The 72,089-nt window shown below is 41.3% G+C and overlaps 2 long non-coding RNA genes and 1 pseudogene across 2 annotated transcripts; all 3 read right to left on the bottom strand.

Annotated features, from left to right (window-relative positions):
* Positions 1-11,305: 11,305 nt before the first annotated feature.
* On the bottom strand, positions 11,306-31,047 carry LOC108351666 (uncharacterized). Its single transcript, XR_015627100.1, has 4 exons — positions 30,695-31,047; positions 30,458-30,508; positions 26,231-26,269; positions 11,306-13,664 (listed from the first exon to the last, which is right to left on the bottom strand). It is a non-coding gene; the product is annotated as an uncharacterized LOC108351666 (long non-coding RNA).
* A 3,058-nt stretch (positions 31,048-34,105) lies between these two features.
* Positions 34,106-48,326, bottom strand: LOC134480007 (uncharacterized). Its single transcript, XR_015627101.1, has 4 exons — positions 48,209-48,326; positions 47,486-47,646; positions 36,345-36,516; positions 34,106-34,365 (listed from the first exon to the last, which is right to left on the bottom strand). It is a non-coding gene; the product is annotated as an uncharacterized LOC134480007 (long non-coding RNA).
* A 22,983-nt stretch (positions 48,327-71,309) lies between these two features.
* The window catches only part of Eef1g-ps12 (eukaryotic translation elongation factor 1 gamma, pseudogene 12), a 3,158-nt pseudogene continuing 2,378 nt past the window's right edge, over positions 71,310-72,089 (bottom strand).

Consider the following 72,089-nt stretch of genomic DNA (forward strand, 5'->3'; position numbering starts at 1 on the left):
ATTAAGTAAATAATATCTGAACACAAGCACTGCTACCATGACAATTGTTGAGGAAGGTGGCTTCTGAGTGACTAGCCGAGAGGCATCAGCACACTGGATGTCCAGACATGTGTTTGGATTCATGTTCCAGGCAGAGCAAAGGAGCAAACTAAGTCCATGAGTAAGGATGGATTACAGAATTTTATGATCATTTTAATTTTGATCAAATAAAAAGAAAAAACCAGATTCGGATTGTCTTTTCAGAAAGTTAAGGCTATTGTTAGAATTTCAAAGCTGGGGATCCATCGCCAAGTACCCAAGGAAATAAAGAACAATGTTACCTTTGGGTTTGGATTCAAAAAAATGTTGCCAGGGAGAGTCTGGTCACAAGCAACTTCCAAAGACTGAAGTGCCTAAAGGCAACAAAAAAACAGAGGAAAGAAGATGAAAGGGAAAGATGGTAGACATGTTTATTGTAAGGGTTCCCAAACAAACAGACACCATGGTATACAGTACTGTAGAGAGAAGCAATCATACGGGCGAATTAGTTCACCCAGTTGTAGAGGATGCGGACCCAAGATCTGTAGGCTCGGCCAGGGTTTGAAGACCTTGGAAGGAACTCAGATTTCATTACAAATCCAAAGACCACCAGCAGAATTCCCAACTCTATTTTAACTCTGCGACCTCGCCCCCTCACTTTTCCCTCTCTCTCCTCTCTACTTCCCCTCTTTCCTCTCCCCTCCCCCTCTCCCTCCCCTCTACCCCCTCTCCCTCTCCCTCTCCCTCTCCCTCTCCCTCTCTCTCTCCTCTCCTCTTCTCTCTCCTCCCCTTCCCCTCCCTCTTTCTCTGTGTGTATGTGTGTGTCTATGTGTCTGTGAGTGCGAACTGTGTACTGGTGCATTTGTCAGGGTACATGAGTGGAGATCAGAGAACAGTACTAAGTATTGTTCCTATCTACTTCTGAAACAGTGGTAATTATTGTTCACTGCTAAATGCTAAAGGCCAGCTACTCCAAAAGCTTTCAAGGATTCTCTCACCTGCACCTCTTGTCTCACTGTAGAAGTGCTGAGATTATAGAAACACACTACTTTACATAGTTTAAATGTGCGTTCCAGGGACCCAAACTCAAGTCTTTGTGCTTTCATAAGTCCTTAACTCCTGTGTTATCTCCTGAACCCAGAAGTTACCTGCTTAGTTCTCACAGACTTTCACCTAACTGCGTAAGACTCACTCACAAAACAAAGAGAAATCCAGCTTATTTAAAGACTATCAGCATAAATGTTAATTTCATCCAAAATAACCCTCACAGAAACATCCAGAATGATACCTGATCATATCTGGATATCACAGTAATGAACATGATTACTGAAACTAACCTCTAGAATATTTAGACTTGTCTAATTTCTAAAGGGCCTGTGTTGAATTTACCATTCAATTCTTCTTTGGACCTGTAGAGTGCCCTACACATAGTAGGTATTCAACTAAATGGTTCCTGATGAGATGTGTAGTGTCCAACCAGTCCAATGCCAGCAAATTTGACAAGGAAGACAACAAAATCACAGAAGGGGTCCTTTTCCCCTGCTGTGTTTGTCAAGAAGGTCAATAAACAGTGCACACTAACAATTATGTGCTTTTCCGGATGCATTCCTTGCCCTGTGGTTTTCACAGCAGCAGACGGTAAGTTCCAAGCAGTGTCTGTCATCAGTGTCCCTTCCCCCACCTGTAATGACCCATCCTTGGGGGAGTGCTGCCCCAAGTCATATGATTGCTGTCAAAAGTGAGAATAAAATGTCCTGGGAAGAGATGAATTTGTCTGTGTCCAAGAAGATATTCATCATTTTTTTTATGTGTGTTTGTTTTGCCTTCCCTTCGGGGGAAAGTGAGGGGAAACTCAATGAGTTTTTCTCACTTACAGGAGATGTGAAATTCAAAATGGGGTAACTGTAGGAGCCACCGAGGCCCTTATGAACAAGTGAAGAAAACACAGTATCTCAATGAGGGCAGGAGCACAGCATGCACTGCAGAAAGACTCCAGGGCCAGGAGGGGTTTCCTCCTCTTTGGCTGGCTTTCATCCAATGTGATTTGTGCCACAGTGGGCCGAATTCAAATAAGGGATTTGGAACTACATAGCTTCTGGTTCTTCCTAAATGCAAGCCGGTTGGGGTTTTGGACAAGGGTGTTGTTGGTTCGTTCGGTTTTTGTGCTTTATTTTTATTATTACAGTTATTATCAGCATTATTATTTACTATTCACTCCATACCCCGCCCGGTTAAAAGCTTCTTAATCTGGGGTTCACAACCCAAAAGCAACACAAAAAGTGAATTTAGGGATCTGTGATATCAGGCATCACTACCTTCTAGCTGAAATTGAGCACTTCTCAATAATTTGAGTAGATACAATGATAACAAAGATGTATCTATGCGAGTATCTAAAACTTTCTTTTATGTCCACCTGTCCTTCATTGTGGGTCTTGCCAAAATTGGCTAATTCACATAGGTTAGCATAACCATGTTTCCTAAAATGCATTTGCCAGTAATAAATACTGAACTTTGATCTTTCTACAGATCTGATCCCAAGAGTTCGGAGGCAGATTATACAAGGAATAAATAAATTTTCTCCCCAAATCTTCAAGGATAGAAAAGGATTATCCTTCATCTAGATACCAAATTACAGAAACCCCACTAGATATGAGGGCAAACACCTGTATTCCCAGTACACAGGAGGCTGAGACAGAAGGATCACAAATTCTATGCCAGCCTGAGTCATATACTAAGACCATCTTTGAAAACCAAAGGAAGGGAGGATGAGAGAGGGGAAGGTACGGAGGGAGAGAGGAAGACAAGAAAGAAGGAAGGGATTGTAGAAACCAGTTATTACATGCAGGTTTTTCTTGCATAGCTGTGGGAAACCCTGTCCCTTCCTCAAGCAAAAGCACTAACGTTATGTGCAAATCCATCTTCATCCATTCTTCCTCAACTTTCCTTCTATTACCTCACATTTCTCAGGTACTTCTCAGTGCTGTGGCAACTGTCACCCGCATCCTTTCTACCAAAGTGCAGACATAAATACCTCCACTTACAACTCCCCAAGCACAGCTAACGTGGAGCTATAATATTTTAATACATAGCAGAATGGCAGTACTGTGGGAGGGAATTTCAACTGTACTCTTCCAGAATTCACTGTCCTGGAAGCTCTGGGTGGCCATTGCTCTTCTCACAGTTTTTGATGCGTGAACTGAGGTCACTATCCACTTAGGACAAGAGAACCCACAATGCGTTTGCCTTCCCTTAGATAAAAATTACTCATTCTAACTATCAGGTTCCAACAAAGGAGTCAATTAAAACCTACTTCCTTCATGGCATTCTCCACAAGCACTTTCCAGAAGATATCCTTAAGTATTGAGTAAGATAGCCAACAGCCAGATCTGAGTTCACATAAATTCTCTCATTTTAAAACTTTCAAGAGTACTGTCTGTTTCTAAGCTACGTAAAAAGACAGCCCCGTCCAGTACAAAGGGTGCTCCACAGGACAAATGGGAGCCTGTGCTATAGAATATTGAACCTGTTTATGATTCAGTAAATGGCGCGTTTGAGCAATTTTAATATCTGTTTTTTCTACCTCGCAAAATACGGAGCATTCAAACGGCATTTGGGAGCAGTTGATTCCTGTCAAGAGAGCCTGAAGAAAGAACTGTGAAGTCTAGGAGTCTCGGGGGAGAGGAGAGAAGGCTCCTTGGAAGAGGTGTCATTCGAGTTAAAATGAGGGATGGGTTTATGTTCTCTGTGGAGGCTGCAGAGCTGCCAGTCTGTTCATCCTGTAGGTGATGAAGAACAGTGAGTACAAGAGTCGGGATGCTCCGCTAGGCCCATCTCACCTCCATTAGTTTTATTGAACCTTGAAATGGCTTTTGAAGTTAACAATCACCCCAGAGGATACAAAGCTAGACACTTTTTTAAAAAAAGACATTAAAGTTTTGTAAGTTTCCAGTTAATCCATCAAATACATTTCAGTCTTAGGTAGCAGTGTGTAAACTCTATCAAGGGCATCTGAAGTTCCCTGAAACAACTATAGCCAGACAAACAGATAACACTTAATAGAGATAAAGAGAGTCCAAGGAAAGCTAAGGACTCACCTTCCAGGCAAGGTGTGTTCGTTAAAGGACAAAGTTTTTTTGGTTTTGTCTTGTGTTGTGCTGTGATGTTTCTTCTGAGATCCTATTGGTGATGGGGAAGGAAAGCAGCGAAGAAAAATAGAATAAAGTCTGATAATCCCCAGTGCATTTGCAACTCTCCCCATCCCTGTGCATTTGTCAGCCCCCCATCCCCTTCTGTCCAGTTACAACGTCCCCATCCTAGCCCTGTGCATCTGTGACCTGTGAAAGTGACCCTGTCCATCTCACACATGCAAACTCTCTCAAACACTCAGAAAAGAAGTTTAAACACACACTTCCTCACCTAGCATAATTAAAGAGGCAAAACAAGGACAATCGGAGAGCCAACTGGCTGATTATTTCCTGAATGACAGAGAATGGTACCCAGGGTGCCTACCAAACAAATAGTAAAGAACAAAGTATTGGAAAGTTCTTGTCAATGTCCTGTGTATTTTAGGAGATTTTTTTAAAAATTAGTGATGGCTAATGAATTATTAAGACAACTCCCTTGCTAATTAAAAGAATAAATTGGACTTGCTGAACCTTTTAGCTCCTCTAAAACCCTCTGTTTGCAATGTTTTGTGCTTGGGAAAGTTTTCAACCTCAACTATGCCAAAGGTTTGAGGGAAAGTGTCAGCAAAGATTGATTGCACTGTCTGGGCATCAAGGTGAGATTTCCAAGAATGTCTGCAAACGTGGTATACAATATGCTTTGAATGAATGGTATGTTTTAGGTCTGTGCCTGTTTGTTCACCGTTGTATTACCAAACTTCTGGGAAAGTCTGAAGGAACCAGCTCTGGTATTCTGTCTATCTATCTAGATACCTGTCTATGTCCACTCACCTATCTATCAAGAAACAAATGTGTTTACACATACACATGGTGTCAGGAAGGAGGGATAAGTGAATGAATATATTCTGTTTAGTCTGACTAGGGGTTCTGCCTTTCTATAATCCCAAGAGTGAGTCAACCTAAGTCAATAGCAGGTAGTAATGGAAGTGATCGTATTAATCTGGCAGACAAGGTCAGGAGAATTTGTTCTGTGCTACAAGGACATATTGACAAGCAGCCTGGTCAGCACATTCCTGCTCCGACATTCCTACTGAGAAGACATCTAAAACCTGCCCTTGATTGTGCCCATTTTGGAACAAGGAGCAGCAGCTGGTGAGATGGTCAATGCTTTGTAAGGAGGGCTCAGCATGCTCTACTGGAAGCCATCAGGAAAGCTGTCTCTGTGATCCTGGTGCGTTTGTCTCAGGCTCCTGGTGATCTGGGACAACACATTATCTGATGTTGTCCAGGGCCATACCACTTAGGAAGTTTTGCTTATGTCAACATTATGCACAGCACACATCTTTTTTTTCCTTTTGCTGGGGGCAGCTGAAAGTAAGTGACACTAATTTCTATTCTGCAGTTATCCAAATATTGCAGTCACAACACAATCCATAAACATAATGACTACTCATCAATAAAACAGAGGAATGTCTGAGAAACCATAATTGTCACCCCCAAAATTTAAAAAATAAAAAGAAACAACAAAAAAATGCTGGCAAATGGTAGGTCCCTTATCTTAATTACAGGCTTATTTGCATTTAAATGAAGGTTATTCTATAATTACTACCGAATGTTTTGTGTTGAAGTTGAAAAACCACTCTGCAGGCTGTCAGCCCATTTCCTTTTCATTTTCTCTTGTCATTCTTCTTCTCTGTAATCGTCTGACACAGGCAGGCATGGAGGGGTGCTGGCTCTTAATTCCTTTTCCAAAAACATCACCACCTCGGGGCACCTTGTGAATGGTAGGGCACCAAGCCGCAGGACTGCAAGGCGGTGCCAAGAGGATTAAAGAGACTTCCACACTTGGTAAACAACCCACTAACTGCCAGCTTGAGAGGCATCATCTCAGGCTAGCTCTGAATTAGCTGGAATGAGAAGGATCTGTACACCCTCCTCTATGGGCCCTATACCCCACACCATGTACTGCTCATCCACAATTACAGGTTCTCCTTGCTTGCAAGAGCCATGTTCTCTAAAGTGACCACTCCTAGCAGGAAGTAGAAAGCAGGGTCCGTGTAAGGTTTCTGCACACTGTTTGATATGCACTTGTGTTTAAACACACTTCACTTAACACAATTTGATTCCTTAACATTTGAGGCATGCCCAGTAACACAGTGCCATTTACCTGCATGAAGCTCCTCTAACATATTCAAAGCTAGTCCCTGCCTCCTTGCGCATAGGAGAGTATTTAGCTCTGTGCTTTCTTAAACAGCAACACCCCCTCCAAGACAAAACATGGGAACACGAAACCCACAAAACTAAATTCACGCTTCTTATGGAGGAGAAAAAGAACAAGAAGGCAGCAGCGTTCCACCCTCCCTACCGAAGCTAGAGTTAGAGTCATTGGGTACCTACATTTTTTCTTATGCAGCTCTGCCCACATCTATACATCATCGAAAAGGTACTGTCCACCTGAACCAATTTGGGAGACTCGAATAAATATTAATGAGGAGGTGGGTTTTCAAATTCAAATCTGTAAGTAATGCAGATGAACTGTTCTTACCCAGAATGCTTTGTGTCATTTGCAAGCTATGTAGATGCTATGAGAATAGACACATGGGCTGACCATCACTGTCTACTATGCTCAGATAGAGAAGCAAAGCGCAGGGTTCACTGGTAAAACATAAAAAACAAAGGCCAGTCACACACCACAATAGGGATATGAGGAATACAAAGGATGTTGAAATTAAAAAAAAAAAAGTACTGTGGAATAGAAATAGCTTAGTTTTCAGGAGGCCATTTTTTTCTTAAGCCAGGAGAAGCTCTACAAATGGCTGGGAGAGATCCAGATGGAGGGAAGACATCACAGAAAGAATATAGAGAAGACTCTGCCCTCGGAAGAGGAGCTACACATGTCTCACCAGAGCGGCCAAAGCCTCTGTCAAGGAAGAGGAGGAGAAGGTGTGAAGGGGGGACAAGAGCTTGGTCTGTGAAAGGTTTAGAGAGCTAAGGAAGACCAAACACTACTTAGGTGTCGGGATTTATATCTTGAGGGCAGAGTTGTCTTCTGGTGCCCAAGGAAAGGCCACACGCTTTACTCACAATCAATACCTATTCATTCATTCACTATGGTACCTGCAAAACATGATGGGTGTTCATCCTGCTTGTTCACACCTGAATTTTCTTGCACATACCAGAGAGCCCCACGAGGTAATAACCTAAATGAAACTATTCACTTTCTTCACCCACTGAGAAATTCAGAAGGGGAAGTAGGGTAGCTGCTAGCCCAGTGTCTTAGTCAAGGCTTCTATTTCTGTGCAAAACATCATGACCAAGAAGCAAGTTGGGGAGGAAAAGGCTTATTCGGCTTACACTTCCACATTGCTGTTCATCACCAAAGGAAGTCAGGACTGGAACTCAAACAGGTCAGGAAACAGGAGCTGATGCAGAGGCCATGGAGGGATGTTACTTACTGGCTTGTGTCCCCTGCCTTGCTCAGTTTGCTTTCTTATAAAACCAGGACCATCAGCCTAGGATGGCACCACCCACAATGGGCTGGGTCCTCCCCCCTTGATCACTAGTTGAGAAAATGCCTTACAGCTGGATCTCATAGAGGCATTTCCTCAACTGAGTCTCCTTTCTCTGTGATAATTCCAGCTTGTGTCAAGTTGACACACAAAACCAGCCAGTGCACCCAGATTGACTGGCCCTGAGATGTCAGAGCAAAGCTCTTTGGACTTGGTTGGTCTTTGGATCCTAGTTGAAATTCTGCTTCTCTAGCTCCAGTCACCATACTGCAGTTCCAGGGTCAAGGCAGCACAAAAATACATGTGTCTACTGAATCTGGCCCCTAAATGTTTTACTTTAAAAATCTTTAAAAACTTCATCCAATAGCTATTACTAATAATAGTGTTACCTATTACCTGGCTTCCTGTGGTTGCAAAGAAGACCAAGAGGTATATTTGTTTGCTTATTTGTTTATTTATTTGTTTATTTATTTGCCAGCCTCAAATCTATCTCTCCCTCTCCCCTCTCCCCTCCCCTCCCCCCTCTCCTTTCCCTTCTCCATTTCTCTCAGTAATCATTTTACTTATTCACATTTAAAATGTTATTCCCCTTCCCAATCTCCCTTCCATGAAGCCCAACCTCATCTCTCTCCCCCTTGCCTCTAAGGGGTGCTCCTCCACTCACCCACCCACCCACCCACTCACCTACTCACATCTCATCCCTCTAGCATTGCCCTTCTCTGCATCAAGCCTCCATAGGACCAAGGAGCCATGGATCAATCCATGTATACTCTTGGTTGACTGTTTAGTCCCTGGGAGCTCTGAAGGATCTGGGGGTTAATTGATACTGTTGTTCTTCCTATGGGGTTGCAATCCCTTTCAGCTCTTTCAGCCTTCCCTAACTATTCCATTGGGGTTCCTGGGAATCAGTCCAATGGTTAGCTGTATCTGCATCTATCTTAGTCAGATGCTGGCAGAGCCTCTCAGGGGATAGCCATACCAAGCTTTAGATGGGTAGATGGTCCCATCCCTCCACTGGGGGTCATGTCTATCTACTGGAGGTGGTCTCTTCAGGTTCTATCTCCCTGATGTAGGGTATTTTGGCTAATGCCACCCCATTGGGTCCTGGAAGCCTCGCACATCCCTGATGTCTGGGACTTTCTAGTGGTTTCCCAAGTTCCCCCTCCCAGCCACTTATTTCTATTCATCAGGAGGTATATTTTTATAGGTAGATGCTTGTGAGGAAGAGTAGGGAATGGAGCTGTCTACTGGAAAGGGTGCTTCAACAGGTTGGGGTGAGGACACGGTCCAGCCAGTACCTTGAAAATGAAATAAGGGTAGAGAGTAACTGTCTCATGGAGACTCACATAATAATGGCATCAGGTTTGGGAGATAAAGAAGGAAATTCTTCCAAGTGTATACATAAGTAGGGGTGGGGGGTGTATAGGTGATGAAACTAGGAAGGAGACTACATGGAGGCAATAGAAGGCAGCATGTGACATTGGTGCGAAAGGTTTGTAAGGGACCCAAGGGGAAGAAGAAGCAGGAAAATTAACAGCAAAGAAGCATTTGATGATGTCATAATGAAGCCTAGAGCTTTGCGTGCTCTCTGGAACTTTTAGAATTGTAAGGTGGAATATTAACATTCTGGTTTTAAAAACCGAACAAATATCAAACAGAATCTATCTTCACCCCTCCCTCTTCCATTAGGTAGGTATTCCTTAGGGATAAAAGACCCTTATGAGTCAGTAACAAATGCCTATGACTTCAAAAAAAAATCAAGCGCTTGCTTTTAGCCTATACATGTCACAGAGCCACTTTGAAATGAATGCCCTCTCCTCCTGAAGATGCAGGAGAGTTGGGAGCCAGTCAGCTGAGCTGAGGATGGGTCTTCTGAAGGAGTGACACAAAGCTATGACCTACAGGATCAATGCGATTCAATTAAATAGCAGGGTGAGGGAGATCAAGAAGAGTCCACTCCCAACATCCTTTGCAAATGTCAACACATGAAAATTAAATCAGGGCAAATGCCGTGCTTAAGTGATAAGGGGAGCAAAGAGACCATCTTGGTTGTCTTTGTTAATTTATCAGAAACTCAAACCTATTGGAAAGCTCAGTGATACCCTTGTTGCTTAGAGCCCTCTCTGGACACATGCCAATGCCGGTGCTCTGAGTTTGCTTGAGGCCCTCTCAGCTCTGCACTTTTGTATCCTTTGCTTTGGGCAGGTAGCAAAGCAGCCTACTGTGCGGCTTGGCTTGGCTGTCTTGAATTTGCATAGAGCAGGTGGCTCTCACCCTGTGTAGGACAGAGAAGCTGCTACCCTTTGCTAACCTCTGCCAATTTTGCTTCTCCCGTGCTCCAGCCTGCTGTGCTTTGTGACTGCCCAGGCACAGGTAATCACCTGGTGCAGCAGATGTCCCCAATGGCCATAGTACAGATGTCCCCAGGCATCTCTCCGTATGGGCATCTTCTACATACCCTGATAAGGAGGGCTTTCCAAATACAGATCCATCATGCCCTTCCCTACTGAGGAACCCAGGAAGCTGCCATATAGAATATGGTCCAAACTCTTTAGCATGACATGACGAACCTCCACAATCTATCTTCTCCTCAGTTCACCAGATCTCCCTGACTCTCAAGCTGCTTGCTGCTTGCCATTTTCTACATGCAACACGTCCTTTTCCAGCTCCTGTGGGTTTGGACAACCTATATTCTCTACATGGCATCCTAACACCCAGATCTTAGGCGGAGTCCTCTGATAGAGCTCACAGTACACAGGGGAAAGGCTTGCCTTTGAAAGTCTTCTGTTGTTAGAGCTAATGTGATTATCAGCGTCATGGATCTTAGCATCACTTAAAGGCAAAGCTTGTGAGGGAGCTTCTAGACTGAATTGATTGAGATGGGAAGACCCACCCAAAATGTGTGCAGCACCATTCCATAAGCTGGTTCCTGAACAAATATGAAAAGAGAAAGCTAGGAAGGCCTGGCAGCTCTCTGCTTTCTGACTACAGATGCAATGTGGCCAGCTGCCACCATGATTTTCCAAATGATGGACCATACCTGAAACCATGATCTAGAATAACCCTTCCTCCCTTTAGTTGCTTATGTCAGACATAACTTACACATCTATTATAATACAAGTATGTTGGTGCATACACATATGTGTGTATATATATATACATATATATATATATATATATATATATATACATATATACATCCAACTTCTATACTGGACTGCAAACGTCATAAATCCAGGAGCCAGTTATAACCTCATGTGAACACTCTATCCCTGGGCATAACCTGGCACATTTCAGCTGTCCAATTTGGCTGTGAATAACTGGTGGATAATGAACCTATATGAATTTGTGGCTCATTGTAACCTCTGTCTTTCTTGGAGCAGCCAACTCAGACTCTTTCTTTCCAAAATTCATGGAAACACTACCAGGTGGCTTCCACTTGGGAATACAGATGATACCTGGTTCACTTTGATCATGTGATTCTATCTCAATAGTCCCCTCCTACCATGAATCACCCCCCAATTGAGTTCCCTGTCATTATTCCTTACTAATTTTCTCTGCTTTCCCTTTCCTTTTGTTTAAATTCCCAGGGTATGAGCACCGGCCGAAGAATTAATGGACCCTAAGTAAATGTGCAGACTCCCCAATGCCAACTTCATCTACCACCTTTGTTTTGGTTTTTATTGAAACAGGATCTCACTTTGAATATTCTTGCCTCCATTTCCAGAGTGCTGGGATTCCCAGCCTGTGCTACACTGGGCCATCGTACCCTAGTTACATGTGCTCGTGAGCCCAGAGGCTGTGAATTATTGCATAGATTAGACATAAGCATCCTTCGTAGCCTCTCCTACCCTCCCCCAGCCTCGGCTAAGAATAGTTCTATGCTGGCCCCAGCTGAAAGCCTGAAGTCTGCTGCCTGCCGTCCCACCCCACTGTCTAAGAAGAGGGCGGCTCTCATCAGCAGCTGAGGCTGTGTTCTTCTGACACTGTCACTCCTCTTTCCCGTCAGTCTTTCTTCCCCTTTCCACACAGGGGCTTCATCTGCTCCTCCTTTGAAAGAGGGCTCTTGCAGCACGTTCTCTCTACCCGACAGGTGTGGGGAATGACCTGGACCCTCCACTGGGGGCCGTTTGCTTTGATGCTGTGGCTTTATAGAGCATCATTTGTATTCAGCCCTTCCCTCCTGCTCTTGCCCAGTGTGTTTTGATGAGCTTCTCTCTGCACTCATATTGTCTCAGTCGTTAACCACCCATTTGCAAGTCTGTAATTTACTTTTGATCATTCATTTTATGAGGCACACAGGGTAAAAAGCCTGTTCTGTACCTCTCTTCCTTCTTTCCCACTTTCTCAGTCTGGTTCCCAGCTAAAGACTCTCCTGCTCACGAACCCCATGACTTTATTAGGTCACAGAGCTCTGAGCCACCTTGACCTTTAGGAGAAGTCTTCTTCGTGATTCTCCCTTCAGAGCTGGTTCATTAGCTCTTCCCGGCCTGCTCTTTGGGGATCAGCTTCTCTGGGAAACAGAGTAGTTGGCGCAGACAGTTCTTTGTGGGTTTATGTATATGATAGTCCCGACAGCAAGAGAAATGTGTAGCAGAGTGGATAGGATTGTTATGCCAAGAGCTAAGCCCCCAGAGAATCTACAGTAATGCCTGAGGCCCAGCAACCCCAGGCCAGCTCACATTCCACAGCCATCTTTTGTATGGCCAGAAACAGCCTCAGCCCAGGATAAGAAGGCAGCTGCCAGCCCTGCAAAGCAGGAGCTCTGAAGACATGGCTGCATGCACTTCCTTTTGGTGGACATCAGCAGTGGATAAAGGTCTTCTTACAGCCCAGGAAGGCCCATTTGAGCTCATCATCTGGGGCTTTGTTCCCAGGCATTAATTCTATGCCTTGTTCTCATTGCAAGCTTTAGCTAAAGGAGAAACGTGCCCTCATACCTACTCTCCATTGCAAACGCCTTCATGGAAACATTTCTGATTGACATAATCACGGGAAGTCTATGGAGCTTGCATTCAGTAATGGGTGTGCCAATCTCAGCCACCCCAGACAGCCATCTTTGGATGTCCAGGCACTACTCTGCCTGTAGGCTTCATTCCTTTCATAGCTCTTATAGCCTCCTAAGCAGAATAATTTCTGTGATCATACACTGCACGCTTTCCTCTGGAAATTCTAAAGTGGGAGCTTTTGAAAGGAGACTGTAAGCATGTGTACACAGGGAAGCAGCCATAAAATTGCTTCAGCTGCCTCTGGTCATCATTTGCCAAGGTCCTACCCCAGGGACTTTTCTCAATTATGGAAAGGTACAGAGTAACTCCCTCTCCCAAGATGGTACTTGCATAAACATAAATGACCTAAATCTAATGTGAGTTTTCATGCAAAAGGTGACCTAAGTGTTGGTTTGATTGCATATGCCATGATACAGCCGGAGGTCAATGTTTCCTTTCAGAACATGTTCTGAATTCACATAAGGATTTTCAACAAGATACCATCTGCTGCTGAGATGCAGCAGTGCTGTTTGTGGTTGATTGGTTGGTTGGTTGTTTAGTTGTTTGGTTGTTTGGTTATTGATTCTTTGGTTCTTTGGTTGGTCAGTTGGTTTCTTGCTTCATTGGTTTTATAGATCCAAAGGTTTGCTCCAATTGTCTTGGATGTGTGCAGATCATTTCTGGACCAATATATCTTTCCATCAATTAAAATTTAAAACCCATTGAGAAGAACACAAAGATAGTTAGGTAAAAGCCTTTCTCCTCAGAGGGATTGGTCATCTAGGCTTCTAAGATGCAGTTTTGAGCAGCTACCAGGTCCAGAATCTTAATTCCCCAACAATTCAAGGCAGGGCCCTTTCAATTTGAGAAAATTAGCAACGAGATATCTCATTGCAACAGGAACACTGAAAACACATCGCCAGGCCCCTGAGGAGAGGTGGGGCTTGCCTCAAAAGATGGTGTCCAGAGTCTTCAAGTAGATCTGGTGCTTCGTCTCCACCCCTTTCTGTGTGGAACCAGACATCCTTCTCATAAAAGAAAAAAAGATATTAGAAGAAATTAGTAAATCTGACATATCTTCATTACTAATTAGTATCCTTGACGGAAAAATAACTTAGAAGAGAAACTTAATGAGCAAATTTCCACACGTGACTACAGCATTGTTAGTTTAGTTGCTATGAGTCATGGCCTCATGGAAGTGCCAGTCAGTGTGCCTTAAACTTACAATAGCCAAATTGAGAAGGTTCCCTGAGTTTGTCTATAGCTGTCCTATGAGGTCTGGACCTACTGCCCTACTTCTCAAGGCTCTGGCACTATTGCACTGTAGGGCCCTGTTCTCCACAGGCATGCATTCTCTGTTGTGAGCTTGGCTGCCAACCATAAGCCCAGGATTTACTGTTCCCTCAAGTGTCTGAGTGTGCTATTCCCTAATATAAACTCATAACCCATTTTTCCAGACCCACTGTGATCCCTGCTCCCCAACATGCTGACACCAGCCACATCACATTCTAAAGTCTGACAGTGGTTATAGTCAGTGTTTCCTGGACTCTGCTTTTTCTCAACACATGGTCACTAAGCAACTCTAACTTATATAAAAAGCTTCCCGAGTCCAGAAAGGTATTGGAGACACGCAATGGTAATTTAAAACTAATAACTGATTTCTTCTTCCCCACGCATGATGCCACTGCCAGGTATGTTTTCAGGAACTCAATATATTCTCATTAATGAGATCACTATTCAGTCTCTGAAAAGGTCCTGCATCTAGCATGCTCATAGACTTAACTGTTTAGGATGCACGGAATGCTGCCACATGGAAACACGCTAAATAACAATGCAACACATTCTAAGTGATATTGTTTGACAGCTGGGCCTGGGTGAGAAGTGAAGTCTGTAAACACCAGATGGAAGGCCCAAGCTTCTTGCTGAGGGAACTGCAGAGTGGACATAAGAGAACAGCATACTATATGTAGCCGCTGAAGTAGATAGTGAAGGCTTGGTAAGAAGCATACAGGAAATTAGCCATGAGGAGCTGCTCTCCTTCCTGCACTGACATCTGGGTATTTGTGAAACACAAGCAATGCTAGACTCCCTCATGTCTAGGCTGCCTGGGAAGGAAGAAAAGAAGAAGGCAAGGCCACGACCCCTTGATGATCCCCTCTGAGCCATGAAGACTCCAAAGCTTGATCCAATGGAAGAAAGGCTACAAAAAAGAAATTGTTGCAGTAAAAATAAAAAATGGCAGAACCAGTTCCAGAGAGTACCCTTGTGGTTGCTCTCTCACTAGTTCGTGCTCCAGCGGACCGTTGGAACTAGTGCTAATTTATCTCAGTGGGTCCACGCTACCCCCAAGTATTCTCTGACCCAGCCAGGTCACCGCCACGACAGTTTCATACAAAGACCACCTATCTCATGGCTCCCTTACTGTGGACTCTGCTTACATTCCCAGCATCTACCCCTGGTCCCAGCTGTGGCTACCCTCTCATAGGTCTCTGCCACTGCTCTGTTTACATTCCCAACATCTGCCCCCTAATAGTTATGGTATAAACTCCCAACAATCCGTTAAAATCAAGACTCAACAAGCTGTAAACCAACAATCAGATTTATATGTTAAATTCTCAATCCATAATACATCCACATAATAAACTTATAGCCAATTGATAAGGATATAAACCCACTTAGATAAGATAAATTTGTCTATAGAAATTCATCCCAACTACCTTGGCAATTCAAGACCACCTGGATCTGGGTCATCCTTCTCTGTCTCCACCTTTATTCTCGTTCCTTCTCCTTCTCTTCTGCCTTACAAATCTTTGTTCCCACCTTAATTTTTACTGTCCAATCATGGCCTTGACCTAACTTGTGCCAGCCCCCACCTGCATATAGACATCATTCTACAAGAAACAAAAGGATGTAGGAGAGACATGGTTGGTTTTTTTCCTGGAGAACTTGAGGAAATCTCATGGAATATTAAATATTGGAATTGGGTTGTAGAGCTCCCTTCCCTCTAGGGTCTTTGGCAAAGGGAGCAGAATCTACAAACAGGGTTTCAGACGGCCGTGAGTACAAGCAGTAACAATGACACACCAAGACCAACTTCAGGGAGTCAGATCAACTTTACTTGGCATGACTCGAGAGTTATATAGTTTTGGATTAAGGGGGTAGGAATAACCAGGGTGGGCAAAGGACATTGACTGAAAGCTAAGGTACTGAGATGCCTCATTAACATGGGTAGGCGTTCCAGGAATCTCAGGTGTCAGCTGAGCAGGTTCTCATGAGGAGAAAGGAAGCTGGACCTGCTATCTTAACCAAGGTTACGTGACTTTCCTCAGGTATAGGATGTGGGGTCTGGGATCCCACCAGTTGAGAAGAGGAAGCCTCATTGATGCCATTTTGCACTGAGGTCCGGGCTTTCCAGTAACATCAGACTTCATATTTAGCAGCAGGGAAACACTGGATCTTGAAGGACAAATATATACTCTCCAGATAGGAAACCAGAATAGGACATCTCAAGTAGACAACAACATATGTGGTAGCTATCTACAGACAGTGAGCTAGAATGCAAGCGGAGACACTAGACTGAAGCCAGTAGTGAGCCAAGGAAGCTGAAGGAAAGCTCAGCTGGAAGTGAGGGCAAAGGAGTAAGAGAAAAAGTACAGGATTTCAAAGAGCCAAAGAGAAGGGGGAAGGGGACAAAATGTTTTCAGGTGGCTGCAGGACCCTGACTGAGCCTCCAGCCTCCATGGAACCTCCTGGCATGTCAGGCTGGGCTCTGTCACACTAGGTGTGTGCCAGTACATAGCTAGCACCACAAAAAACCTCAAGCCCCAACTCTCCTGGGAAGTATAGATTTATGGTCCAAACATTTGGTAAGTCCCTGCTGTATACGAAGCATGCACTACTGCTGGGCTTTCAAAGCCAAGAAGACAGCATAGGTTTCAGTATTATTCAGGCTTAACTCCAGCCCAGACATGAAAAATAAAACCATTTTGTGGGACTTAATGGTAGATCAAGGAAATGATAGTGGTTTAGAGGTAACAATAAAGGAAAGAGTCTCGAGATCTCATGTATTTTTAATTATTATGTTGCTTATTTATTGATATAAGACACTTGAGGCTTAAGAGATGACAGCAAAGAGCACACACTGATCTTGCAGAGGACCCATGTTCCCAGCATCAGCATCGAGTTGCTCACAATAACAGAATCTTAAATAGTAAAATGAAGCACAGTTTATGAAAGCCTTTGGATAAAGAATATGTGTCTCAAGTCTGTATTAGTCCATCTTTTCTACAGTCACAGAACTTGTATATATATACAAGTTCTTATTACTTCCTTATATACATATGTATATATATATACAAGTTCATATTACTTCCGTATATACATATGTATATATATACAAGTTCATATTACTTCCTTATATACATATGTATATATATATACAAGTTCATATTACTTCCGTATATACATATGTGTATATATATACAAGTTCATATTACTTCCGTATATACATATGTGTATATATATATATATATATATACAAGTTCATATTACTTCCGTATATATACGGAAGTAATATGAAAACATATGAAGGGAATTCATTGGGGTGGCTTGTGGTCCAGCTAATCCAACAATGTCTAGCTGTGAATGAAAAGTAAAAGAATATAGTAGTTATTCAATTCCAAAGGCTGGGTCTCTCAGCTAGTCTTCTGTATGCAGGGGAAATAGGTTCCGGTGTCAGTGAAGGAATGGATGTGCTAGCAAGCAGGCAAAGAACTAGAGCTTTCTTTCTTTCGTGTCCTTACATAGGCTTTCAGAAGAAAGTTTGGGACAGATAAAGATCAGGATCAAAGGTGTGTCTTCCTCCCTCAAAGGTCTCAACTAGCAGTAGACTCACACACTTCAAACCAAGCAGAAAATTTCCACAGTTGTGCCCTCCATTTTTGGAATGTAGTTCATTCCATGTATAATTAAGTTGACAACCAAGAATAGTCATCACAAAGCCCAACAGAAAAGTAGCTTAAAGAAAAATATATGTATATATTTCCAAATTCTTATTTACTTATTCAAGTGCGTATGCATATATCTGAAGAAAATTATTAAGTGTTAAAAGTACAGGGTGAAAGTGAATTATTCGGTGACCTTTACCCCAGCTTCCTCTACTCGTGCAGTGACCCAGCAGAGTGGAAGATTGCGTGTCTGTGCATTCAACCAACTATGTGTGGGAAAACATCTTTGAAAATCATGCTGTCTGTGTGCAGTTTTCCTAGTCACCATTCCCAAAACTAAATGGTGTAAGTGTTTGCATGGCATTTATGTGGTTCTGAGCATTATAAGTCGTCTAGAGGAGGTCTACAGCATACAGGAGACATGTCCATGGGTAACGTACAAATGCTACCCTATTTTTTCTAAAGAATTTGAACATGTCCAGATGATTGTACCCATAGTGGTCACAAGTCCCTAATGGGTATCAAGGGACAACTGAACACTTACCTATCAGTGTTGCTTCTCATCCTTGTAGCACAGAGTTTCTTGCTTCAAAGGTAAGATAAAGAAAGAACGGGTTGGGGGAGGGGCTGTGATCTATGACCTGTTTCCTCCCTTGAGCTGATGTCTTCTCTCCTTGATAAGGACTTGATAGTCTCACTTTTACTCTTCACCTAAAGGTCCCAGCAATAAATGCGGTGGCTACCTGATCTTCAGCCTTTCAATCCTACAGAACCTGGGTCACGACAGGCTAACTGTATACTTCAAGATGGACTGGGTTCTTCCCAGACCAGGAGTCCACCTTGTTTCTTTAAGCCAGAAACTCTCAGGGGTCCTTTACAGTCAGGATGCTTGAAGACTTCAAGATAACTAGGGTTATCTGTGTTACACTTGTTAATATCTACCATATAAAAGCTGAAAATACTTGGTTTAAAAAAACTATACAAATATTTTAATTCCTTTTATGAAAACAATAATAAAGTGGCACATGCTAGCACAAATAACATATTTTTGATGCAAAACAACTACATGTTCCAACACAATTTGGTGAGACAAGCAACATCAGTCTGCACTTCTGTAAATCTCTTTAATGCTTGGCTTAATGGAAGACAGCTGGGTTCCCATTGCTGCCTCCCCACTTAATCTGTTGTGGTTTTGTTTTGGTTGAAGTATATGAAGAAAATATCGCCTTTAATTATGCAGGTATATAATTAAAAAGAGAGAGAGGGGGGTGTTTTCTGTTCAGATAATTGTGGATATTCTTCTTTGATATTTTAAAACTTGACAAGTGGCCATTTAACTTAGTTACGAAGTAGATTCTTAAACTAAGTCAATATACTTTCCATATATGATTTTGCTCCCTTCTAATGATTGATTGTGCTCCTGAATGGATCATTTATTCCTGAGTGACTTTTAATAGCACATCTTGGTCATTCTGAAACTACTGGTTGGTTGAATTATTCAGAGCTTCCCCCTCTGACTGATCTCACTGTATCATACACATGCACGCACACACGGAGGTCCTTGTGGGTCTTGAGAGATGGTTTTTACTGGTTAAGAGCACATGTTCTTGCATAGACTGTGAGCCTTGTTCTAATATCCATGGGAGGTGGCTCACATCCACTGGCAGATTTGTGTCTCTGGCCCCCAGTGGCACTCAAACACAAGTGCACACATCCACACACAGATACATTATGGGCATAATTTAAGGAAAGGTACCGTGTTAACATCACCGAGTTTCATCAGAAAAGATCTTTACATATTTAAAAAGAGTCAAGCTGACACAGTGGTTTTAGAATTCCACCTCCCATTTGAAAGCTCAAATTGTCTCATTGGCAACAATGATTCACCCGCCCTATTCACTCTGAGAAAATGTCTGCCAAATCTCCAAGTCTGAATAACCATCATTTGTCTGTTGTCCTTTCCAGGAACGATGATGTTGTGTGAAAACAGTGAGTCCTTTGGTTTCCAATTAAAATAGTCACCCAAGTGTTTTGCCTCAAGCCAACCAGACAACCATCATGCCTCAGGACACAAAGAAGCATTTTCTGTGCCCACCTCAATTGGACATGCAACATATTAAAATATTTTGGTATTTACTCAAGACATGAAAGCTAATGAAACTCATGCCTTCTATTGCTTTATTTGAGACATTTTTAAGAGGAGCTGGCTTTTTTTTCCTCTGCTGTGAACACAGTGAATGCATCAATACATGGACGCCATTGTTACCACTGATTTGATCTGTGCTAAGGGACTGGCTTTCTACCTACAACTGCTTTTGCACATTATTGGTTTTGTCCTGAAATAAATAGGCAGATCTGGCTTGTGACCAAGCTGTTGAGAAATTCCTTTGAAGGTCTCACTTTACTATATATATATATGTGTATATGTGTGTGTGTGTGTGTGTGTGTGTGTGTGTGTGTGTGTGTGTGTGTGTGTATTTCCTTTTTGGTTTTAGTCATTGTCCCTGAAGCCTGGAACTTCAATGGGCATCTTGCAACCATCAGAGAAAAAAAACAGGACAGTCACAGAAGCAGATCATGGAACTGGAAAGTAATGTTGAACCAGAAAATTAATCATCCAGAGTCACATGCTATCTCTGAGTTATTTACTCTATCCAACAATAAAGTGTCTTCCAGACATGTTTAGCTGGATTTCATTTGCTGTGAAATAATGAAGTTCTTGGCCTTGTAGTGTCTATAATCAACCTTGGGTTAAATATTAGCATATGAGTTTTTATGTATATCCAATCTTACAAAGTCATAAACTCATTGAGGGAAGAAATACTTAAGGAGAATTACTTTATGTGTGATAAACACAGAGACAGGAGAGGTCATAATGAGTAACCAGCTTGACTCCCACAAACTTCCCTGTAACTTGGTACTTTCTCTTGCTCTATGGGTTTGCTGAGAGAGTACAGATACATTTTTTCCATTCAACTCAGCACAGACTCTTCTCCTTATGGGGCCCATCATTCAGATTGTTTTTGGCAAACTTCCTCCACTTAATTAGTTTCATAAAATATTACTTTCAGTTGGACCTAGCCCCTGCATTCCCAGCCCTGATGCTAAAATAACAAAGAAGTAAGTTCATTAAAGAAAAAACTCTACAACAATAACAAGACAACCATGAAACATAGACAATGGATAATAGAGAAATGGATTCAATTAATATAAGTATGTCTTGGAAGACTCATACCTGCAAACACATTTGAACATTTGGTTTTCTTTTTTGACTAAACTTTTCTAAAGGTAGAAAGTGTGTGTGTGTGTGTGTGTGTGTGTGTGTGTGTGTGTGTGTGTGTGTGTATGTCTATGTATCTGTATGTCTGTGTGTATACCATATATTAGACTGGCTTACAGTCTGGGTAATCCAACAATGGTTCTTTCATACTAGAGAGACCAAGAATACTGTAGCTGCTTAGTTCAAAAGGCTGGATGTCTCGGCAGTTCCAATCTGGCATTCTAGAGAATTCTAGAGAATTCTTGGGTTGCTGCTGTCCTACAGTCTATATTGAAACCCACAAGAAGCTGGTTCTAATAACAATGAAGGAAAGCATCCACAGCAGGATAGAGAAACGTGGCATCAAGAATGAAGACAAGCAGGCAAAAAGCAAAGTATTCTTCTTCCAGGCCCTTTTATCTATCTTACTATCGTAGGGTGCCACTTGCATTTGAAGAAAATCGTTGAACTTCAAATAATCTCATCAAACCATACCTCATAAAGTCTAGTGCTCAACTAAAACCTCAGCCCCACTGACTAGCATTCATAATGCTGGATGGTAGTCTACATAACACCAGAGGAGAAAGGTAATCATCATTCTCACCCAGCCTACAACAGTGGCCTGGCCTGGCCAATAGATTAATGCGATAGTGGTACAAATATTTGGGAATAACCAACCACTTTTTGCTTGAAGATAAGTCCTGCTCCATGACATGGAACCCATTCATGATGTTATTCGTGAGACCAAGAATCTGAGACTAAGCAGGCCACAGGTCCTACAGAGCCTTCAACACTTACTCTGTTAAATAAACATAATAATAACATGACATATTGTTCTACTTATAGGTTAGTATATTACTCAAGCCTCAAAAGAAAGGCTTCTTTCTGCAGTAGATGGTAATTAGCACAGACACACACAACTGGAAAGCATGCGGAGAGTGACAAACCTTGGCCCTCTTAGCCTTAATTTGTGATGCCTTCTTCAAACCCCTCTCTCCAAGACTCAGGGATTTGTGTAGAAGAGAAAGTGGAAAGATTACATGATCCAGAGGTGATGGATGACTTCAACAATATCTTATGATACAACAGGACTGATACACATATGAACATGTGACAGCACACACAAGACCTGCATAAATTCAAGCCAGAAAACCTCCAGCATGGAGAAGAGGAAATGAGCACAAAATCACACCCTCTGACCAAGAAGCTGTTTGAGACCGGTAACTTCTTGAAGATGAAAAACCAGTTTTCATCTGATAGTGATATTGGGTTGCTTTTGTTATTGTTGCTTGATTGTCTATGTGTGCATTTTTGGTCATTTGTTTTACTACGTTTTAGGGAGGCATTTAGAGAGAAAGAACATAAAGTTGGGTGAGTAGGGGCAGGGAGGATATGGGGGGTGGTAAGAGGAGGGAAGAGAATATAATCAAATGTTTTTATGAAAGTTTTTAAAAAAGGAAGACAAAAACAAACAAGAAGTGTGGGGAGGGGGCTTTGCTTTACAGGATTTGGAATGATGCTCAACAGTTAGAGCCACTAGTTTCTGTTCCTGAGGACTTGGGACTGATTCCCATTGCTCACAACCACAAACAACCACAGTCTAAGGGGACCTGCTACCCTCTTCTGGCCTCCGAGATCACTGCTGTACATGGTACACACGCAGAGACAGACAAAACACCTACCTACACCCATGAATAAAGTGTAAACGAAGTCTCTTACAAGAGTAACCACTGGTTTACATTTTTTGTTAATTCATGACCCAGTTAAGTTGACAACCAAATTAGCTATGCCAGTGAGTGTCTAAATAGGACCTCCAGATTTTCCTGGCCGTCTCATTGCATACTAGGACTGCTGGGATATGGCCAAGAACTTTGTTTCAACCAATTGTCCAAAATGTAAAATCTGCCTTTTAAAGATATATAGCTTGAGCAACTAAGCCAGGGATTAGCCATTTATAGAATAAGAACAGCAATACCTATTCTATACTGTAGGAACAAAAATTTAATGAATTAATAAATATAGTACACTTCTTCAGAAAATGCCTGGCACCTCTTAAGAGCTCAACAAGAATTAGCTATAATTACTATTTTTATCATCATTAGCCTCATTGTTACTGTGCTTGAACATGCTGATTCTGCACTGTTCTCTAAAGGGCTTGCACTCTCGCATTCCCACCTTCTGGCAGGAATCAGGGCTATTGGCAGTCGCCACTTTCTCCTGGTCTACCCTTGATACACATGTCAATGTAGGGAGCTTATAAAATCTGGGGATGTAGCCTTTTTCTGGTAACCACTATCATATTTCTTTTGTATTGCAGTTCTTTCAGTTAACATCTCTCTCTCTCTTCCTCTCTCTCTCTCTCTCTCTCTCTCTCTCTCTCTCTCTCTCTCTGTACATATATATGTATATGTAATATATATGATATATGCATGTTCATGTATGCACTCAAGTCTGGAGGTGGAATTCCTACCTATATGTGCATGTTTACATCAAGGCCAGTGGCCAGCCAGTCCTAGGGACCCTCTTGCTCCTGCCTCTTCAGCCCAGAGATGACAGGCCTTTTGCATAGATGCTCAGGATCTGAACTCAGATCACCATATTTTCAGGGCAAACATATTACCAACTGAGCCATATCCTGCATCTCATCTTTATAACCCTACATCCCCACCCCATCCCAAATGCATCCTTCATACTGTAGCTTCACTCCATTTACGTTCCAAGAGCATTTAGAGGAAGAACAAATTTATCCTTGTCATTCTTATTGACTTTGCGGTCAGAGTTGGAATCTCAAGCAATTGATTTTTGTTTGCATATAGCTTTGATATACCACAGTTCAGTAATTTTCCAAAAGGACAAAGGGCCTCTGGCAGATGGTGGCCTTCCCCTGTATGATTGACACCAACTCAACTCTTATGTTTGAGAAATTAACAAATCCCACAAGAGCCCTTTGAAAAAGGAGAATAATATATTTCCCCCTCTCTTGGCAGGAGTTCTGTTTGATCCTTCCTTGTCTCTAAAGTCCATAAGACAGACTAAAGGGAAGGGAAGGGGAAGAAAATGTTGGTTCATAAACAACTGCTGTCTAAACCATAACTGGAAATTACAACTCCTTTCTCTCTCAGGGCACCCGCCTCCAAAGGCCCATCCTCTCCTTCCTGATACCTCTGAGGAATGGTCCAAGTTTTACTTTCCTGGACACCGCACTTCTCTCTTTGCATCTCTAGCTCCTACATTTTGCTTTGATTACATATTCTTCTTAATTGACCTGTTTCCTTGATGCATTCATTTTCCAAACTCATCTTTGCTTAAACATAGAAATCATTATTCTTACCCTTCGGATTTGCTCATCCTTGACCCCGCCCACTCTACAAGTTAATAACATCAAGGATTCTACGAGTAGTATAACCAGTATAATCAACCATGCAAACCCAAATTCATCAAAAAGAGAGGGGAGAGATTTTATTAGTAATAATCGACCCAGAATTTTGACTGTAAATTGGGACTGCCCTGGGCAAACCAAAAACACATTGTCAGCCTCTTCTGTGGATTCTGCAATCAGCACCATGTATCTGAACTGACGGTATATAGCTTTCTTGGTTCCATGAGAACTTCAAACTAGTGTTTTGGAAGCTCAGTAAATATGCGGTCTAGGACTCAAAGGACGCTTAAATCTGCATGGTGGTCTAGAGGCCCGTTTTCCAACTCTCTGCTGCCCCCATGTGGTACATGACATTTTCAAGAGCGGACTCCTGCCCATTCTCCATGAGCAAGGCACAATTATTGACTTGTCTGGACTAGAGGATGAGGGAAGGAAAGGAGCTGAGAGCAGTGATCTTGGAAGGCCAAGGTCGATCCCCATTATTAACAAACCTAGCACAGCTCCCGCATGTATTCCTTCCCAAGAGACACAGATGTTCTGTTTTTGCTCCCATTCCCAGCATAAGAATGGAGCAGAGATCAAGCCTATACCAGACACAGAGCTTCACAGACGCATGGCCGACTGGTGGCATCAGCAAACAGGTGATTTCGGGTCAGCGTTTTGAGACCCAAAAAGACTTGTAAGCGTCTCAGGAAAGGTTATGTATGGGAAGGCAGGTGGCTGGGGATGGGAGAGGGTAGGCGTGGACTGGGTGAGATGGAATAGGAAAAAACTGAATAAGAAAAGGGCAAGGCTGAGCAGAATCAGAGCTTAGGCAGAGTACCCCATGATCTGCCAGGCAGAGGATCAGCATATAAGTGGGACAAGACAAAAGGCCACAGAACAAGCACAGATAAGTGTGATTGTACAAGGGATGTGGTAGTTGTCTGTGTCTTTCACTATCACAAGCATTCCTGGGAATTAAAGGACTGGTATTCTCCAGGGGCAAAAGACTGTATGATGAGAAAACACAGTGAACCCAAGCATGCTCTAACCATCTAGGATAGATGTCCATATACTGACATGGTTAAAATACCTTGAAACTAGAGGAACAGCTCCTGCCTAATCGGACTCATTCTTTGGCACTAGTAGCCTAACGCAGCTGGTATGCAAAGAAGGAGAGATCAAAAGAACCCATTCCATCTCTTGCACACTTCCTTTTTTCCTCTAGCAAGCATCAGTTATCTTGCCTACCTTAAGAGCTCCCACCCAGAGGGCAGTATGTATGGACTCTGGGAATCATGGTATTCAGACCTTCTAGAAAATGGCTGACTTGTGAATGGCTGATAATAAACCTGCCAGATTCTGCATATGGCCTAGATCCCTCTCCTGTTCCTCCTTTCAAAGAGCCTTCTTTTGCTTCAAGTACTATCCGGGCTGTCTCTACGGATTAGTGTTTATATGCAGCGAGTGCTACAGTTAGTTAATACTGTCAAGATCGTTGAGCCTCCCTAATGAAAGAGATACACAACATCAACTGTCATTTTAAACAAACATGCAATCAGGATAGCAGTGCTGGAAATATGAGCAGCCTAATTTCATGGAGGTGATGCAAGAGCCGGGCTGCTTCCCGGCGCTGCCACTTGGCAAGCTCCATTTCACAGGATTTCAGGGGAAACGGTGGATTTTTCACAAGAACCGCAAAAATTGTCGGTTCTGTGAAAAAGAAATTGCTTTAGCAGCTGGAATCCAGGAGGACAAATAGGTGCACTGATTATATCTTCATTGTTCACCAGAGCCACGGTGCTCAGCAAGTTGTAATTATGCCGTGAAGAGCTCAGTTCTGATAGTCAAGTCTTTCCCCATGTGCATATAAACAGTATTATTCTATTTGTTATCAAAGGCTTGCAGACAAGCCTGCAGCATGCATATATATATATATATATATATATATATATATTCAATATATGCGAGCCTATGGAGTCAGCTGTGGTCTGTTTGGGCCAGGGTAAAGCTATGAATACATACGTGTTCTCTTCAGTCCAGCTTTAACCCAACGTGCTCAGCCTGTTCCACCAACACAGAAAGAATAACAGAAGAGAAATAGGGTAGGAAAAAAATATGTATATATCCATTAAATTATGCAAAATAGTAGAAAAGCTACAGACAACACAGAGTGGAGACACTACCCACTGAGGTTTGATTAATATTAATTAGTCACCTTTGAACAGCTTCCCAATATGCCACGCAGCAATGGTACCTTCCAGCTGATTCCATTTACCAGTGATACTGGCACAGTTTTTAAATCCCGGCCCATACACGAATCTCTGGCAGTTGCCAAGGTCTTTGTTTCATTGGCATTGTTCATTAACTTCAAGTTTCTCTTTTCCTAGAGTCTGACTCCTTCAGGCATCATCTAGGAAGAAAATCTGGATGTTTCTTTCCCCCTCTGTTTGTAGGTATACAGAACTCCTTTGAGTGCGAATGTTATAAGACTTGACTGAGAGATGCTACTCATCTAGGCTAGGGAATAAGACTTGGGTTGATATTAAACCTAGTGAAATGATAATTTTGCAGAGTTAAGTCTCCAGGGGACTCCTAAAGCAGGATCAGAAATCTTGCAAAGACATTCCCTCCATGAAGGTGGCCTTGGGTGGAACATAAGTCAAGTGTTGTTTCCTGATGTCATGTTTTCACTGTCCTTCTCAATGAAAGACATGACTCCTACCTGAAGGAAATAGGAACCAAGATGGAGCAAGTTATAGATTAGAAGCTTGTAGCCATGCCATTACGTCATATAAATAGCTATCTCTAACGCATCAACAAATTTAAGTGTCATACTTTTCAAATCCTACTATAAAAGAGAATGCCTTCTAGGTAAACAGCATGGCCAGCAAGGGAGAGTCTGTGGTAGAACCCATCACTGGTGCTCCACAAGCAAGAACAACATGCCAACGTGAAGGCGTGGCCAGAAGAGGTGAGAAGAAGTGTGGATGAAAAGGGCTTTTCACTTTCTTTTAAAGATGTTAATCCTTAAGTATTTAGGGATTGTTCAAGAAAGGATTTGGGGACAATTAAGTGTTGCTTATCGATGAAAATGAAATATTGAGAAGAAATAAATGAATTTGAGCTGGTTAGTACACGGAATTCTAACTGCCCATTTACTCCCCCCAAAAATAAGACTGAGTTTAAGAAAAAAATAAAGGAGAAAATGAACTCAAGTCATAAGATTGGGAGTAGTAATGGTGTTTAAAGTCCATTAGCAAAATTGGGGAAGGATGAGATTTATATCCAGGGACCAAGAGAAATTAATAAGTAAAAGCATCCTGAGGTCATGGGCAGCAATAAAAATCATGATTCAGAGAGAGCATCCTGAGATCACAGGTAGTAATATAACAAATGATCCAGAGGGAAGGGAGCTGCTGAGTTTGTAAGAAAGAGCAGTGGATGGCCAATGAGAAAACCAGAGTCCCACCTCTATATATTATCCGGAAAACTACTCCCCACCTTGCTTGTTTTGTGAACAAAGGAGAAAATTGGGTTAAGTTATCCTAACGAAATCTGTTACTAGACTTCATCACACATGTGACATGACCATTTCAGATGACCCGAAATTAAACAAATGCCCAGTGGTACTGAGAAGTGGTGGGATGCTAGAGGCATGCTGACACAGACTAAGGAATTAGAAAGAGATCAAAGGCAGCCTGCTCTTCTGGTTGTAGCAAAGCTGAGTCCACACTGATTGGCTGCTGGGTAACTGAGTGTGTCTGAGACGAAAGTAATCTGATCAGATGGTTATGATCTAACACCTTCCATCATATTCTCTAAATTTCCGTGTTTCCTTTCACACAGATATAGTTTTTACCGAAGGACCAACCTGGCACAAGACTTTTGCACATAACTTCCTTTGGGGATAATGCCTATTTTTTTCTTCATACAGAAAGGATACATTTGAAAGGTGAGGTTAGGGCAAGATGATTAGTCCCTAACAAGTCACCATCCAGAAATATCTGATTCTATTCATGACTCTGTCTCTTCTCTGCCTCCCCACAAAAGTTTCTTCCAGCTAAGCAGAAGCCCCTGAGCCCATGTTGTACTGTAGGTGGATTAGTTACTTCTCTATGCTGTGATAAACACCGTGACCAAGGCAACTTCCAAAAGAAAGCATTTAATTTTGCTTATGGTTCCAGAGGGTTTGGGGGGCCATGATGGCGGAGTGAAAGAACAGCCTTGAGCTCACATCTTTACCCACTAGAACAAGGCAAAACCAGAAAACTGTGAATTCTGTGTGGATGTTTGAAGTCCCAAAGCCCACTCCCAGTGACACACCTTCCCTAATAAGGCCATACTTCCTAATCCTTTCCAAACAGTTCTACCAACTGGGGACCAAGTATTCAAATATATGAGTCATTCTCATTCAAACCACCATGATAGGACATGTGCTAGATAGGACAGAGGCAAGGCTAGGTAAGGTCACAGAAAGGACAAGCATACACACACATACAAATTTGTCACCACTTAGCCTGTTGATCCCATCAGAAGCAGATGCACATGTGAAGGAGCTAATATTTCATTTGTGACTTTGACTTAAGCATTGACCACAATTTCTATTAAATTCTCTGGTCTACCAAACCAGAAGGAAAGACTATTTGCTACTTCTTAGTGCAGTCATCCTAGTATAGATAAGCCCAGAAGGAATGGAAAACATAATGACGAAGCCAGGCAGCATCTTGAAAGGTCTTTTTAGTAAGTAGGTAGGTCAGAAGCTCAGGAAGAAAAAATACTATTGTAACAATAATAAATGTCTAATAATAACTTCACAAGGTCCAGTACTCTTCATAGTGTTTATGAACTTGCTTGGGGCTGGCTCTGTGAACATATGCCACGGAGGTGTGGCCTATGTGGCTGCCCACAACTTGACACTCAGGAAGCTCCTGAGTTTGCTTTAACAGTCCACTGTCAATGCCTTGAAATTCTTCCTTATTAAGGCCCTGTGAGTGATGTAGACAAGTCTGACTAGACTCAAGGGTGAGGATGATAAAATTCGGTCTTCAAGACCAAGATCTGACATCCTAAGCCAAGGCTCAGATAGTCCTCTGTTCGTCAGTGTCCTCTAGTTCGTGACCCCTTTGCTTCTCTGCTCATATGCTTCAAAGGTCCCTCTTGGCACCTGAAGCCCTGACCTTCCTGATGGAGATCATTCCTTCCTATCCACCATACAAAATTACATCATTAAGGTTTTTGAGGTAGAAATGCTAGACATTGGACAGACCCACAGAAATATGAAAATACTAATTTAACCAGGTGTATTTCTGGGTCTAAAGTGGCCAGAAAGTGTGACACTTTCCACCCGCAGTGCTGTCAACAACAAAAAGAAAATCAGAGATATTGAGCCCTCTGAAGGGACTACAGTAGGCCTCCTTCAAGGTCTCGTGTATCAGTGGCATCATTTGAATTGTTCAATGAATAGAAAATTGAAGAAATAATTACAATATTGAACAGAAAACCATCTTTTAAAATGCTTTCAAAGGAGTCAGACTAGAAGTATGGTTAAAAGGTAGACTCATGCCAAGCATAATAAGTGGGCTCGATTGTGAGCCTTTTCCTTCTACCAAGGATGGGATTTTGGGCAAGTTCATTAAACTGTTTTAGTTTTCTATCAGGGCATAATACCTTGCTGAGAACCTAGTATCTGCAAGTATGGATTATCTTGGAGCATCTGTGTGTGAAGAACAAGCTTGGTTTACCCACAACGTCTGTCTGCACAGGGTCACAGGAGACTGTTAAGGTGTTGGCAGGAATGGTCTTTATCTGGAGGTTTGACGGGAGACAGAATCTAATTCCACCAAAGTGGTCTCACCTGTGGCCCTCTCTGTGTGGGGGGTCACAGTTCTTTGATCCTTCAAGGCTAGCAGAAAGTGCTCTACTTGGTCTTTCAGATTAATCTCCCCCATCCCCCCACTTTCCCCAACCCTCCACCCCCACACAGGGACAGGCAAGATGATTCAGTGGGTAATGGGGTAAAGGTTCTTGTCACCAAGCCTGATGACCTGAGTTCAATCCTCAAGGCCAACATGGTAGGAGAAGAGAACTGTCTCACAAGTTATCCTCTGATCTCCTCCAGTAAACCACAGTCCCTGCCAACTGTCATACATACATACATACATACATACATACATGTAATTTTTAAAGATGTAAAAAGATCAGCTTACATAAAGTGACAAGAGCATGGGATCAGCAGGAGCAACATCTCACCTTAGCCAAATTCCATCCGCTAAAGCAGGTCAGGGTCTTTAGGAGAATACTCTGGAAGAGAAGGTAATGGACTTAGAGCATAGTCGGGACCTAGGGACTTCAGCCCATCATTTGGAAACTAAATGTAAAGTCAAGAGCTAAAATGGAAGGGCCAAGGGCCAAGTTCAAGTTGTCATTAGCTTATTTTTTGCTGAGCCTGTTTCTGTCCCTGAAAGCTGCGGTCTACTGCTGACTCACTTGTGGTGAATTTCCTTCAGTCATCTGCTTGCGGGTGACAGGTAATGAGCGCTGCACAGTAGGAAAGATGATTCACGGGGGGGGGGGGGGGGGGGACTGCTTCGGCTTGGAAGCTACTCCCAAGACTGGGGCACGAGAGAGAGAGAGAGAGAGAGAGAGAGAGAGAGAGAGAGAGAGAGAGAGAGAGAGAGAGAGAGAGAGAGAGAGAGAGAGAGAGAGAGAGAATGGGATGCTGGGTAAAGAGAGAAAGGAGGAGAGCCACTGGGCCAATCTGAGTGACCTGTTCGCTAAGGAAGCTATAACAACAGCAAAGATGGTGGCTTGCCTTTCTGCCATTCGTCCCACATTGCTTTGCGGCTGATCTCAACCACTTCCGGGGTCCTCTCCGTTTAAATGAACACACTACTGCTACGTATCCCGAGAGCTGGAGAAGTCACTTTATTCTGTGATGCTCTGAGGCCCTCTCCCAGGAATTAGACCCAGATAGAGACACAGGTGTGACAGCTCAGCATTTTCACAAAATATGGCTTGTCAGTTCAAGGATCTTAGCAAGTTTTAAAGAAATGTCTTGAAAGTTCACCTTCTTTGGAGAAGAAATTAATCTTTTAGATTGATGGAGGCCACGGGGGAAAAGGGACAGGAGCGGAGAAGAGATAAGCGGCTCAGCTGAGAAGAAAATAGAAATGATTCCACATTTGCAAAACAATTGGCCGCTAATAAAATGCGTTTCCACATATTGTTCCTTCAGCCTTCACCCAAACAGGTAGAGAGAAGAGAGAAGATATTACCTGCAAACGTTTGCATAAGGAAACGCGGGTCTCAGCAGATGCAGATGCTGCAGGGAAGGGTACTAGCTCCTGCAGGGCTGCCTCATTCGACTTCCTAGTCTTCCCTCTGAATCTGAAGGGGCTCAGAACAGCCTTCCTTAGCGCCCCATGCCTATGGGAAGGTGAGGTCTAAGTTCTGAGTGAACACCCTTTATCCAAAATATAAAATTAATAGCAAATATCAATATCATATTTTAATGCCAAAATACAAATATTACCTCGATTTTCCCAAGTCTGGGATAAAGATAATGTTCACCTAATCGGGCCATTTATATGTTAACTAAGCAATAATTAAATGGTATGGGAAAATGTCTTCACATATGGGTAGACTGAATGTTTACTCTCCATTTGAGCCTCTGCTCCTAGCACCCCCATTTCAAAGCACGTCTTCTGAATGAATGAATGAATGAATGAATGAATGAATGAACAAATCCTAGGGACTGAAAGGAGCCAGGAGGAAACAGAGGAAAGAAAGTAGACACCCAGGGAAAGTAAGGAGTTGGTTTTACCTCTTGATTTCCCAGCGTAGTCTAATAATAACCCAAACCTCAGGTTTAAAGCATCCTACCAGCATAGACCTCAGTTTACTGGATTCCTGGTGAGTTTTCCTTCCCTTCTCAGTATCATCAACTGATCAATGACCACATGGCATAGAGTAATTTAAAGGCAACGAACACCCTTCCAACCTTGGCTTCCCTCTGACTAACTTAGACAAAAGACTGATAAGGCATAACCCCTTGTTTTCTTCACAGCTTTCTAGGTTGCCCTAGTAAGCTCATTGCGCTGTAGGGCAGTCCTCACTTGTTTTGTTTGCTGGGGTTCATGGTGTAAATCTTCCCACCATGGCTGACTTCAAGCTACCTTAGGTTTAACAACCTGCAGGCAGGTTCCTGGAAGCTTAACAATTGGAGCTTATACACAGCAAGCCCCACCCCCTTCTTCCCTCCTCATTTCCATAAGAGGATTTAGTCTCCTCAGCTAGGTCCATTAAGCCTCATTGGGGGTGGGCTCTTAAATCCAGCTCCCCAACCCGATCATCTCTGATCATCTCTGTGTTGTGCTTCCTCCGTACCTGGGGACCTCATTGTGCAGGGCAAGGAATAAGAAGTCTTGGTATTCTAGGAAAGAGAAACAAATAAAGAGAACCTGGGAGTTGTATTCTAAACCACGGCATTAATAAATGGTTTGAAGTGAAGACAAGTCAAGTTCACCTGGTCCTATTTTCTCCATTCATCAGAAGATGTCAACAGGGACCCCAGCCATAGGGGAGGCAGGAAGCATCATTAGCTCATGGTTTGAAAGGCTCGCATACAAAAGCCAGTGTAACGGGAGTGTGAGGCTTCATTATTGGGTAATAACCCTCCTCTGGATGATTCAAATTGCACATCTCTTAGTTTCTAAACTTTTTCCAAATACATTGCTTCTTTTTTTTTTCTTCTGGATATTTTTAAAAGTCACTTTGAAGTGTCATAATTACTATTTCAATTTTTTAAAGAACGTACAAAAATGATGAGTTTTAACTAAATAAAGAAAGGGGCTATACATCCTCCTACCTGCCCCCACCGCCCCCCCCAAATTAAAATTTCATTCCCTGCTTTATAAGCGGTGAAATAAGTGCTTTATTTGGAGGATGTTCATTGAAGGAGAGAATCTTTTTTATGTGAGGATGATCATTGTACACTTGCCAGATAGTTAATTACATTAGGTTGTTCTACCCATGACTGCAAGTCAGCTGCATATAGCAGGGACTTGTGGCCAAGATAATAGCAAAGGATAATGCAGTAAAACAACCGTGCAAAGAAAGCAGTGCGAGGCATAGATGCTGAAAATCACTGTTTGTTTGGGAGGGAAGGAGAGAGAGAAAGAGAGAGAGAGAGAGAGAGAGAGAGAGAGAGAGAGAGAGAGAGAGAGAGAGAGAATGTGTAACACACACACATGTGTATGTATTCACTGCAAGGCATAAATGTTGAAAATCATTGTTTGGATAAGAGAAGGAGAGAGAGAGAGAGAGAGAGAGAGAGAGAGAGAGAGAGAGAGGAGAATGTGTAACACACATACACATTTGTGTATGTATTCACTGCAAGGCATAAATGTTGAAAATCACTGTTTGGATGAATGTGTGTGTGTGTGTGTGTGTGTGTGTGTGTGTGTGTGTGTGTGTGTGATGTGTAATGTGCACACACATGTGTGTATGTATTTTTAGGAGGGCTGTAACATGCTCTTTGCTGTTATCACAAGCATTAAAGTTTAATAGACCAACCGTGAGTTATTTACGGCCCAGAGACACCTGGTCGGCGTGATAACGTGGCAGCTATCTTTCTAGTTTTAAAATTGACATTCAGCCAGTTATATTTCTGGTCTCTCTCATCACTTAGATGGTTGTTGACTTTTCTTAAATGTCAAAGGGGGTTTTTAACTTAATTTCATTCCTCCTTCTAGTTTCTTCCCCTGGGCTCTCCAGAGGCTCTTCTTGTCTCTGGCCTCTAAGTCAGCCCCAAGAAAGGGTAGCTAAAAGGAAACCCTTTCATTTGAAAAAAAGTGAATGCATGTGCAGCCAAGTTTTTTTTCGCACACTGTAAAGAAAAAGAAAATTCATGTAGCTCAGCCATAATTATTCCTTCTCAGTCTATCTTCCTGCTTCTAGTTTGAATGACTTATTAGCCAGGTGCAAGCCCCACCACCTTCAGAGAATCCTGTTGTAATTATGGTCCATATGCCCCTGTGCAAATGGTATCTTCGGAAATGGTCAATCTCAATGCCTGTGTGGTTCCTCCCAATATCGCTTCTGCATGGCTTCCCCCTTCTCCATCCTCTGGCTAGTCTTTGGGCTGTGATAGTCAGTTCCTAGAGGATCAAATAGAATTTGTTCAGCCCTTCTCATTCTCAGTTCAAGTTCTTCATCAGACACCACCCCTAAACAAACAAATAGACTCTGGCTAATATCTCTTGTGGGACAGTTGCTCACATTGGGTGGGTCAATGGGTATGTCCATGCAAAGATGATTTATACCTGCCCTAGGAGGGAATAGGTGAGCAGTGCCAGTCCATGGGAAATTCAAGGCCCTGTAGACATGATGATTGATCCCAATAGTACATATGCCGGGGGCTAAGGCCATGGGCACAGACATAAGTGGGACTCTTCAGAAAGTGCCAAAGTTCAGGGAAGACGTGAGCCACAAACTGCAAACAATGTATCTTGGCAACTTAGTTCAAATGCTAGCTTGGCCACTTGATGTCTCCATGACCTTGGGCAAACGATTTCATCTCTCTGGGCATAACTACTTCCTATGTAAAAGCTGGTTCTTAGTATTGCCTACCTCGTAATGCACTTGTCAGGATAAACGAGATGGCATATACAAGAGCCCTTGTCTGCCTGTGATAAGTACTTAATGTCTGATTTATTTTATTTACTGTTTGCTTTGTGCTGTCTATGTGGATGCATATGGGTTTACCTCAGTAGCTAGAATTGAAATGACACTCTTCCATCATTTGCCTGTGCAACACTCTTTAATTTTATGTTCTTACATGTGATATAATACAAAATCCAATGATTATCCAACTATGAGCTTCTGCTTGTCTCATCTACCTCCTCCTGAAGAAACTGCTATCCCTGAAGACCCTGAATCATTCTTAGTTTTCTCACATTATGTACGTATGTATGTATGCATGCATGTATGTATGTGTTTGTATGTATGTGTTTGTATGTATGTGTTTGTATGTATGTATGTGTGTGTATGTATGTATGTATGTATGTATGTATGTATGTATATGCCTAACAAAATATTATTTGGTTTTCATTGCTTGTAGTTTATTGGAACAACACCGTGAACATGTGGTCCTCTTAGATCTGTTCTTTTCTCCCAACTCATGTGAGTAGACTCACACCTGCCATCAATCAGACAAGGATCCCTTCATTTTGGCCTTGTGATAATATCTATTGTGTCACCAAACTCACCAAATAATGAAGGGCTTGGAATGTTTTGTTTTCCAGCTCAGACTTGGTTCCTACAACCTTGCCTTCCCCACTCCAAGACATTGTGCAGCCTCACTTGACCCTTGACCCTTGATTAGCCCTTTCCTTAGCCCTTTCCTTTATGGGACACCACTTCCAGTCTCTAGCTGCTTCCTTGATTCTCAGAGGACCAAGGTGGGCCACACGTGCTTATTTCCCTTGAGTTCTGAATTCCCGAAATACATCCCTGCATTTCAGTCAGCCAAGTCCCACATGGACAAAAGAGACCCAGACAAGCAACTGATGGGAACAGTAAATTGGTTGTCACCTGTTAATTTTCAGTGAGAATAGAAAGAGCTTATTGACAAGACTTTTATGCAACTGTGAGTCTATTGGTGAGCACTATTGGCATTCCCATTATCTGGAGCGTCTACTGTAGTCTGCTCTCTTTCTCAGTGTCTGCCCCTGCCCACCTGCTTTTAACCTTTCTCTGATTGTTCTAATGAAAACACTGCAGACTCAGTACTATCTGGGGTCCTAAATAGGTAGTAACCCACAGGAAAATGCTACCTATGTAATGTCTGATACACATCAGATGCAGATGTGACAAAGAAATCAGGATTCTTGGTGCCAGCCAAATTCCCTTTCTAGAGAACACTTCGGGTCCAGGAGAAAAATTGTGACTGATCTTTGTGGTCTGGCCAAGCTCCCTATGGGGCAATTATTGCAGTAAAGTTCAGACAGTGAATTCTGGAAGATTAAAGTAAGAAAATGAAGTTACTATGATCCGAAAGCCAGAGAGGCAACCTGCCTTCAATTCCGGCTCTGATCTAAATGAAAAAGGCTTGATGCCAACATCCATGCCAAGTTACCTGTTACATCGCTTCTTTCTTTACACGACATGTTTGACCTTTTCCTACTTCAAGAATATATAACAGTGCTTCTGATTAGAGGCTAGATGCAAGGAGTTATAATTTCATCCTTTTTCCATTCTTCAAATTGAGCACTTTTCTCCAATCTTTTTTTAAAGTTAAGAGACAGGGCCTGGAGAGGGAGAAGAGAAGGGCACAGGAGAACTAAATGTGTTTTTAGAGCATTTGTCTGTAAGGTAATCAGTTGCTGATGTAACAAGCACATTTGAAAAGTTATCATTCATATATTCCAGAGTATCCTCAATGTCTATATGTTTGAACATGTGTAATCTCTTCCCTGGCCCCCCAAATTGCTCATGTACAAGGGCCTGCAAGCAGGAAGACTCAGAATGGCCGTACACAAGTGTATGCTCAGAGAAGCAGCAGACAGCAACATCTGTGGTAGAGGGAGTAGTCATTTTTCTAAGGTTGATAAGAACCAACTCTACTACATCCACTCAGCCTTCAGCCACAGGGTCTGACTCTGAACCTATCACTATTAACTCTGCTCTATGGTTCCAGGAAAACCTTGAGCAGGAAGATGAATCTCAGATTCATCTAAAGAGTCTTCAAGATACAGAATTGTTCAACATTTTAACCTTTTGCAATGATCATTAACGATCCATCCAGATCCCTTCCAAGCTTCTCAGAGCCTGCAGTCTCCTGTGTCTACCAGTCTTGGTTTAGACAATCCTAATAGACATTGGAATTTAGGGGCTATCTTCACAACTTTGTAAGTTTCTTGGATTAACCTTAGTTTATCTAAGATGCTGTAAGTGTCTCTCCCCGTAACAGGTAATCATTTGTTAGCTATGACTAATGATCATAGCAGGTGACTATACTTAAAGACCATACTTGATGACCATAACCATGACCATAAAAGTCAAGGAAGTAGTCTGCCTTTTTTGGCAACCAATAAATTCAGCTTGAACCTGCTAAAAGATGATTTTTCAATGCCACCATTTGACAGTAAGGAGGAAGAATGACAAGGGAGGTGACAAGGGAGCCTTGAACAGTGACTAGGACATGGCCAGCTGTGAAGGATAGTGAAGAATATTCCAAGAGTGGAGATGGTTGAAAAAAGCAATCTCGCTCATGGAGCTGCTGGTCCCAGATCACAATGGAGCATTAATCGCATCTAGCTGAGGAAACGCTTTCACTTTCTTGCTCTACCCAACAGGGTCTTGGTAAGCCTCCCCCCACGACCACAGACTTCCGGCCTATGATACTATCATGGAAGTCACACTACTCCAGGTCACACAGAAGCAAATGGGTTCTCTCCCTCACGATAGCTATCTCATTGACTAGGCTTTACCTCTAACACATTACTAGGAAGCTTTCTCCAGTGCCCCTTGACGGGATGCATCCTGAGAGACAATCTAGTTTCCTATGAATCAAATTCCTTCTTGCATCATCCTGTGTTTCACTGAGTCAGATGTAAAGCCATCCTCCTCGTTTTCATCATCCTCTTCATCATCGTCATCTTCATCATCATCGTTGTCATCAGAATCTGAACAAAGGATCTTGGCTGAAATCACCAGAGCATTCGACTCTCACCTCTGGATCCCCACTAAGTCCTTGGTTTTCCCACCTTGCTTTCCTTCCTGCAGGCTGCAATAAAGTTACAATAAGATTCTTCAAGGGAATGTTCTTTGTTGAAGCCCCAGATCGACCTATATGGGGCCAAGTTTTACAGGCTGGGCTCAGACAATATTGGCTCAGTGTATCATTTCCCTCAGGGAGGCAGTATAGGAAATTGGTCTAGATGATATCTTTGACCCCTGGAAGGAGGTCATGACACAAACTACCTCCTTATTGGCACCTTCCCTATAACAATCGTTCTTCCCAAGCCAATCCACCTTCCCTAGGAAGGCAGCTAAGCTACCTGATAGGTAGATTTGGATCCTCTCAAGTCCCAAGGAACCCAGTAATAGAAAGAATCAGGTCTGTGCTACCAAACAGGCTGCAAGCGGTCCTGGCTCTCTATCTTGGACTGTGACTTCAAAGGAACTCCTCAAACTCTCTTAAGTTTACTGCACCGTAAAAGATGAAGCAGAAGTCCCGTTATGACAGGGCTTCGGGCTGCTAAGACACAAGACAATGCAGGGTCTCAGCAAAGGGTCATTGTCATCTCTTACTCACAGCTCTCAGCCATAGGGTCTGATTCCATCCACTCTATTATGAAGACTTGACCTTTACAGCCCTGTCACTCACCCCTGCCAGCAGCAATCTAAGGCAGGTAACCATGGGCTTGCTTTCATAGACGTTCACATGGGTAGCTGAGTACCATTACTGAAAGTTGAAAAGTTGTTTTCAAACCTCTCTGGGTTCCGGGTAATTGCAGAAGTGGGAGGGTGGTGGCTAAGTAGTGCCTTCAAGCATACAGAGTGTAACTCCTCCAGCATAAGTCAGCCTGTCACTCTCTGCACTGCCTATGAAGTCGTTATGGCCTGGAGCATGTAAGTCACCTCCCCTTGGCAGCAATCCCAAAGGCTTCAGCCTTCACAGCTGCCCAGCATTTCCCAGCTTCTCCTGTGAGCAACAATCATCTCCGTTAGCTTGCTGTCGAATGAAAAATATATTACTCCCTTGTCTTCTCAACTGTCATCTCCCTGCATGCTCAGCTAATTTAGTCTGGGAAGTGTGTTTCCCCAGCACAGGGCACACTTCTAGCACGGCTTGCATGCCCCAACATTTCTTGCTACTTGTAGAAATTGGGTCTGCTTTCCAAACCAGGCATTTAAAGAGAAAGGAAGCCAGGTCTGGGAACATAAATGAAGCCGTTTGCCCTGATAACTTTCTTGTCAACTGTAGCTTTGTTGGGTTCTTGGGCCTTTGGTTAAAACTAGATAGAGCTGCCTCCATGGTGAGAAGATGAATATTTCCCAATAAACCTTGAACTGTTGCTGAAACCTCAGATCTGGATGCTTTCCCAAGGTTATGGTCACCGAAGCTGAGGTTTGGAAATGTTGACAAGAATATAAAATTGAAGAATCAGTGGATGCCAGAGTACCCAGGGAGTATCATATAGGGTGACAGCGCCCTCTGCTGGGAACAAACCCAACAGCACCAAAAATGATTTTTGCAGCATTTCCAGTAGCCACCTCACTCTATCGTGGTCATCCTGCAAGCCTCTTCTCCTGTCATCTGGAACCAAGGACAGAATCCTTTGTGCCACACTTTCTTTTGTTACACTTACTTTTAGTTAAACTGGGATACATTTTGAGTACAGGGCCCATTGGAAATTGGATTTTGGATTGTAAGTTGTTAAAAGTAAAAACAACCCCCCCCCAAAAAAAAAACACTTTCAGAAAAACACATAATTCTCAGAATATCTTATATTTACATGTAGATTGGTAAATTGTAGTTTTGTCTGGAAAGGTACCTCAAAATACGTAATCCTAGCAGTGGGAAAGGAAAGGCAATATCGGGTATGCAATGAGAACATTTAAAAGGCTGGAGTGAAGTTTGCCATCACTCTTTAGGCAATGTGCCCATTTGTGCCTATTGCTAAAGCTATTTTGAGGAAAGACAGAGAACATCCATACACAGATATGGATTTGATGACAGAAGTCCTAGAAACAGAGAGATCATGTGGCAAATACTGAGTTGCCCCAATGGAGGGGGATTGGGTCGAAAGCCTTGAGATTTCTATCATTTTACACATCTGTAAGCCTTTCTAATTGTTCAAGAAGCAGTCAAGCACAACCTTGTCAGAGAACAAAGAAGTTCTGTGACACACACTGAAAGAGACAAAGAAAATCTTCCCTCTCAGGGGGCAATATAATCAGGCACAGCAGCTCCCTGGGATCCATGGAATCAAAGACTGAATCCAAATGTCACTGAACAGGACAGAAGAAGGCAGACACCAGAGAACCACAGCAACTGAGTGCAAACAAGATAAAGAACTATATGAGTGAGAGCTCTGCCTTCTGCTTCTTCACTCTGATAATCCATGTATGCATATATACACACACACACATAAAACCTATCATTTTAGCCATTTTGAGTATAAAATTTAGTGGCATTAAATACATTCACAGTGTTGCAAAACTATCACGCATCCATTCTCAGAACTTATTCATCCTCCCAAACAAACTCTCTCACCCACTCAAAACGGCTCTCATGTTTTATGCAGCCATAAAGAACAAAATTATGTCATTTGCAGCAAAATGGTTGGAACCAAAGATCATGATGTTAAGCAAAATAAGCCACGCTCAGAAAGACAAATATCACATTTTCTCCCATATGCAGTATCTAGAGTTTAAGAAATAAATATGAAAGCATAAAGAGGAATGTTCAAGAAGAGGAAAGGGACTAGAAGAAGAGACGACAAGAGAGGGCCAAATATGATGAAAGTGCACTACGTACATCAAGGACAATGTTATAGGGACGTCCATTATATTATATAGCTAACACACCCTAATTAATATATAATAATAAATAAAATAGTCAAATTTTAAAATGATCCCCAATCACTTCAGATGTTATGATCAATGTGATAATTTATATTTTTGTTAAATTAATGTATTTATGTGTATGGGTGCTTCGCCTGCTTGTTCATCTGTGAGCCACATGTGTACCTGATATTCTGGTCATTGGATCTCCTGGAACTGAAGTTATGAACAGTCAGGTGGAAACTGAGAATCAAAGTCAGGTCCTCTGGAAGACCTGAGTCACCTCCCTAGTCCAGGGCGATACCTTCCACCTCTGAATTTAACAAGGAGGTGCCTCGCATAAGTAGAATCATAAAACATACATTCTCTGTCCCCGGCTTATTCTACTTACAGTGTTAGCAGGGTTTATGCATATCGTGACTCAGGTTAGAACGCCACCCGTTTTAAGGTGTCCAACAGTTGACTGCGTGTATGTACCTCCTTTGGTTTATCTTTTCAGGAACTGATGGACATTCAGGTATTTTCCACTTTTGAGTTATTGTGAGCAGTGCCATCAAAAAGCATCCTTTTCCAGTTTCTCCTTCCCATGTCTGTGGGTGTATAAGTAGGAGTGGGGTTTCTGTACGATGGGTAATCCTGTATTTAAGTATGTGAGATATTATGTTTGCACCGAATTATATCCGTGTAGATGACACAGAAGCAGAAAAAAGAAGTAAAAAAAAAAAAAAAAAAAAAACAAGGGGACTAAAAGGAAGGTGGAAGAAGCAGAGGTTAGCGAGTTTGGAGAAGATTCTCATCTCGAAATATATATGTGTATGAAAGTGCCCTTATGTAACATGGGATCATGTGCCTTGATTGTGCACAATAAAAAATTTAAAAATAAGCAAGCAACCTTTGAAGGAAGCCACCTACTTTTTTAACGGCTGCTGAATCATTCCCACAGCAAGGCACGGGCTTCTGGTTTATCAGTGGCACTTGCTGTTTCTAGTCCGTTTTTAACATACATGGTAATCACCTCAGCGGGTGAGGAGTGCCTTCTCCTCTACTATGGACTTCCAGTTCTCCACGGAGGGCTGGTGGCAACTGAGCATTTTTTCCAGGTGCTTATTGTTAACTTACGTATTGTCTTTGGGAAAATGTCTGCTTGAGGTAACTGGACCATGCTTAACCTGATGTGCTTGGTTTGCCTGAGGTCCATAGCTTTATTTTATGCTCTTAATATTAATTTCCAGTCATAGGAGTCCTTGCCTGGCTGCTCTTTGGTGCATGAATAACAATGTCAGCGTACTCTCTCTCCTTTCGGCTGTGCAATCAGGGACATATCCAAGACACTAGCAACATGCCAAGTCTGATGTCACAACTGTGGTTTTCTTCTAAAGGTATTACAGCGTATCTCTTTATAGCACAGGCTGCCCTTGAAACCCAAACCTTCTACCTCAGCTCCCTGAATACCAGGATGACAGGCATTTGTCACCAAATCTACCTTTTTTTCAGTCTTCTTTATAAATTCCCTATCATTATAAATGGATATAAGAATCCATTTTGAGTTAACGTTTGTCAGAATACACATTTGGTCTGCAGTCTGTGTATTTTTGTGGCTTCATTGGCACTCACAACAGCGTCTTACAGTCATCTGCTTTTACCGATAAACAACACAGCTTCAGTCACCTGTGAGCAATGCATTCCCATAAAGCTCTGTCTCATCTGCATGATCGAATGTCACAAATTGCATCTTTAAATGTCACGTGCTCAAGAGCATAGATATATAACTTATGGCTCCTTGATAATCATATCAGAAATATGAAGTGAAACAATAGCCAAAACGATAACAAGAGTAGGTTCCTCGTGTGCCGAAGTCAAAACCTTCACCAAGTTCCCTTTCCTTTCGGAATTGTTTGGATATTATCATTTCTTGACCTTTGCTTTCTTTGCAATGCTGGGACTGAAGCCAGGGCCTCGTTGTTGTTATATAGTCACGCACTCTACCACTGAGCCCCTAGTTTAATCAGTTTTGGGATAATATTATGTATATTGAGTTTATATTTTATTTGTTTTTTATTTTATGTGTATGAGTGGTTTCCTGTGCATCGCATGCATGCAGAACCTGTTGATTGCAGAAGAGGGCGCCAGATCCCCTAGGCTTGATGCTTCAGATGGTTGTGAGCTTAGATACTGAGAATTGAAACCAGCTCCTCCAGAAGCAAAACCAGTGCTCCTAACCCCTGAGCCATCACTCCAGCCTCTGTATATTAATTACTTTTAAAGCTTTCTGGAATTTGATGAGAATTGCAGCAAACGTTTTGTCAATTTGAAGAAGCTGCAGGGTTCTTTTCTGCACTGAGTTTTTTCATGTTTTTAAATAGCTTGTATCTCCAATCTTTAGGGCTGCTCTGATTCCCTTTATCTGTCATAGTTTGTTCATTTCAGTGTCAAATACTCCACTATATTCATAGCAACTTTTTTTTAAATAATAGCCAGAAGCTGGAAAGAACCCAGTTCTCCTTTAACAGAGGAATGGATACAGAAAATGTGGTACATCTACACAAGGAGTACTACTCAGCTATCAAAAACAATGACTTCATGAAATTCTTAGGCAAATAGATAGAACTAGAAAATATCATCCTGAATGAGGTAACCCAATCTCTCTCTCTCTCTCTCTCTCTCTCTCTCTCTCTCTCTCTCTCTCTCTCTCTCACACACACACACACACACACACACACACACACACACACACACACACACAAAACCATATGATATGCACTCACTGATAAGTGGATATTAGTCCAAAAGCTCAGATTACCCAACATACAATCCACACATCAAATGAAGCTCAAGAGAAGGAAGACCAAAGTGTGGATGCTTCAGTCCTTCTTAGAAGGGGGAACAAAAATATTCATAGGAAATGTGAAGACAAAGTTTGGAGCAGAGACTGACAGAATGGCCATCCAGAGCCTGCCACACCTGGGGATCCAGCCCATATACATACAGCCACCAAACCCAGACAATATTGCTGATGCCAAGAAGTGCATGCTGTCAGGAGCCTGATACAGCTGTCTCCTGAGAGGTTCTGCCAAAGCATCACATATACAGAGGCGAATGCTCACAGCCAATCATTGAACTGAGAACAGGGTCCCCATTGGAGGAGTTAAAGGATTGAAGGAGCTGACGGGGTTTGCAACCTCTAAGAACAACAATACCAACCAACTAGAGCTCCCAGGGACTAAACCACCATCCAAAAGAGTACACATGGACAGACCCTTAGCTCCAGCTGCATATGTAGCAGAGAATGACCTTGTTAGGCATCAGTGGGAAGAGAATCCCTTGGTCCTGCCAAGGCTCAAAGCTCCAGTGTAGGGGAATGTCAGGGGGGGGAGACTGAAGGGGTGGGTGAGTAGGTCGGGGAACACCCTCATAGGAGCAGGAGGAGGGGAGATGGGATAGGGGGTTTATGGATAGGAAACTGGGAAAGGGTATAAAATTTGAACCATAAATAAAAAATATCCAATAAAAATAAAATAAAATAAAAAAGATGTGGAGATTTGCTGGAGGAAGTATGACGTTGGGTCTGGAACGTGAGAGATCGTAGCTTTCCTCTCTTCTACTTTGATCTTTCTGCTTTCTGTGTGCGCTGCTGAGGTGCGCTTCCTCAGCTTCCTGCTCCAGTCAATGTCTTTCTGGATATTATGGACATTAGCCCTCTACCAAAATAAGCTCTTGCTTTAGTTGCCTTTGGTTATGGTCATTTATCTCAAGAACAAATACAATTGGTCAGTCTCAATATTAAACAACCATGCAGCCAAGAAATAAACCACACTTGACCACAATGTCTTAGAACATTCAGGCTTACTATAACAAAAAAAAAATCCACAAACTGGGTTCCCAGGTTAACATAAATTTATTGCTAATAGTCCTAGAGGCTGGAAAACCCATGATCAACATGCTGGTAAGTATGGGGCTGATATAAGGCCACTTCCTGGCTCATAGTTTGTATCTGGAGTCTATGTTATAAAGAAGTAAAGATGAATCTCTCTGACAAATGCCCACTTCCTAATATATTAATCTTATTTTGGCAACAATACTTCAACTCTTTACTTTTGTGGTGCACAGATCATAACATATAGTAGCACAAAATTCTTAAATAATGCCAATGTTAATGTGTGGATATTTTATGAAGAGTTTATTTGGACCTAAATTCATGAGAGATGTTGATGGTTTTCAGTATTGCATCCTATTTTGTGTCAAGACAATATTAGATTCATTATGTGAATTTGTAAGTGTTATTTTCCTCTTTTATTTTCTACACTAGACTTGTAGCCCTTTCAATGAGGTGTTAATTGGCAAAGGTGTTAATTTTTATTTAAATGTGTGGCAGAATTCTTCAGTAAAGCAATTTGAGTCTGGAGATTTCTATTGCTGGCAGTTTTTACGTTATGAACTCAATTTCTCCAACAGTTGCAGGGCTATTCCCTGTAATTACCCATTTCATATTGAGAGCTACAGTAGTCTGTGTTATATCTGTAGCTACAGGGTCGCTTGTGTCAGTTGTTACTTTTCTTTTGCTGTGATAAGATGACCAAAATAGCTTAAGAAAGAAAGGGTTTACTCTGGCTTGTGGTTCCAAAGAGGAGAGAGAACATCATAGCAAGAAGGCATGACACGGCCACAGGGTAGAGAAGAGAGCAGGGGTCGGGGAACAGGAAGTTGGCAAGGCCACCCTCTTTGACCTACTTCTCTAGTAAAGTTCAGTTCCCTAAAAGTTCCATGACTGTAACAGTTACCAACTAGGGAGTCAGCTTACAGGAGACATTTCTCTTTCAACCCACAGTGATATCAACCCCTTATGCCCTTTTGATATCTGTTGAGTCTACAATGATGTCCATTTTATTCCAGAAATTGATCACCTGTCTCTTCTCTGCGTTGTCTGTGTCAGTCTTGTAGTCTTGTTTAGAAAGTAACTTTTGGTTTTTCTTTTTAAGACTCAGTACTTTGTTCCCCTTACTCTCTTATTTCTCGTTTTAGTTTCTTCTACCCTTATTATCTCTTTCTCAGAACTTTGTTAGACACCTTCTTTGTCTGGATTCTTCATCTAGATAAGGTTAGAGTTTATATCATTGATTCCATAACCATTTTCTTAAATGTGTACGAAAGTTCACTACTGTAAATTTTCTCAATGCTAGTTTTGTTCTCAAATTTTCAAGAACAAAAGTCTCGAAATTTTGTGGGGTTTTTTTGTTTGTTTGTTCAATGACTAAGCTTATTTTTCCCAAGGGTATCTTTAACTTTTAGGTTTTCTTTCTTAGAAATTACCTGTTTGCTTTCCAGATGTCTTTATCTTGTGGGTTTTCTTTCTTAGAAGTATTCTGTTTGGTTTCCAAATGTTTATACATATTCTTGTTGTCTTTGTGGTTTTAGTTTCTACATGGTTTCATCTTTTTTTTCAAACTTGTTTAGTTTTTTGGCCCAAAATATTATCTATTTTTTGTGAACATTAAAACATGCCTATGTACTGTCGTTGCTTGGGGTATTCTGTAAATATTGATTTGATGCTATTGGTTGATGACAGTACTGAGTTCTATCTGCTAATTTTCTGCCTCTGCCTTCTATCAAGTATTTTCCACTATAATGTACACTCATCAATCTCTACTTTTAGTTCTCTCTCTCTCTCTCTCTCTCTCTCTCTCTCTCTCTCTCTCTCTCTCTCTTTCCTACTCCTTTCACACTTGTGTCGAGCTTGCAGCCATGTCATTCCATGCATATTTTTTGGGTAGTTATTATATAATGTCTCTTATAGATTTTACAACCCAAAGTCTCCTTTAGTAACGTTGTAGCTACTTCTCCCTCCCTTTGGTTGATGTTTGTGCAATTTGTCTCTTCCTATCAATTGACTTTCAACTTGCAGTTAGTGTATATTTATTTAGTATTGCATATAGTATTTATTACAGATAGCACATAATTGAATTATAATTTTCAATTCAGTCTGCCAAACCCTGGGGTTTTTAAAAATTGTTTAGGCCATTTAAATTTAATGTAATTATTATTGATGTGTTAAGGATAAGTCTCCCTTTTTTGTTTCCTGTTGGTTCTCTAATTTTGTTTTTCCAGTTTTTGTTCTTTTTTGTTTGTTTGTTTCTTAAACACTGCTTAGAATCTCCTTTTTATTTAAATGGATCTCTTTGTGCAGATTTCCTAGGGGTTTTGTTTTTGTTGTTTAATGTTTTACTGTAAGTGTTCTAATTACACTCACCATTTTCCAGTTTCAGTAAATAAAAAAAAAAGTTCAATTTTTAAGTTCCTAGACCCTCTCTTATCGAAAATATCTTAAATGTTTCTCCTCTGGATGTTTGAATAACATTAGTACTGTTATAATTTCTAAGTTATGAAATACAATTTTGAAAGTTCTAAAGGAAATTCAATGTAGTTGCTTGTTTCTCTTTGATTCCCAAAGTTTTTCCTCATAGAAATTATATTGTTAAAAAACAATCAGGAAAGCACATCTTCTTAGACCAAATTGTCCTGGTTTTCCCTTCATCTAAGAATGAGTTCAGGTTCCTTCATCTGAAATATGTTTGCACTCAGAATGGTATGCTGCTGGGGGCCTTCAACTTCGTCACTTGAAAAACTCTGTGTCGCCTTCTGGGCACCCATCCTGGCTTCCCCAACTCACGCCATAGAATGTCTCTCTTTAGTGTCATGTGACAACCTTACCACAACGTTTCCTTTCTATTTGGCTGGAATTGAGCAGTTGCTATCTAAAATTTTCCCTTCTTTCTAGATTCTCTTCTCTTGATCTTTTGCTGGAAAGAACATTTTGTTGAAAATTTTCCTTTGTGTCTATTTCTCTGCTGTCATTTCACACAGCAATAAGCCTAGAATAGATGAGACACAAAGAAAAAGATAAGGAATCATTACTCTGGTGCTTTCCTCCAAACCAAGCCCCTTGTCATTCAACCTATTTTTCCATAACTTTGAGTGTCTTCTGTCTGTATTTATATATATATATATATATATATATATATATATATATATATATATATATATATATATATAAAGTATATATTAAAGTCAATATGGCTTTATTGACTTTAACAAGAATTAAAAAGTATTGGGTTATTTAAAATATGTTTAAATGTATTTGCTTCCTTGAGGCTAGTTCATATTTCTTCAATTGGCACAAAAGGTATAAAATGTAACTTGAAATTGAGAGTCCACTTCACCAGAAGACACCTCACAGGATTCTTTGGTCCCTGCCACTCTCTGTCTTATCAAAATTGCCATTTTTTCCTCTCCAAGGAACAGAGAGAGTTAGAATCACCCCTATCATTTGTCACCTTTTGTCATTATCCAACAAATAGCACCATCATTCCTAGTGACAGGCTAATAAAGGGGGAAAATGTTACTTATATCAAAATCATATTCCCCTGCACTAACCTTCTTCACATGAACCCTGTCTTCTGTGGTGCTGCTGAGCCCAGAGGGTAGACAAAGAGTTGTGTGGGGCAGACAGAATTGTGCTACCATGGAAGGATAAGCAACTGAACTACCAAGGGCTCCAGGAGGAGAGTGCAGTCCAGTGAACTAAAAAGGAAGAAACAATGCAACACTGTGACATCATCAGTGCAGCCAGCCCACACCCTACCACTTCCTCTGTAATCACCCTGATTTAGTGAAATGGTGTGAGCCCCTTGCTCTAATTCTTCAATCCGTGCTCTCACTCCAGCAATTCTTTTGTCTTAGAGATCACCCTTTCTTTATCCATTGCAAGCTTAGTTCTCCTCTTAAAGATGCTTCGGGCCAAAATAAAGTAGGGAAAAAAAATAAAACCAAAAACCACAAGGCAGGGTAAAGCTGTACTCAGGAGAAAATGTACAATGTAAAATACTGTTAATAAAGAGGTCTAAAAATGAAAGGAAATTATTAGAGCAGTTAGAAAAATAAAATAGAAGCTATTATCTCTGAAGAGAAAGCATGTATTTCATAAACAAGTTAAAAATCTGTAAGTAAAGAGTGAACACTTGGACAATATGGTGCTCTGTATATTTTAAAAATATTCTAGATACATTTTTATATACTTGGCATAGCTAGGATGGCATGAGGTTTATAAAGACTTGATCACTGTGATGAACAAGCATCATTTAATGAATATAAAGAAGACACAGAGTTTTACTTTGGTGTGGTGGCTTGCTGGGTCTTCCTCCATACACTCTTCCCCAGGGGAGTAAATAGTTGTTCATCATGGAACGAAAACAGTGTAAGTTGCCAGAACTTCCCTGTTCTCTTTCTTGTAGAACGAGGCTTTCTGGCAGGGACCATGTAATCTGACATATATCTATAAAAAACATTTGACTATTGCATTAATTACATAGAAGAAAATGGAAAAACATTATGCTCTAAGAGTAGATGGCTAATTCTGCCTAAATTTGAGGTTTGCTGTCAAGACATTTGCCGGTGGATAGAAACTTCATTCTCCAGACAATACTAAAAGAAAATTCCAGAATCACCTACCAACTTCCTAAAGCTCCCAAAACTCTTGTATAGAGGGGCAGTGCATTGGTACTGGTTATCCACAAAACATCCAACAATAATTACACTAGAATTTTTAAAATTCACATGGAGTATTTACTAAAATCCTCAGTATGCTAAACCATTTCATAAGACTCAACAAACTTCAGGAAATTGATAGCAATTAAAAAAAAACACTCCTTTCTAAATCAAAAGAAGGTACTCATGGAAATCAAAAGGCAAAAGAAAACAATTGAGATTGCAAAATAAAACACTTCTAAATAACTCAAAGATCAAGAGACAAGATTTAATGGAAACTTGAAAGTGCTTAACTAAAACAAATAAAAGTCCTTCATGTTAAAATGCGTGAGATACAGCAAAGGTAGTACTTGGAATACATTTGCGGCCCTAAGTCCTGGTGGTAGAAACAAAGACTAAAAATTTAAAAATTAGGATCCATCTTAACAAATTAAAAAACAACATCAGAATAAATACAGACTAAATTGAAATGAGGGCATAATAAAAATCAATAGCTAATGGAGTAGGAAGCAAAATGAAATGAAGATTAACAGATTGGAACAGGCACAGAGAGAGGCCATACAATTAAACTCACGGCAGGTGGGAGGGAAAGAGAAAGGAAGGGGACGAAGAGGGGAATGGGCTGGGGGTTGGGGGAACTCTACTATATGACCATCACCAAAAGTAATAAAATTAAATTTAAGAAATGGAAAGTATCAGTACCCATTCATTTTTTTTTCGATGTGACAAAGTACAGACAAAAGCAGCACATGGACAAAGCTCATGGATGTGCTCATCATGGAGATAGAATCCGAACCGGTAGGACAGCAGAGCAGGTATCTGTACTTGTGAATCAGAAGTGAAAGCAGGTACCCAACTTCCTTTGTCCTTTTTGCTAGGTTCTATCCAGTCTCGAGAATGGTTTTGCCTTTATTTTGGGAGGGCTTTCTTTGGTCTCTTAAACACTTCTGGAAACATCTTGATAGACACACCCAAAGATGTGTTTGTATCCTGATTCTAAATCCCATCAAGTTAACAGTGAAAATAACCATCACAACTCAGCCTTGGTCAACTGGTTCCTCAAACACATCTGGTTAAAGTCTGTCATCTAAAGCAGTGGTTCTCAGCCGTCGTAATGGTGCAACCCTTTAAAACAGTTCCTCATATGCCGAATGGCTGAGAAACACCTAAAGAAATGTTCAACATCTTTAGTCATAAGGGAAATGCAAATCAAAACAACCCTGAGATTTCACCTCACACCAGTGAGAATGGCTAAGATCAAAAACTCAGGTGACAGCAGATGCTGGCGAGGATGCGGAGAAAGAGGAACACTCTTCCATTGTTGGTGGGATTGCAAACTGGTACAACCATTCTGGAAATCAGTCTGGAGGTTCCTCAGAAAATTGGACATTGAACTGCCTGAGGATCCAGCTATACCTCTCTTGGGCATATACCCAAAAGATGCCCCAACATATAAAAAAGACACGTGCTCCACTATGTTCATCGCAGCCTTATTTATAATAGCCAGAAAATGGAAAGAACCCAGATGCCCTTCAACAGAGGAATGGATACAGAAAATGTGGTACATCTACACAATGGAATATTACTCAGCTATCAAAAACAACGGCTTTATGAAATTCGTAGGCAAATGGTTGGAACTGGAAAATATCATCCTGAGTGAGCTAACCCAATCACAGAAAGACATACATGGTATGCACTCACTGATAAGTGGCTATTAGCCCAAATGCTTGAATTACCCTAGATGCCTAGAACAAATGAAACTCAAGACGGATGATCAAAATGTGAATGCTTCACTCCTTCTCTAAAAGGGGAACAAGAATACCCTTGGCAGGGAAGAGAGAGGCAAAGATTAAAACAGAGACTGAAGGAACACCCATTCAGAGCCTGCCCCACATGTGGCCCATACATATACAGCCACCCAATTAGACAAGATGGATGAAGCAAAGAAGTGCAGACCGACAGGAGCCGGATGTAGATCGCTCCTGAGAGACACAGCCAGAATACAGCAAATACAGAGGCGAATGCCAGCAGCAAACCACTGAACTGAGAATAGGACCCCCGTTGAAGGAATCAGAGAAAGAACTGGAAGAGCTTGAAGGGGCTCGAGACCCCATATGTACAACAATGCCAAGCAACCAGAGCTTCCAGGGACTAAGCCACTACCTAAAGACTATACATGGACTGACCCTGGACTCTGACCTCATAGGTAGCAATGAATATCCTAGTAAGAGCACCAGTGGAAGGGGAAGCCCTAGGTCCTGCTAAGACTGAACCCCCAGTGAACTAGACTGTTGGGGGGAGGGCGGCAATGGGGGGAGGGTGGGGAGGGGATCACCCATAAAGAAGGGGGGGGAGGGGGGGAAAAAAAAGAAAAAAAAACAGTTCCTCATGTTGTGGTAAGCCACAACCATAAATTTACTTTTGTTGTTGTGGATTGATGTCTATATGCAGTTGAGGGCAGGCACAAGATAAGGCAAGGCCTGTGACTGGACAGTGAAAATGATAGGTAGATTGAGAATTTTAGAGACAGGACAGAGAGGATGGAGAGGAGAGGAGAGGAGAAAGGAAGACAAGGATGACCCACATCCATGTGGCTTTAAATAACAACAGGTAGCTATGGATATCATATAAGAGATAGATAATTATAGGACAATTTGTCTTATCTAGGAGGGGCAGTTATATCAATATCAATTGTCTCAGTTTATTGTGTGGATGTTTTATGGGGTGAGAATTTACTGATATAAATCTGATTGATAAATTACAAGCCTCAAGAGTTTTGATTTTACCAGGTTACAGGATTTGTGACAACTAACCACAAGATGGGTGGTTGTTACCTGGGGCTGGCGTGGCTGCGACCCCCCAAGAGAACTTAATGGGTTGGTGGAGACATTTCAAGAGCTGTGGGTCAGAGAATCTGTCCAGTGAGACCACTGGGGCCAGAGAGTAGCCGGTGCCAGCATGGGATGGAAAATCCCCCTTTATTATTTCCCACTACATGTTGCTACTTCATAACTGTACATTCGCTACTGTAATGAATCATAATGTAAATTTCTTTGGAGATAGCAGTTTCCTAAAGGGATTGAACAGATTGAGAACCAACGCTCTAAAGTTTCATTTTCATCTCATAATGCAAAATACCTTTAGTTCATCTCTAAAAGGCCTCATCGTCTTTAACAATCCCAACACTGTTTAAAAACAAAGTCTTTTTCAGAGGCTCAAGGCAATCTCTTAACTGTGAGCACCTATAAAATAAGCAACAGGATGCAAACTTCTAATACAGAGTACTACAAAGTAAATATTCCCAGATCAAAATGAAGGAAGGAGGACACAGCTGGAAATGACAAGGCCAAAACAAGGCTAAGCACAGAGAGAGAACTCTTAACTTTATGCCTGCCCTCCTTGGTTCATGAAAGAATCATCTTGGATCTAAAGGGCTTGGGTAGTTCCACAAATCCAGGTCTACTGTCTGCAGTAATATCTTCTCTCTTAAGCCAGCTCCACTGCATGCCTACAGCTTTTCTCAATCAATATCCTATGGTCCTGACATCTCCAACATCCTGGAGTCTCCATTTCAACTTAGATTTCACCTGCAGAGCCAAATAAATGGGTTCTCAGAGTCTCCTTGTGATAAATCATGCCTGACTCCATCCCGGGCTTAAAAGCTATCTTATACCAAAGCCAAACTAGATTCATTTCTGCTTATGATTAAATCTGTTTTTTTAATAGTATAAAATAGTTTATTCAGGGCATGGGGAGGGGAGTTGAGAGGGTAGTAGAGGCAGAGAGAGAGAGAGAGAGAGAGAGAGAGAGAGAGAGAGAGAGAATAGAAGTAGAGGAGTAGAGGCTGGCCATGAGCACGTGGAGAGAGGGGTGAAAGGGAATGGGGAGAGAGGGGAGAAGGGGCAAGGGGACAGAGCAGGAACAAGAAGGCAAGATCAAGAGTAAGAGTTAAATCCATTTTTAAAAGGATAATCTATGCCCTTCCTATAACCTTGACTACAAATGATTCTGTACTGCCTATATAGCATCCATGCCACTGTTCCCAGAGGTTGCTGTGACCACCTCATGACCACGCCTATGTTTCATGGTATGACCAACTTACTATGCTTATGTTCTGAATCCATAACTCTGCTTATTAGCCTACCAAATCCCATGTTTGGAAAACCCCTACTCTTGAGCTATAAAAACCTTCTTCCACAAGATGGGCAGGACAGGGCCAAATGAAGAAGACATCCTTCCCATTTAAGTTGACCAATAATTTTAAATGTTGTTCAGGGTAACCAATCGCAGTTGTCCAACTCAGGTGACCTCTGAATTCTCTGTCAAAATGTTTATAAAAAGTGTGTGCTTTGTGAGCTTGGGGTCTCCTCTTGCCTGCATGCTGGGGAACTCCAACGTACGTTGGAACAATAAACCTCTTGCGGATTGCAGCGATTCTGGTCTCTGTGGCCTTATTGAGTGGAGGTCTTCCAAAGGACTCTTACATCATGTTTTCATACTGGTTTTAAATTCCATCAACTTGAATGTGAAGACGAAACATCACATATTTAAGTATTAAGTGGCTAGGAAGAAGTATAACAGATATTAGAATGTCTATAAATAAGTGTTATGACAACATTCATGCCACTAAGTGATAAAGAATATGTTTAAAAATTACTGGCACTGAAAAAAAGAGAGAAATTTTAAGATCCTGGGCCCCAAGCCTAACAATAATTACTGTCTCAATTAGAACAGCCTGTAAGACACTCGAAAGGTTGGTTTCACAGAAAAGGGTGGGGACAGTCATTAGATCTTCCCTAAGATCTCAGTGCTCACTTCTTGCTGCCTCCATCCTCCCAGATGCACACAATTATACCCCAGATGAACATGTTTGGGGAAATGTGCAAAAGAATAAAAAAGGTGGAAAGTTAGCTGAAGGAATTTCATCTGTGCAGCAACGTGGATATCACCATCCACACTGGGGTGTGACTTTACATTTATGTGACTGCGTGTGTATGTGTGAGAGGGGGTGGCACTTGTGTTCCTGTTTGTAACTCTTCACCCTACTTAGGGTGAAATAAATATTTGTTTACATCTCCTGAAAAAAAGTTAATATAACAGAAATACAAATTGGTAACTATTTTTAAAATTGAAACTGTAGTCAATCTTTGATAAAAGAAATACCTAATCCAGATATACTTATTGGAAAGTTCCACCTAAATTCTACTGAAAGGAAAAAATAGAAACAAACATATCCAGAGTTGTTTTGTTTTAAGAAAAACACACAGCAATTAATTGGTGATGGTTTATTGGTGCGTACTTTATTCTAAAGACTTAAAGGGGTTGATATACGAAGGAAAATTTATGAGAGAACTAAAACAACCTGACTCCAGGACAGGGAACTGGGCGAGTCCATGCAAGTCAGTTAATGGAAAAAGTCGCCGGCCTTGGGCAGCCAATCAGAAGCTGACCCACCATCAGAAGCTTCCCCACTACCTGGCCTGAGGCAAGATCAGTGAGTCAACAGTTTCCAGCCCTCCCCCTCCCCCAACAAGCTTTCTGAAATGTCCCCAGTGCCTTAGCCAATCCCAAAGAGCCCCAAACCACTAGAGATCGAGTTAACCAATCAAAATAAAGATCACCTACCCCTCCCTAGAATTCCCTTTAATCTTTAAATTGACTGCAAGCCCACCTGGGCATCTCAATCTTAATAAATAGTAGACCCCTGCATGCTGGACTTCTACAGAATAAACTGCTCTTTGCTTTTGCATACTGTTTAAGTCTGGAGTATCATTCTTTGGCGGATCACAGATCCTTACAGTTATAAATTTTAACTTGAATGCCAATGTTAAAAGTCCTAAGGAAAATAATAGCAAACACAGACAAGTAGCATATTGTATTTTAGAAATAGCCAATTTAGACATTTGAGCAGTATATTATTATTAGCTTAAGCATACGATTTCAAATACAAGAATAGCTTGTCTCTGGTTAACTTGTTAATCCCTCAAGAAGAAGGGTAAGAAGAAGACAGCTACCACAGTTTTGAGCTAAACTTGAAGCAAACATTATTAAATACTGGCTAAGATGATGGATGCTGGCCAGGTCCATACCCAGGAATCCCATAGTAAGGCTCTGAATTACGTTACCTAGGGGCTTATAAAGGCAAAACCCACAAGGCTCTGTACTTCCTGCTTTCATCCAATCAGGGCAAGCACACATCTTAGTGTACTTCCTGCCTATATACCTCCCACATGCATGCGAACAAATACATACTATGCAGTTGGGGCAACCAAGCATGCTTTCAGAAGCAAACACATGTGGTTTGTTATCTTACAGGCCCCAGCATTCCAGAAAGTTATCTGTCTTTGGGAAAATAGTGCTTACAGGTTAGAGGCCTCTTTTGTTTTATAGAACTTGTGAATACAGTAATTTAAACTTACAACGTAACATCATCCCTTACATTTGCCTCTGAGTTGTGTACTGAATCAATTTCTTGACTCTGTGGTAGGTATCTGTTTATATTGAAATCTAATAACTGTCCGCTTAATGGCACCCACATAGAAATTTGTGTATCTAGTTAAGGCATAAATGATGCAATGGCCGACCGTAATTAGCCTAAAGAGAAGGATCAAAGAGTAGTCAATGCTTTATCCATTTAGCAGAACTCCATTGATCAATGTTGAAACTCTGAACTTTTGAAAAGTTGGTATAACAATAGCATAGAAGGGGAAAGGAACCTGAGACATGTTTCAGATGTTATAAACCTTAAATCACAACTCACTTCTACAACAAGACAGATAAGACACAGAACCAGACCAAGAACCACAGGTGGGCCATGCAATGCCTTGTTTTTTTGCCCTGGATGGATGACTATTGGGTCCCATTGAACCCCTCTGCATCCAAGATCAGGATCGCAATAAATACATATATCACAGAAAATTGCTTTGACTTACTGAATGTTTGCTGCTTTTTAAAGCATGGCAGTTCACTCTGACAATCCACAAAACCAAAAGTCTGCCTTAGAACCTTGGAACTTCTCAAGGTGAACACCTCCTGAGGTGGCTCTTTAGCCTCAGAGTCACAGCATAAAGGTCCAGCTTTACAATTTGGTGAATAGTCTGATTTAACTGGGTCTCCAGAAAATGTTAATTTTTGAACCAAATTTGAAGCAAGCTTTATTGAATGTTGGCCAGGGTGATGGATGCTGGCCAGGTCCACACCCCACCTGGGATTTCCAGAAAATAGCACTAAATTACATTGGTCAGAGGCTTATAAAGAAAAGACCCATAGGCTCCATACTAACCACATTTGTCCAATCAGAAGCAAGTAAACATTCTAATATACTTCCTGCCTACATATTTCCTGTCTATGGGTAGTCAAGCACATCCTGTGTAGTTGGGGCAACCAAGTGTGTTTACAGAAGTAAAAACCCATGGGTTATTATCTTATATGAACAGTAGGCTCCAGCATTCTAGATAGTACCTGTCCTTGGGCAAATGGAGATTACAGGTTAGAGGTAATTTTGTTTTATAGATCTCATAATAAGTACAGTAATTTAAACTTAAAACACAATGTTAGCTGCACAAAGTACCATGTAGTTACAGCTATATAGTGTAGAAATTATATATACATACATATATATAATTGATGGCATAAAGATATACAGAAGCACACAAAAATTAAGATTAAGTTTTTGAAATAATGGAGAAATACTAAGAGAAACAAGTTACATGGTATATCTATCAAGGTTCTTAAGGAAGACAGAACCAACACACACACACACACACACACACACACACACGTATATTCATACTATTATATCTAAATCATATAAAAATAATTTCATGAATGTAACCAAATAGACACACGACATTTTAAAGAGTTGGTCTACATGACTGTAGGATTTTGCAGGCCTGAAAACCCCCAGTCAGGAGCTGTTTGTCTTAAGACAGAACTTCCTGTTATTGGAAACCTCTGTTCTAAAGATTGTTCATCTGATCATATGAGGCTTACCAATAGTACAGAGAATATTCTCACAGATGAGATTAAGTAAAATCGACTGTAGACACTAACCACATGTACAATACTACCTCCACAGCAAACCCTACTAAGTTATTTGATGGAATAATTGGGTAGTAGAGCCAGCCAAGTTAACATATAAATTTGCCATTGTGACTCTACCTTTCTCATACACACACTGAGGTCACATGTTTGCACTATCTAGAACCCAAGCAGAGAATCATAGTCTTTTCAACTTGAAGCACCCAAGGGAGAATCAAAGATTTCTAAAGAAGCTGCAAATTTAAAATAGAAGTTTAGAAGTGGAGAAAAATCAAAGAAATCTCCAAACTTGTGCATGACTTCCTTTCAAGTTCTTGGCTGACTCCCGAATCACACATTCTTGAAAAAGCGCTGAGTCATTCAGAGGAAGGGGTATTCAAGTCCAATGAGAAAGTGATTGGTTACTTCTAACATTCTGAGCCTCTACTGCACCACTGGACTTGGCATTATTATAGTTCACATGGCTCACAGATGGGATGATTGTTAAACACTATTCTTCCCTGTAGCATGAAAAGAATCTCCCAGGACAACAGAAACAAAAAAAAGATAGCCACAGGGATATAGTTTCCAAGTCATAGCAGTTCGAGTTTGCTGTGTCCCATGAGGCAAGAGTGTGGCAGGAGTGAGAATTTACCATCAAGCTCTGGAGGGGGAGCAAGGAAAATGGCAGTAGCCTGCTCATCATAGCTGTAGAGAACCTAGTATACAACTACTGTACTACGTAGACATAGTATTAAGCTCTCTCCTAAGTTCTTACTTTCACGACCATAGGTAAATACATCCCTCATCCCTCATCAAAGAGAGAAGCTTCTTTCTGCATTAGATGATGATTACTACATAAGTCCATCATGTGGATGCAGCAAGTAAGACAGCATGGTGTGTTCGCTCTAAGGGGGAAATATAGACTACATCCAGCCACACCCTCCATACCCCAAGGCTCTGGGATTATCATAGAAGAGGCGACAGAGAGTAAAAGACAGAGGTAGGAGACATCAGCATAGAAATAGTAGTTTGGTGACATAGCAGGACCAGTGTACACACGACTTAAATTGAGTATGACTGCTTGCATAAAACACAGTCAAGCCCATAAAAATCTCAGTGTGGATGTGGAGGTTCATGAAGTCTTACCACTAGCTAAGAAGCTATTTGCAATTGGTGGTTATTGGATGAGGAAACATAAGTTTTCTTCAGAGATGTGGGCCCGACAAGTTACCCGTATTCCAGTAGATGGTCCTATTTCCATGCACATACAGCCCTCAGTAGACTGGTGGGTTTCACAAAGGAGAGGGCAGGGGAGGGAAAGAGAGAACACTAGAAGTTGAAGGGGAAGTGGGGAGGGAGTAGGAAAGGAGTTAGAGAGCATGGAATGAAGGATGGATTTGATCAAAACATGGTATATACCTATATGTAATTCTCAATTTAAAAATGTCCTTTGGAAGTAACAGCTAAAATCAAAACCCAAAGATTTCATGGTTGCCCCTCATAAGGGACATCAGATTAAGTAATTTTACATTTAATAAAAATTAAATTAAATGTTTGGACCACACTATATTAGAAGAATTTAGGAACACCTAGGATTGCTATATATGGGGGTTGGGGATTTAGCTCAGTGGTAGAGCGCTTGCCTAGCAAGCGCAAGGCCCTGGGTTCGGTCCCCAGCTCCGAAAAAAAGAAAAAAAATAAAAAGGATTGTTATATATGAAAGTAAAGGGTAACTCTCAGAATAAGTGTACACCAGCACAAGGAACAGATACAAAATACCTTCCAACTAAACAGAAATAATTACTCTGAAGAGAAATATAAAATAATATAGAGTAGTTATAATGTAGCATGCACAGTATTCAAATTCTAAAAAATTCATTAAACATGGGAAAAGACAATAAATGAGGCCCAATGTTATAAAAAAAAAAAGCAAACGGAAATGGAACCAAGATGACTGCATACTACAAGTGGGTAACATGCTCTATTAAAATGTAGGGAAAAAATTAGCATCATAAACAGATAAGAAATTTCATTATAGAAATAGATAATATGAACGACACAAAATGGAAAATCTAGATTTAAGGTGTATGATTTCTGGAGAAATAAGGAGACTCTGTGTTCTTAATATCAACACAAGAAGAAAAGATCAATTAGTTTAACAACAGAAAGAATAAACACAGTTAATCTAAGGAACAAGAAAAACTGAGAAGAAATTCCCAAATTACCTGTGGGAAAATATTTAGGAATTTAATATTTGAATAAATGAGACAGACCAAAAGGAAAAGCAATAAATGAATAAAGGCTTACTTGAAAAATAATTGCCCAAACATCCCATACATAATTTAAAAAGAATTAACTTATAACTTATGCATGCAGAGCTCAATGGTGAAGAGCTTGGCTTTAACTCCAACAGCCTTACATTTACTTCCCAGTGCCAGACAAACATGAATTCACTGAATACAACCAAAATGGTTAAAGAAATACAAGAAGGGTAAATACAGACACACCCAGACACACAGACACAGACAAACACACACGGGCGCAGACACACACACACACACACACACACACACACACACACACACACCACTGAAACTTGGCAATTGTTCTGTTTGCTTATGGAGAAGGTTACACATAAATGGGATACTTCACGCTGATATTTGCAGGGACCATGAAGAGGGCTGAAGAGAGAATGCAGGGAGAAAAGGCCCTAAAACGTCTCTACAATAAAAACATGAACATGATCATTTCTTTAAAATAATATGTAACAGCACATAAGGGGAAAGGGAATGCGTGCAGAGACAGCAACCAAAATGTTAACAGTACATGTTTCAGTGTGACCTTTCCTTCCTTCTGAATATTTAATAAACTAATGGAATTTATTACAATACTCATTTATTATTCATCTAATCAGCATTTTTAAGATCTTTTAAAGATATAGAACCAAGCTTCTGTCAGGGGCCTGAGCTCTCACCTGTCCCAGTGATATTCCTTGTACGGCTCTCCCAGTCTTTCCAGGAAAGTGCCTCACACTGACACTTGACCCGGAGCTCACTTGTACAACACAGGAATAGGACACATGGAGATAGCCTGCAGTTTAGGGCTGTGATCAGCTTTGGAATATACATGCAAAAGCTATCTTCATAGGGGTTTAATGAACCCAGTCAGCTTACTTCTGAGAAGGATTACAGCTCACACTCAAATGTTGCAGATCAGACTTACAAAGCCCAGCTTGTGGTTTCTAAACTAACCATCAAAAGGAGTAAATTATTCAGTGTGACCCTGGTCAATCACTGAAAATATATTCAGTGCCCGCATGCCACAAGAGGGCACCAGATCTCATTATAGATGGTTACAAACCACCATGTGGTTGGTGGGAATTGAACTCAGGACCTATGAAAGAACAGCCATCATTCCATCACCTCAAAAATATATCTTCGGTCTGACTTTTCTGGGCACTTTCGAGTAAATGCATAACAAACAAAACAGCCAGGTACTTTTCCCATTTTGAAGGTTATTATCCCACTGAGGAAAACCACATACTGAGTTAATGAAATAAGTAAATCACAACACCATTAGAAGGAGATAAGCCTAAGGAGTAAATTAAGGAGAGATCAAGATAGGGAGAATCAGAAGTGGAAGGCAGAGAAACAGGCCTCAGAGAAAAAATTGTACAGAAAAGAGGTCTGAGAGGGAACTACATGGGTATCCAAGGGTATCCAGGCACTTGAAGTTTATTTACAAAAAAAGTAGATACAAAAGACTTGCAGGAGCACGGTGGTCATGTCTTGGGACCATAGAGGATGACAGTGAAATACTAAGGGTAAAAACATGAGGAGAAGTGGTCTTCTAGGCCATTGTGAGGCTTTGGTCTGAAATGGGAATTTGACTCACGATAATTATAAAAGCATAGTACCCAAAACCAAAGTAGAAGGAATCGAGTATGTTTTATGGGAAAGAAAATAAATGTGATTCTCCAGTCAGCATCACATACAAAGAAAGAATCCACAACTTTTACTTAATGAAAGATAAAACAGAAAAAAAGGGAAAACTATCAGAATATGTAACTGTGATCTAGAAACATCCTTTTAAATGCTTTAGAGGAATCAATCTTAAATTATAATGTGTTAAATATGATACCATCAAAAATAACTGTGCCTGATTAATGGATAATACATTAAAGTTAACAGCACTGGCAGGTTGTAAGAAAATATTTGTGATATCTAAAATGATTTACAAGTGCACATGGAACTCTTTTAAGTCAACAAGAGACAGATATCCCAAGAGGGAAATAATCTGGGCAAAGTATAAATAAGCAATTAAAATAGAACAAGCCCCAGGAGCAAACAAGAATTAAGAGACATTCTGTGATTACACACCACAGAAGCAAATGAAAATAATAATATTATCTTCTCCTAGCAAATGCAGTTAAAAGACAGAACTCAGTATTTCCAATTGTGGGGGAAACGTGGGAATAAAAGTCACACATGCCAGCAGTGTACTCTGTTCTGGGAGCTATCAGTGGGCACCCACTCAAGCCAGGGCTGCATGTGCTTTATGACCCAGTAGTTAAGCATAAAGAATTTCTCCCATAAGTCTAGAAGTGTCCTACATGAGACTATCCTTCATAGTCTCATTTATGGTGAATGGATCAGAGCAATTGGAGTGTCCAACACTGACTGGGAAAATGGTAGGGACCCGTAAAGTTTGTGGAAGCCCTAAGGAAGGATGAACTAAATGTGGTGGTAGCACATTGTCCACAGCTTTATTCCCAGCACTCAGGAGGTAGAGACAGGTAGATCTCTATGAGCTTCAGGCTAGCAGGGATGCATGGTGAAACCCTCTCTCCAAACAAGCAAACCAGAAATAATGAACTAGAAGTTCACAGACACCAAGTTTGTGTCAACTTGACACAAACTGTAGTCATCTGAGAGGAGGGAGCCTCAACAGAAAAAAATGACAAGGTAAGATCAGGCTGTGGGCCTCCTGTAGAGATTCTTAATTAGTGATTGATCGAGGAGGCCCCAGTCCATTCTGGGAGGAGTCATTTCTAGGCTGGTGGTCCTAGATTCTATTAAAAAGAAAAAAAGGCAGGCTGAGCAAGCCATGTGGAGCAAGCCAGTAAGCAGCACTCCTCCACGGCCTCTGCATCAGCTCCTGCTTCCAGGTTCCTGCCCTGTTTGAGTTCCTGCCCTGCCCTCCTTCAATATTAGTGGAAGTGTAAGCCAAATAAACCTTTCCTCCCCAACTAGCTCTTTTGATCATGTTGTTTTGTTGCAGCAATAGGAACCCTAACTCAGACAAATAAGCCACAACTATTTCCGTAAATATGAGTATAGAGTAAAATATATTTCAAGGGAACACATGTCAACAAATGGCACAACAAACATAATAGGGGAGCTGTGGAGAGTTAAATGGAATAATTAAAGTGGGAATGGGCATAAAAGGCACATGTAAATAACTAATGGAACTGCTCATTCCTTTTTTTTTAAAGGCCTTGAGGAAAATGCCTCAGACAGAGGTAAGGGACAAGTACACAGGTAGAAAAAAACATATTTGAAAGAACAAAGGAAAAGCTAACAACTTCAGGGGACGAGAGTATGTCAAGAGAACTAAGTTCAGAACATAAACTGGCTATCTGAACTTGGTATGTTTTTATTTCCTTCTATCTAAAATATTAGCTGTAAATGTTATTAGTATTTAATCAATGATTTGACACTGGGACTCTGGATCATAATTAAAAAAAAAACATGAGTTATGTGGGCTAAAATAAAAAGAATCAAATGGTTGAAGCTCTTTCTCCTAAGTATCTTCTACCAAGTGCAACTAACATCTCTGGGCACTTCCTGTGGCTCTGTGATGTCATTTCCTTTTGTAGCTGCTAGTTCCCTGTAGTATTTGCACTTTACTCAACCTGGGCTTGCCTCATAACAGATGTGATTTCCAGCTGTGTCTATATACCAACCACAGCGTGTTCATTAATAACAATTATTAAGTACTTTATGTTACAAATTGAGCCTGTGGCAACAGAGAAAATTTCATCCAGCCATTTGTTTTATGGCCTCTTGTCAGAGCGAACTATAAATTCACATTATCTCAACATTATCAGCCCTGCAAAATGAATGTAAGCATGAGTCATAAATAAAACTACCAAACAGCTCAATCATTCTGGAAAGAGCAGAGCATAAATTAACATTTGACGATCTAATGTTACGTATGAACTTAAATAATAGCTCAGGCCTTCCTGTCAGCTAATTATGCAAAGTATTATTTTTAAGACTTAGATTTGTTGCTGCTTGGCTGGTGCGTACATTGAGACCTACAATTAGAGCACGATAAATACATAATCTGCACATTGCCCTTCCGGAACCCATGAGAGTTTCGACTCGTGATGTATAAAGAACTATGAAAATAGAGAAAGCCATCAACCGAGAGAATGCCTCTTAGCCTCTTAGGATGACAGGGCAGAGGAGACAACCACACATCCTCAGAATACTACAAATCATGGAAGAAATTGAGGAGGAGTAATGGAAAATAAATAGTGCACTGCACATGTCACAGGCACTTGGATAGAAGTCCGTATGGACATGAAGTCAATACACTTGGCTGTCTCTCTACATACAGTCCAAAGCATTTCATATGAGGAAGGCAGATAAGAGAGAGAAACACAGAGAGCTAAGCTGTAAGAGAAAGACCAATGTGAACATTATTGAGAGTCTACTGGAACTCAAATATATACATTAGTGATTAGACATCATCTTTCATATTTAAAAATGAAATTGTAGTCCCGAGAAGGCAATGAAGTAAGAAATCCAGCTAGTTTCTGGAAAGAATATGGAGTCCAAGCCTTACATGCAATTTGGGAGCACAAACAATAACCCCAAACTTATTACAAATTTATTTTGTAGACAATACTTCCAATAAAAGTTCTCCCAGAACTACTTCAAGTTATAAAATGTTTCTCTAATACACTTACAATAATTAATTATATTATTGCAAAATTTAGACATACATAGATGCTCAAATCTGTGTGCAAGGCTAGGACATGTGCTAAAACACTAAAAGTCTTTTCCAGTAGATGAGACTGCATATTTTCAGCACCTTAATAACCATATTTTCTAAAATTTCTTTTAGTAGGTAAATGTAGTTTACAGAAAAACATGCCTAGTGTAAATTCCTGTTCATGTAATTTCCAAGGCCATTGGCGTCCTGTATACCATGGACTTGCCTAACCTTGTTTCCCACAAAATCCAATATAATACAGATCACATCTATTTCCATGGTGCCCCTGAATCATGCCCTCTTTCTTTCCAAATAAGGTTTTCTCAAAATTTGGTTTTCTATATGTGCTCAAGGTAACAAATCTGTTGAACTATGTCAAAGTTGGCATCCTAATGAATTCAACCTCTGCCTGAAAGCACATAAAAACAAGTGTATTCCATAAACCATTAATTCTCCTCCAAAAAAAACAAAAACAAAAAGAAAAAAAACAAAAAACAGGCTTTGCCAGACATTTCTTAAAGCACATCAGTTGATACATTGAGAGGCCAGAGCATCTCCATGTTAAGCTCACACTGCCCATCTTAGAAACCCTGACCTAAGGTTGAACTCAAGTTAACTAATGAGCCAGCACCTAGCACCAGTTTCCAGGTTACTCCCCAACAAATCTGCGCTTCCGGATTCCAAACCTGCCCCTGGTACTTCACATCCTAACAACCACCAATCAGAAGAAAAGCAGAAGTTAAGTTTATGGTTTGGCTCCCAGCACCAGCCAATTATATTAAAGACCATAATGGCCCCTCAATCAAATGTATACCAGGCTAGATACCCCCACTTCTTGCCTCTATAAGTACTTGCTTAAAATTGAGCTTGGGGTTACACCCTCTGTTCTACTGCATCAGAGACAGCGGTATGGCCCAAGCTCCGGCTTGTAAATAAAGATCCTAGTGTAATTGCATCAGAGTCGGCTCCTTGATGGTCTTTTGGGGTTCACAAGCACTTTCTGGCATAGTCTCATGGCTCAAAGCCCTGTGTTCATCCTCCATAGTCAGTTAGGTTCCAGCAGTCCTACTGTGTCTACTTACTGTTTTCTGCTGTCTACTGAGCTCTCGCCTATCTTTAGATGCATTTTCCTCATTAACTCCTTCTCTTACATCATGCCTTCAGACTATGAGGGTTTCCAGTTCAGTTCTTGCACATGCGAAAAAGGAAAACCAATAAAACAGTCTGACTTTTGATATAAAAAACTGTGAGGTCTCAATAATCAACCACTGTAAAATGCTGTGTTTGTCTTATAACTTCTGCAACCTCCCTGTCCACATTTAGATAACAAGGGTTACCAGTGCTCTGTCAGACGTTTTTTAACAACTGAAAATTATGGTTATTCGTTCTATGTGCTTACCTGAACCCAACATCAATAAATTCTATTTTACTTCCAAAATACACCTTGAGTGATCCGCAGCTGTTTTTCTTCATCAGCCCCCAATTAAGACAAGTGGCTGTGACCTCTCATCTAGACTCCTAAAATAACATCTGACTCTTTCTCCCCATCCACTCAACCCTTCATCCCATTACACACACAAAAGCCAATCATTTTCTCAAAGCAGTCTATCAAAAAATAATTAGCTCTAGGATCCAGAATCTCCAATGGCTTCTTTAATAGACACAGCCAGTTCAGCTGCACAACACAGAGAAAATGAAGTTCCACTTAAAGCTGTGGACATAGAGAAGAGACGGGGAGCTTGCATGAAGTATATTAATGCCAGAGGACACTGAGTGCCCACACATTTAAGGGGTGGAGGTGAGAGTTTTTACTGGTCAAATTCACATAGCCTCCAATCACAATCTCAATGAAAGATTGTCTAGGATAGGCTGATCTTTAGGCATGTCTGTGGGGGAATTATCTAGGTTATGCCCACTAAGGTGGGAAGACCCACCTATAATGAGAGGCATCTCTCTTTGCACCGAGATCTCAGATTGTATCGGACTGCAACACTTGAGTAGAGCATCTCTGCATTAGCTCCTTGCTGACTGCTTTTGACTGTGCGTGTCATGTTACTAGCCGCTTCAACTTCCTGCTGCCCTTACTTCTTGGCAATGATGGACTATGTAACCTGGAATTCTGAGCCAAATAAACCTCTACTCCCTTAAACTGCTTTTACCAGACTAGTTTGTCACTACCACAGGAAACAAGCTCAAACAGAAGGTTGATGGAGAGCCTCTCTGATTCATAGACCTAGATTTTTCTTCCTAGCTGTTATATTTACAGAAGATGATTATTAAAGCAATGCACTGAACACACTGAAATGAATAATTACCCACTAAACAAGTAAAAGGTATCTGGAGCCATCTAGGTTGCCTCTACGATGATTAGTGATGTTCACAGACCACGTATGCTTGGAGTATGGAGCAAGCATCTCCCGCTTCTTATTTCGTGTACACTAATCTTTCCAATGTTTACTATACGACAGAGCCCCTTCCAATCTCCCTATCACGAATACATGAAAGACCCAGTTTTGTTTGTTTGATTTCTTGAATCTTTCAGCACTTTTCTACATTTATGTCTTATTCATCACCTGAAAAATTTATGCAGAGACCCAGCCATGTTGAAGTGAGTCTGTCAGACTGACAGTAGCGTTTGACAGAAATGAATTTGCATGAGTAGCTGGGGAGTCTCCTGAGAAACTACTCCCTATTAGAGTAGAGAGAATACCAGTTCTGAAATGAACTCAGCCCATTAACATTATTCATTGAAACAAAAAGCTGATTCTGAGAAGAGCTGGGTCTGTCATGAGCGTTTATTCATCCCAATTCCACATGCTGGAAGATCTGTGATTTAGAGGCCACTGGTTACAAAAAAAAAAAAAAATCAGTAATTGCTTTTTCACTTCAGGGAAAACTGGCTCACGATACAGAGAAAGCTAAGTCAGATCCCCACAGTGTTAAGTACTGTTAGTCACTTATCCAATATCCATTTCCCTCTTCCTCTTGGTTCAGTAAGCTTGGTTTTTTTGTTCTTTGCTTTTTGTTTTGTTTTATTTTGTCTTTGTCTGAAGTGGCCATTGTCAGGCTAAACGCCTGCTTCCCCTCCTCCTTGGGTGCTCAAGGGTATCTATTTAACAGATGCATTCATGGCAAATGACAGATGTACAGCAGTTCCAGAAGAGATTATACATTCTTTAAAAAGGCAATGGCTGTATTTCAGTCTTTCTACTCTTTCTCATAACTTCCCTCTTAATTTAAATACAGACCTGATGCCTAGAACTTCACTCGCTGTCATCTAACCATAAAAATGACAAGATGCAAGAAAGGACAAGAGACTCAAAAATACAGTCCAGACACCAACAAGGCACTGACCAACTACTTCAGATACTTATGCTTGACACAACTTGAGCCTGCTACGGATAATGTATGAGAAAATTCAACATGCTCAAGACACCTGGGGATCTTATATTTACAGAATTTTATTCATCACCAAAGCTAAGAAGTCCTCAAAATTCCACAGTCATGGGGTGGCTAGGGAGACATCTTTTGGGTTAGTATTTCACATATTGTGTGTGAAGTGTATATGAGATACTTTTTTTCCCCATTCCTCCTCCTTTCCAAATAAGCAGCGGTTGAGAGGAAAGCAGCAAGCACACTGTGATGGGACTATAGGATCTGAAATCCTGACAGAAGATAATGAGGAAATGTTTTAGTGTATACTTCTCGGTCTAGGAAAGGTCAAGTCATTCAAGATGATCAGCAGCAATATTAACGTCCCAAAGAACATAAGCACTAGGAAATTTTGTCCGTCAAGCTCTTTGCTCTAAAGGAAAGAAAGCACTTGATTCTTCAAGCACTCATGGAACCATCCTGTAGTTCACTTTTTGAGTCTTAAGGAGCTAAGAAGGATCAACACAGAAGTTGATTGTGCAGTTTTACCAAAACTCAAGAGCTGTTCTGCTCACTGCAGTAGGCACTAGACACAGGAAGCTTTTTACATTCAAATAAGTTACGTAACATGTAAAATTCAGTTAGATAACTACCCTAGCTACTTGAAACTGTTGGCATCGCAGAACATGGCTACTACTGCAAACAGTTCTATTGGACAGATCACTCTAGAGCAGTGATTTACAATGTGTGGGTCACGCCCCCTTTGGCAAACATCTATCTCCAGAAATGTTTACATTATGATTCATAACAGTAAGAAAAGAAGCAACAAAAATAACTTTATGGTCGAGGGTCACCACAATATGAAGAACTGTATTAAAGGGTCTCAGCTTAGGAAAATTGAAAACCACTGCTCTAGGGAGTAAGAAAAGAAAGGGCTGTGTGGCTTAGACGATCTTTGGTAGATGACCTCTGGGTTCAGAGGCACTAGAAAGCAATTCCACCTGATAGTGATTTTCATCAAGTTCATGAATTTCTGTATTTCTAATGTCCAGTCAGGAAGCGATTGCTCGGAGAAGCCAGTCCCTTACTCAGTTTGATACAACTTGAATTTGTCCTTCCCTTTGACAACTCCATCTGCCTGGGGCACATCTCATTGTAGTCCTATTTCAATTCCAGCCAAGCTCGATGATTTCTATAATCTCCTACACTCATTAAAATCTCTGGCTCATTCAAGAAAGTTCTTACAGTTCCCATGTATTTATGGTTCATGCTAAGACAGCTCCTTTTTCTCTTTATTGCTGGCACTCAGTTTCCTAGCCTAATCTTCCAGTCAGAGCCCAGCCATTGAAAAGATCTGCCCTATCTCGGAGAGAGAGCAGGAGAGAAAGACAAGCCCTAGTTATGTGACTGGCAACATGGACAATGCTGGTGCCCCTCAAACCATACTGCTTCATGTTACCAATACTGGTTACTGACCTCCTAATTGTGACAGTACACTTGGTTTTTTAAAAAAGCAGTTTATGGGATGAAGGGTTTATTTTGGCTCACAGTTGGCAGGGAAGGATCAGAGGTAGAAGCATGAGGCAGCTGGTCACATAATGTCTGTAGTTGGCAAGCACAGAAAAATACTCAGCTTGCTTTCTCCCTTTTTCCAGTCTGGGACCCCTATAGAGCAGTGCAACCCACATTTCAGATATATCTTCACTGCTCAGTTAAACTTTTCTAGAAATGCCCTGACAGACATACCCAGAAATGAGTTTCCATGGTAACTCTAAATCCTTTAAAGTTGACAACCAAGATTAACTCCCTGCTTTAGTCAATGTTCTCTGGAGAAGCAAAGCAGATAAGATAAATATATATATTAAGAGAGTTTATTAGATAAGCTTATGTTAAAATAGTAACAACTATGTCCCACCCCTGAGAAGTTGAGAATCCAGCAATTCTTCCGCCCTTGAGGCCAGGACGTTTTAGCAACTGGACTATTCTCACAGGGGTTGTCCGAGTATCAGAGCGTCCCACAACCCAATTTTTGTTCAGTTCATGAGACTGAGTGCTGCAAGGCCCTGGGTTCGGTCCCCAGCTCCGAAAAAAAAGAAAGAAAAAAAAAAGAAAAAAGAGAGACTGAGTGCTCAGTGGTTCCAATCTGGTGCTCCAAGTGTAGAAAGTTCCTGGAGAGCTGCTCCTTAGTTAACTATGGAAACCTGGAAACATTGGTTCTGGTATCTGCAAAGGTGTCCTTGGTAGTATCAACAGGATGAATCAGCTCTGAAGTAAAAGGGAAAGCCAAGCCAGCAAAAGGTGAACCATCTTTCTTCTGCCACCCCCTTTTATATCTGGTCTCCTACCCATATCTGGGGTGTGTCTTTCTACATCATATAAGGGTATCAGGATAACTCTCCAGCTATAGCTTCCTAACCAGACGATTCTAATTTGTAGCAAATTGACATTAAAACCAACCATCACATTATCACAAGTCCACTCCTTGTCACCTTGACGCCTAAATACATGACTTTTAAATTAAAGCATCCCACCTCTGGCCACTTTAGGGCTATAATTATCTTGTAATGCAAAGTGAACTCACTCCAAATTAAAGCATCTCCACAGCCCCATCCTGTTTGAAAGACAAACATTCAAGTCTCTTCTGAGTTTCAAGACAATCATTGAACTCTGAGCTCTTGCAAAATAAAAGGCTACATGATCCTCATACATTAAGGCAATGAATAAACATTCCCATCCCCAAAGGGAGAAATGAAGGCTTAATAAGAAAATACAGGACCAGGGAAAGACTGATGGCCAACAGGTAAAACACCAAATCTTATTGTTTCATGTCTGGCATCTGGGGCTCATGATTGAATCATAGTGGGTCAGTGGGGCTTGGGTAGCCCTACCCCTCCAGCTCTGTTGCTTGAGCTCTAAAAGCCAGTGAACCGAGGCAGTATAGGGCAAGGTCAGATTCTCTGACAAGAGACCATGAGGTACCATTCTGTGAGGGAAGGTGAAGACTACGTTTCAATTGAGATCCAAGAATAGTGGAGATGCCAGGATCTTGGGTCCAGTGCAGTCAGCACTTGTATGGAATGGTGGAATACATGCCATCCCTCTTCAGAAAGACCTTTCTTGAACCACCCTCATGGATATGTACAGAGGTGTTTTTCATGGTAAGTCTAAACAAGTTGACATTCAAGATTAAGTTTCACTTTGCCTCTGGTCTATGCTGTTGAGATTCTCTTATATTATATTACCTTATAATATCCTGGGAGAAAGTTTACCCTCTATGTTCATGACCTGCATCTTGAAAGAGATTCTTTAATATCCTCTCAATTGTACCAGAAAGATAATCATATTGTAAGCCCACATTATCAGTCTAAGCTCCAAACCCTGGAATGTAGGGGTCACATCACTCAGCCAAACATCCATGAAGCCTCCCGCAACTTCACTACTGTACCCCATCATTCAGATTCTTTTCCATTCTGCTTAAACACATGTATGTCTTCAACTAAGCTTTCTTTTTTTTTTTCAATGTTCAGTTTCTTTTAATGACCCCCATCTCCCTTGAAGGGTAGGTGTAGGCAGCTAGGCGACTGGCAAGACATGTTCATTTGAAGATCTTGCCTTGATTGACGACTTTGCCCACATGCTGGAAGGTCTCCAACGAGGGTCTGGGTCTCCTCGCTACCAGGATCCAGTTTCTGCCATGTATATGACTCATAGTCCACCTGTCAATCTGGACTCAGCGGAAAGGCAAGATCTTGGCCTCGGAAGACCCAAACCCCAGAAATGGAGCTGCTGTTGTTGGTTCCAAACAGGATAATACTAGCAAAGGCATTCTTTCTCAGTTTGTCCAGTCGCTGAAACATTCCAGTGATGAGGTTACAACTCATGAAAGTCTAGGTGAGCTCTTCAGGGAAGTGGTACTCAGCCCACCACAGGGACCAGCCATCTTTATCAAAGTGTTCCCAAAAATATGGCAGCGCCACAGAGAGGGTACAGAGGGTACTCATTGGAGTACTTTCGCTTAAACTCATCCAACACAAAGGTACTCTTGGGCAGGTGAGCGAAAGGGTCCTTGGCCTTGGGCTCAGCAGCCAATGCCTGCTCACAACCATCCATCTCTTCCTCAGGAGCTGGGGCAGCTGCCTTTATTTCCTCTTTTCTCTCAGTCTGTGGCTTTCTGCTTCTCTTCTCGTGAGCCCTTTTCTTTCCTCGGGGTATCCTTTCTTGGCTGGCTCTGTGAACTTCTTAGCATCAAACAGCCATCTTTTCACACAGCTTCACCTCCCCCAAGATGGTCCTGAACTGGGGCTGGTTAATGCAGGTAAGGAACCATCGGTTGGTATTGGGGAAGGCCTGGCAAAAAGAAGGCTCTAAGACCTGT

The sequence above is a fragment of the Rattus norvegicus genome, chromosome 8 (assembly GCF_021556685.1).
Source record: "Rattus norvegicus strain SHRSP/BbbUtx chromosome 8, alternate assembly SHRSP_T2T, whole genome shotgun sequence".
Lineage (NCBI taxonomy): Eukaryota > Metazoa > Chordata > Mammalia > Rodentia > Muridae > Rattus > Rattus norvegicus.